Source organism: Lepisma saccharinum, chromosome 12, assembly GCF_977018435.1.
Source record: "Lepisma saccharinum chromosome 12, izLepSacc3.1, whole genome shotgun sequence".
NCBI lineage: Eukaryota > Metazoa > Arthropoda > Insecta > Zygentoma > Lepismatidae > Lepisma > Lepisma saccharinum.
In genome coordinates this window covers 22,289,707-22,361,795 of record NC_139240.1, presented here as the reverse complement: position 1 = coordinate 22,361,795, position 72,089 = coordinate 22,289,707, and the positions used below count along the sequence as shown (strand labels likewise).

The following is a 72,089-nucleotide window of genomic DNA, read 5'->3' as shown; positions in this document are numbered from 1 at the left end:
TGACAAGAGAATGGTTGACTCGCCATCACGTGCGAACTCTGCCATGGCCACCATCGAGTCCCGACCTCTCGCCCATTGAGAATGTGTGGCGTGTTCTTAAGCGACGTGTGCAACAGAGGGGACCCACGACAGTGGCTGCTCTTAACGCCTGCCTGCAGGAGGAATGGCAGCACATCGATGTGGAATACCTTGAACGACTCGTCCGCAGCATGCCCCGACGCATTGCCACAGTTATTCGCCGACGGGGCGGCTTCACACCATGGTAAACAAGATCCCCTCTAACAGTGGTCGAACTTCAATGTCATGTGTAGATGGACGAAAATGTTTTATTTTGTGTGGCACCATACATTGCTGCGTTGCAGTGGAAATTTATGTTTTCCTTTGTTCCATGTAGCCTGCTGAATGAAATATGTTCAGCATATGCAGGTGTTCTCCTTCTTTCACAACGCACTCCTATATTTGTGACTGCTCGAACTTCATTGTCACTAAGGTTGTACAATTAACAATTTTTTTGTAGAATAGTATATTCCGTAACATTTATGACTTCTGTTTGTAGATGTATTTGAAGGCTGAGTCTGTGAAATGACAAATATAAACTCCACACCTTAAATTGAATATATTAAAGAGTGCATATACCATACCCATACATTGAAATAAATTAGAATTTTTGGATTCAATGGAATCACACAGACCCATTAATTTGTTAATATATGTGTTTGTGTGTGGGTGGTGAAAGGTGGTAATACATAAGGTTGAAATAGAGAAATCATCTGCTTGTACCTTTGAATTTTTGGAAAGTTTGCCTTCAGAACTGGGAATTATATTGAATTTTATCATGATCCTAGAGTGGCCACCTAGTATATTGATCTAGTAGAGTTCCTCTTTATCACTTTTGAACCAAGATCTGTATCAGTAGATTTTATTTTTACCAGTACCCAGCTGCACTGCACCTTTCGGAATTTTCTTTTACTCAGATATTGTTCAGAGATAAATGTTCTTAACGCTACATGAGCTTTGAAGTATATGATTAGTATTAATCTGTTGTAATTTCATTCTGCTTATAATATTAATAATAATAATAATAATAATGTATCTTTATTGAGCGAGCGAGGTTCAGCGTACGCTGTTCTCCTACCTAACCCTTGTCAGAATACAGTCTACAGTTACAAACGGTATATATATCCAATAAGAAGAAAAATAATAATAATAATAATAATGATAATAATAGTAAATAATAATAATAATAATAAAATAAGAACTGTAAAGATAAAATTAATGAGTATATGTATACACAAAAAGAAAAAATACATAAAACTAAATTCTAAATACAATTTTAAGTATATATATATATAGGCACACACACATGTACACATAAGTGCATGTTTGTTAATGTTTGATGGTGCAAGAATAGAAATATTTGACATGAAGTAATATGAAATTCTTATATTGACATTAATACATTGTGGGATGTATTTTTATTCGTGTGTGCTTCTAGATTCAAACTGTTTACATAGTAGATAGTCCTTTGCTGTGGATTTAAGAGCGTGCAGTGTTGATTGGTTAGTTATTGTTATGGGCAATTTATTCCAGGTTGAAACTGCATTTACCGAGAATGATGATTTGAAGGAGGCGGTACTGTGATGACATGTAAAAAGTTTGTTATGCCCTCGCGTGAAGTGTGAGTGTATTTGAGTGCCTACTTTAAGTTTTCTAAATAGATAATCTGGTTTACTTACTTTCAAAATTTTGTTTATGAAGGTGATATAGTGCAGATGCCTTCTTCTGTCCATTGTTAATATTTTCTTTGTGTTCAAATGAGGCAGGATATGTTCATATTTTCTTATGTTCAATGCAAATCGTATACAAGAATTTTGCATCACCTGAATTTTCCTTTTATCTCTGACTGAGACCCCAGGACCATAAACTACATCACAGTAATCAAAGAGTGACCACAACAAGAGCTCAACGAGCTTCAGTTTAACTTTTTCTGTTAGATAATTTTGAGACCTATATAAATTTCTGAGAATGTAGAATGATTTTTTACACAGTCCATTGACGTGTTCTGTCCAAGTGAGAGAACTATCAATCACCAAACCCAGGTTTTTAGATGTTGTTTTATGTGGTATGCATGTCCCACGTATCTTCAAGACTATGTCGTTATACTTGTCGTTCGTAATTGTTTGTCTGTTCCCCAGTAACATGTATGTGGATTTTTTGGGATTTAATATCAGTGCATTGGAGTCACACCAGGTGGAAATTCTTTTTAATTCATCGTTGAGGACCATAACATCACGTCTAACTGTAATTGGCGTGGTAGGTAGATATATCTGTGTGTCATCAGCATAGAAATGATATGTACATGTTTGTATTGCTCTCGATAAGTCTGCTGTGTATAAAGTAAACAGTAGTGGCCCCAATATTGATCCCTGAGGCAACCCAGTTTTTATTGGCACAGATTCTGAAAATGATAGTGGAGTGCCAGGCATTTGTACTTTCTGGTGTCTGTCTGTAAGATACGAGTTGAACCACTTGATTGCTAATGGGCTGAAGTTATAATATCCGAGTTTAGCTAAAAGTAGATCATGCCGTACACTATCGAAGGCTTTGCTGAGGTCTAAGAGGACTAGTATGACTGCACTCTGTTCATCCATGAAATGAAGGAAGTCATCTACTACTTTTGCGAGTGCAGTGGCTGTACTATGTTTACTGTGAAAACCTGACTGTAATTTTGGTAAAATATTGTTCGCATCAACAAATTTGGTGAGTTGCTGACACACTACTTTTTCAATAATTTTGGAGACAACAGGCAGCAAGCTTATTGGTCTGAGGTCATCAAGACTTTGAATATTCTTCTTCTTTGCTAGTGGGATTACGTGAGCTTCCTTCCATATAGAGGAAAATTCTCCAGTGCAGATAGAGAAATTGATGATTTGTGTTAGTGCAGGTAGTACAAAGGGAAGCGATAACTTTAACATTTTAACTGTGATTTTATCAGCTCCAGCTGCATTTGAGTGTATACAATGTATTGCCTTATATATGTCAAGTTCTGTTATTGTTTTAATTGTGAAACATAAATCTGTGGTATTCTCATTCTTGTTTGTCATGAAGTAATTGTACTGTTCTTGGATAAGTGTTTCAGAAAAATTGAGATTCTGTGTTACATTAACAAAATGGTTGTTTATAACATCTGCATCCCTAAGATTAGATGGAAGGGCATCAATATTATTTGTAGTTTTATCAACAATACCTAAATCTTTTAATTTTTGCCAGGTACCACGTGTGTTCATACTTCTGCTGTTTATATGGGATGTGAAATATGCTTTCTTTTCCTGCCTTGTAATTGATGTTGTGAAGTTACGGCGATCCTTGTATTGTAGCCAGTCGTGTGGGTTATTTGTTCGTTTAAATTTACGTAAGGCATTATCCCTGAGTTTCATTACTAGTTTTACATTATCTGTGATCCATGGAGTATATTTTTTACCTACCCTTGCCATTTTAGTAGGTGCATGAATTTCAAAGACGCTGATGATTTTCGAATTAAAATAGTTTATTTTGTCTTCAATATCGTGGATAGGTTTCAGCAATTCCCAATCTACGGCTTTCATATCATTTTCAAATTTATCACTATCAAAATTAGAAAAGTCACGATATGTAATGTATTTCATCTGCCTTATGGGCTTCTCACAAACCAACGATACATATGTGAGACAGTGATCAGAGGTGCCTATAGGGTTTTCAACATTCGACCTGTGAACAAGTTCAGTATTATCTATTGCTATGAAATCTAAGAGTGTCCTACTATTTGCTGTGATTCGAGTGGGTTTGTCGATTATTTGAGTCAGGCCAAATGTGTTAAAAATTGCTTTTAAATACATGGTATCTGATTCGCGTTTTAAGAAGTCACAGTTTGCGTCACCCAGCAGCAAGAGGGTGTCTACACAAGGGTATAGCTCAGAGAGTAGATTTTCTACAATGGAGAGTTTTGTGTACGCTATGTTTGGTGCTCTATATATAATACACACACCTATTCTTTTACTATTATTATTTACAATAATACTGATATATTCAACATTACTGCCATTGTCCAAGTCATTATAACCTACAATGCGAAAGTTCAGTTCTGTTTTCATGTAAATGGCAATGCCCCCTCCGGTTTTAGACATCCGATCATTTTTCACGATCTGATACCCTGGTAGGTTGATAGATGCCATTGGCATGTAGGCATCAGTCCAGGTTTCAGAGATTGCGACAATATCAAAATCATGCAGTAATGGAACACACTGTAGTTCATCAATTTTTGGTACAAGAGACCGCACATTACAATGAGCGACGCTAAAATTGACACTTGGCTGCTTTAGACACTCTGGATTTGTCGTTTTACCTTTTAGATTGAAGAAGCATTTGCTTTCTTTAGTAGTTTTTCTTTCACTTTTGTTATGACTTACCATAAAAAATCTTCATTCCATTTTTGGGGCACACGCTTTACCCTTTCTGAGGATCTTAATGTACGAGGTGTATTTATCTTTGAACTCTGATTTTTTTCTACATCACTACCACCATTAACACTATTGCATGCATTTGGCACTTTATGATATATTTCCATATAATGATTATCACCAGGGGGGCAGAACCATATTACGAGGCATATTCATAAAGTAAGTACCGTTGGCAAATATTGCTGCTGTAGTGCTGCAGTCGCGACCGTGTGAGTTCTCGCTGACATCCTTCATCCATTAGTAAGCCACAGGCAGTCGTGGGAGCAGGTCATGCTTTTTCCTCATAGGTTTATGAAGGTTTGAAATGTTCAAGAAAACCATTCGGCCCACCGACTGTGAAGTCTGGTCTGTGTTTCGTTTTCTCAATGAAAGAATCGTGAAACCGGTAGACATCCACCGTCAACTGTGAGAGGTCTTTTTTGTATGTTGAAAGAAGGTCGTGAGACAGTTCACGATGAGCCAAGGAGTGGTTGGCTATCTGTTGTGAACGAGGATGTTTTGTGTGTGGTCGACGTGGAAATTCGTGTAAACAGACGCTTCACAATTACGTCATTTTCCAAGGAATTTCCACTAATTTCAAGAAAACAGTCCTCTACGAAATTATGACAGATCGCCTGGAATCGAAAATTGTGGTCAGTATTTCGACGAGGATGATGACGTCGAAGCAGGAGTGCATTGGTGGCTTTCATCACAGACGGGAACATTCTATGACAATGGGATACAAAAACTAGTGCCACGCTATGACAAATGCTTGAAAAATGGTGGAAACTAGGTAGAAAAGTAATTTAAGGTCTGTAGAATGCAATTAAAATAAAAAGTACAAAGCTATTTTACTTTATTTCTTACACCCTTTCGGTACTTACTTTCCGAATACATGATGCATACTTTTTACATAAATTATTTCTGAATATCACTCCTGTTCTTCAATTCTGTACCCTAAACCTGGGTTTTCAAATTCAAAATGATCTGTTCTTGAATACGGACAAATGCAGGGAGTTTCCTTTTCAAAGAAGAAAATTGTTAATGGAATGGGGTGATGGAGTGAGTCATGTTTCAGTCAGGGCCATATTATTCAAGAGTTCAGCATGTTTTCACAGTCACTTACTGACAGCCTTACAACCAAGGAGTGTGAGACCATGGAGACACTACTTCTTTGGTTGAGACAAAGAACCAAAAGAGAACACTTGTTCCAGTAGAGTTTCTTCTGAAAGGTGTAGACCACTCGAGATCTGGCATTCTGTGATTACAGATTCATATCCTGATGGTTTTGTGTGTATTTGTGTGTTTGAAGCATACTAAGGATTTTGTCGTTTTCTGAATCTTTTGTTTCTTGACTTAAGAAATAAAGACTTATAAAATTGTCGTTTGATAAAAGGTTCCCAGTTTATATGTCATCATTTCTTTCTCTGCTTTTACTGGGAATTTACCATATGTCACTTCATCATATTAAGATAAATTTTTACAGAACACAGAGGCAATAAACCCCACCAAGCGCATCCTTTACCTCAAAGTTGAGTATCCCCACACCAAAAGGTGGCAAGATTCCAAGGCTTTTTAGTTTCAGCATTCACGTCCATTAATAAGTCTGGAGTCTGGCCTTTCCAATTTTGTCTGTCCGGGGTAAAGCTGTATGTTCTCGCACCTACATTGAGCTATAAATCTAGGTTCATCCTTTCATCACAGGCAGGAGCATTCGATTTTATAAATTTTGTTTGTATGTAATTAATAGACAACATTTAATTTCATCCTGTTACTATTTTTGCTTTGGTACTGCACCAGTATTCATCAAATATATTAGCAGTAATCAGAAACCTACACTTGAAGAGTAGGTACTTTACAACTTCAGCTAATCTTCCAAAAATGTAGGTTTTCTTGCAGCTACATCTACATGTACCAAAAATACACTTTGTTCTATGATACTGGCTGCTTTCATGGGCGTCTGGAAGGGGAGCAAAGGGGGGCCGTGGCCCCACCCTGGAAAACGAAAGTCAACCAAAAATTACATATTTCACACATATAATTTAATTTCAGCCACAATAATGTGTGTTATTTATTGCACAAACATGATAAATTCAAATTTTAGCAATGTTTTTGAGGGATGAACACTATTATTGGGGATAATATGCCATGTTGGCACCCCTGGAAAAAACCTTCCTTGCCCCTCCCTGAAAAAAATCCTGCGGACATCCACGGCTGCTTTAGTACTTTTGCATAAGAAATAAACCAACCATATGTATATTCAAAATAATTGCTTAGCACTTGTACTTACTAGATAATAGATTCAATTATTATTAACATTAGACTCTCAATGGCAACAGACACCAAATAGAAATATTAATGTACATTGATAATATCTTCAAAGATAATATAATTTTGACTTATTTAAACAGGATTTGGGACATTGAGGGACGAGGTCCTCCAACCTCCTCTCGCCTCTCTCACAACCTCACCTTCTCTCTCAGTTTTTTTCCTTCGTTGTTTGCATATCGAGCTTAGTTTGTTTGTTTTTTTTTTTTGAGAGCGGTTTCGTCCCAATTATGGATTATGGAAATCAGAAAGAAGTTATTCATTATGCAGGTAAAGAGATTTACAGCTTGGTAAATAGGTGAGGACAGGGAAAGGAGAGTGGGTTCTATACCTTGATACCTATGTTATAAACCAAGGTGTATGTACTAATTAGTTATGACTCAGAAAGAGAATATATGAATGAAAAGAAAATAAGCAGTAAATTAAGATGTTCAAAATGTAATAAGTATTTACTAAATTAGTCCTTAGACTAAGTGTTAAGTCTTCTAAATTTATTTGACTGTGTAATCTAATATATATTAGATACACTTTAATAGAGAAAATATTATAATATAATAATATGATAGATTATGTAAAATACAAGATATAAATATATACAAGAAAATAACAGTGTACAGATAAATAGATATATATATGCATTACAGGTCCTTGGACCTAAAGCTTCCCGAAAACAAGGGAATTACCCAAGGAAGGACTTTCCCGAAGTATGGGAAGTTCCAGTCTTGTAGTCATCCTGGCTTCTGGTGGCTTCTTGGCTTCTGGTAACTTCCTTCTAACCTGGGTGGCACACAGGGAGCCCTAAGGCACCATTGGCATTGGAGCTCTGGATGGATCATTCGGCTGTGGATTCAATCTGGCTTCTTAGTGTAACCTTAACTCTTGAGGGTTCCATAATTTCTTCTTCATTTTCAATCTACTCCCTACTCTTCAAGGCAGTGGAAGATGTTTGGAAGTCGGACTTCTTGAATAGATGATATGATAAAATTCCTTATCCTTTCACCTTCGGCTTCCCTGAGGGAATTTCCAAGGGAAGAATAGTTCCCAACAAGGGAGTTCTAAGTTATTAAGTTGTCTTTGTCCATGACATTCATTCAAACTTCTTCCGTTCTAATACAGCACTTGAATCCCTCGAAGTTTTATCCGGTTAAATCTTCAAAAGGGTCTAGAGCCAAGTTGGCAATTCCACACTCACACGAGCCTCAATCTAAGAACACTTTGCATACAGTTCTTCCAATTCAGACTTATCACTTAAGATCACTTAGTTCCGTTATTGTCTCGGGGCCAAATAGTCCGGCACCCACCGATTTCACTTTGATCTACTTGACGTAATATAAAATTTCCGTCTGTTTATGCAAGAGGGACCTTCATAAAATCTAGTCTAACACTGTTCAGGGGATTCTGTCCTGAGTGATCTCCTTGTCATTGATCTTGTATTGATTGTTCTCACATATGTAGGAACAGACGAAACTTCATTTTGTTGCGACGAGGATCTGACACTATAATTAAGTTCTTCCATATATGAAATTTCAGCAGATAGTTTATTTAGAATATTAAACTTAATTTGGCTGTCAAAAATTGTCTCCTTATTGAACTGGCCTAGGTTACGTCTAAGTTCACTCACATATCTTGAGGCGTGTTCCTTACACTTTAGCACCTTATGTTCGGGTGTGTCCAATTCGCCACAGTTATCACAGGTGTCGCTATTTCTCAGGTTGAATCTCCTGAGATACATTTTAAAGGGCCCATGCCCTGTTATAAAGTGTGTGAGACCTTTGGATGGTTTAAAGTATACCCACTTGTTCCTCTTACCAATGGTCGTTATGAAATTCCTAGTACGTATTGAAGCATCTTGACTCCATTCGTGCTCCCACTTATTTGCGAAGAAGGCTTTAACCTCTTGTTTCCTCATAATATTAATATGATGGTTCGCAAGGAAGTTCTGTCCCGTTCCTTTGGTAATCCAATACTTGGTAGCCGCCTGCTGTACCTCAATGTCCAGGGGAAGGACCCCAGCAATCGCAATAAGTGAGAGAGTAGGAGTGGTTTTAAAACCTCCCAAGATCCGAAGAAGGACGTTGCGCTGCGCTGATCTAAGTTTGGACTTCACCCGTTCTTCAAAAGCTATATTAGCCCAGGTGCTGGCAGCGTATGTTATAATTGAGAGAAAAATCGCTTTATAATAAATCAATGCGATATCAAAATGAACCTTGAAGACTGTATTCCCCATGCTCAACGTTCGATGTAACTCCGTCTTTGCTTTTTCTATAACATAGTCAACGTGCGATCTAAATCTTAAACCGGAGTCAATATATACTCCTAGGTATTTAAGGGACTTAACATTCCGAATTGGTCTACCATTAAGTTTTACACTAGATCTCATACGCTTCCCCTTTAGTAATACTGAGAGAGTTTTATGAGTTGCAATGGTAAGTTTTGCCTTGCAACACCAAGCATCTAACTGTGTTAAAAGATTCATAGCCTTTAGTTCCAGTTCTCTTCTATTGTTGGCGCCTACCATGATCATCAGATCATCTGCGTAAGCAATTGCTCCAATGGACAAGGGATTCTCATTCAGTTCTTCCAGCAGCGGTTCTATGGTGATGTTCCATAACTTGGGGCCTAATACGGAGCCCTGGGGACATCCTTTATTGACTTCACGATGGACACTCTGATCCTGCCAAACGTAGTTGACCCCTCTGTTATTTAGATAATCACTGATCACGTTATAAAGAGCTGTTGGGAGATCAAGTTCCCTCAATGTAGCGAGTGTAAAGGGCCACCATACGTTGTCAAAAGCTCCTTTTATATCAGCAGCTATTCCAAGTACGTACTTGTACGTGGATTCATGGACTGTTCTCTTAACATGGTTAATAGCATCCTCCGTTGACAGTCCTCTGCTAAATCCATATTGCCTTTGTGGTGTGCCTCTGAGGAGCTCTCTTTCCTCTATCCTTTTAAGCAGTAGTTTTTCTAGGATCTTCCCAAAAGTGTCCAGCAGGCATATTGGTCTATAAGATTTGACGTCAGTTCGATCTTTATTTTTATTTTTCAGTATTAGGGTTAGATTGGCTTCTTTCCAGCATTCTGGAAAGACACCCTTTATTAAACATAGGTTGTAGATCTGTTGAAGATGATACGATATCTCATTCTTAGAAATCTTAACCAATTCATTCGGGACTGCATCCGGCCCAGACGCTTTCTTCGGCTTTAATTTATCTATAACAGAAGCCACCTCCTCAAACGTAAAGGGTAACAAAAGAGTCTTTGATGTATATATTTGATTTCTTCTTCTGCTTCTTATTTCAGCTTGTATATCATTATCATCTTGGGGATAATCCAATGGAAGAAGATGTTCCATGAGGTAACTCACCGTTTCCTCCCAATCTTTAGTATACTCACCATTTTCTTTCTTAATTGTTGTGAGTATTATTGATTGCTTTAACTTGCCAGTCACCATCCTATAAGGAAAACTCCACGGATCTCGAGCCAATTCTCTTTTAACAAAGTTCGCCCAGGATTTCTGCTTATGTTGTTTTATCAAGTTATTATACCTCCACTTGGAGTCCCTATATTTCTCTAGGAAAAACTGCTTATCTCGGAATGTCTTCGCCTGTTGATATGATTTCCTTAGTTTTCTGGTTGTTTGTCTCCTTTTTAACAAGTAATCAGGCCACATGTTAGTGTTTTTGCGGTTTCCAATCTTAATTTTTGCTACTTCCATTTTTAAGATGGAATCCATTACTTTATAGAGTTCTTTGATTCCTTCTTCCAAGTTCGTTAATTCCTTCCGGGGCAATTCTGAACTTATGTGTCTTCTTATATTTGCCCAGTCTGTCTTCATCCAGTTTACTCTATGGTATTGTGTGTTCCGCTTTTTACGACCTTTATTTTGTATTGTTATTCTAATGAGATTATGATCGCTTACAGTCTCATTATCAAAAATCTTCCAGTCTATATTATTTACTGCTCCTTTTCGATTTGTTATACTGATATCAATATTAGATTCTGCACCCTGTCTATTCTTAAACGTAGGTATGTTTGATTCTCTGTTTAATATTATTAAGTCTTTTAATGCGATACTGTCCTCCATTAGTCGACCCTTATCATCAGTTGTCTTACTGTGCCATAATTTTGATTTGGCATTACTGTCAATTGCTATGAGTATCTGATTTGTTGAGTAGCAATCAATTATTTGTTCCATGACGTTAAGGAACGGGATAATTGGATCTTTGTATTGACAGTATATACTGAGGAAAATCCAAACCGAACTCCCAGTGTCTATTTCAGCCACTTGGCAATGTGTTGACGACAGGTTTTTATTCCAATGCACTCTGTAATTATTATTAAGTACAATTATCGCTGCTTGCGGTTCATTTCCATGAATTAAGATTTTAGCTGTCGTTGGGAATCCAACTATTGCACCTTTGACCTGATAAGGTTCTTGAATGAGTATAAGATCGGTATTTGTCTGTTCACTAATATGTCTAAGTTCTTCGGTAGCCATCCGAGACCTGCCAGCATTTAACTGTAAAATGTTTATGGCTTCACTGTTGTTCCTATAAGATACATTTTGATTGTTAGCCATAGTTAATTTTACTGATTGTCCTTTCCCACAAATCATGAAACGTTGGACAGGCCTCTTGATTACAGTTACGCCTTCTATACTTGCAAGGTATACATCTCTTGAAGTTCTTATGTTCCTTACATTCTTGGGTTCTGTGGCTTTCTCCACATCTTTCACATGCTGGTTCCCTCTCGCAGTGCTTATTAACATGACCAAGGTCATGGCAGTTATAGCACCGCGGGATTGAAATAAAATCCTTGGTATTGTGTATCGAGAATGGAAGATAGATCTGCTGTTTGTTCTTAAACATGTTTCTAAAAGTCGGAGTTGTCTCAAGCACAATATGGCTAGCAACGCCATCCCTCCTACCAGTCCTAAAAGCAAACTTGACATTTTGTTTGAATTCCTCCAGCGAAGTTGGTGTTTCAAAGTTGAGAGTATGAATGTTTTCGATTACTTCTTCATCCTGGTAGGACCTTGGCACATCATAAATGATGACCCGAGGATTTATTTTCTTAATAGGTTCTGATGTGATGCCTCTTGACACCAGTTGATTATGTGTTTTCAGTTTTGTAGCTTCTTCCTCGGTTGCCACATCTAGTATTAGAGTATTCCTATTCGATCTTACATTTCCAATCCGTATCTTTTCTTTAGCTGGATCGATATACTTGGTAACGATTTCTTGTATCTCTTTTGGAGATTTATCTTCAGATCTTAGGAAAAGTGTTGCTCTTTGCGTCTTTTTGTTTTGAGCTGGAATGTTCTTTGGACTATGAGTACTCTGGACAATATCTGTATACAAGGGCTGGTTATTTATACCACTTGTGCTTTGTTTTGTTAGTGCTTCTCTAGTAGTTCTTATCTCTCCCTGTAAGAACTTTTTGTCCTCTTTTATTTCCTTGTTCACAGCATTCAGGGTTTCAATCTCCACTCTGCTGTCCTCATAAATGGCCTCTAGTTTGGACAAAATAGTTGTAAAGAAGGTCTTGCTAGATATTGTCAGCTTTTCTCTTGCAATACATAGTTGGAGTTCATTTATCATAAATCTAAAGGTGTTAAGTTGATAAGCAGAATCATGAGTGATTGGAATCTCTCGCTCTCTCTCTATCTCGTCTCCTAACACACCGGTTCTAAACGTTTGGTTAAGTTCGGTTCCGATTTCCTCATTCACCTCTCCCTGGTTCCTCTTCTTAGATTCAGGCCCATCAAGGCTCATCCTTCTCTTATTGGAATCCTGTTGATTCATCTTGACGATTACACAAAGACAGGTTATACAATATCAAACATACATTTAAGAGACTAAAAATATCGATTGAGCACATTTTAGCGACACACTTTAAAACCTCTCGGGAGAACACAAAATTCAACGAGGACAACACTTTAAAACTCCCGAGGGCGGCTACCCACCCCCTGGGGCGCCAAGCCCAGGTCCGCCCGGCCTCTGCTGCTCACCGTTGCTCTACCACAAGCAGGTGGATCCACAGATTGGCGGCAAGGATGCTTTAAATACGTAGATATTGGTTCACACCAATCAGTGGGGGCCGGTCACGGGGGTCGGGGGCATTAACAATCTCAAATGCCACTGATGCTAGTGTAGACGCTTACATCTATTCACACAAATTTTAGGCATTAACTACACACAACAATTTACACACACAATCACAAATTCCGACTTTAGAGATTGTCTGAGCAGAGGTGGGCGATCATCCAACCACTTACCTAATGATGTGTTGTCAGCACATCAAACCCACAGTCGTTGTTGCATGTCTCTATGACTGGGTTATACTCACTCATAGCTCCCCAATTTTCTCATGATGTTGGGTGACCTTGGTCCCATGCACTGGCTGAAATCTCATCAGAAAAGTTGTTCCACTTACCCAGGAAACTTGAACCAGCACTCTTTCCATACCCTGAGCCCAAAGCCTGATTGATGTTTTACACCACACAGCCACAGTGCGGGACCAATGCATTTGCTAGTAGGTAATAACAGAAGAGTAAGCTTATGGAGATGGCCATTTTTAAGATTGCCCAGAAAAACATGTGATACTTATGGATTGATAATCAATTAATTAAACTTAAGACTTCTTTTTTATTTTATTTTTTAAAAATGTCACACTAGTATTTAAAATATCAGAATACTTTACCCAGAATTTTGAACTGATAGAGGTGTGGACATAAGGAGCACATACTGGCATGTTGAAAACTCAGAAAACCTGAAATATGTGAAGTTTCATTTTCCAATTGTCGAATTTTTTTAAAGAATTTTGCTCTTCTACAATCACTTTTTCTAATTTTACTGTTAACTTGTAGAGAATATTTATAGAAGCAATTTGTAATATCTATGGCATTCATCTTTCCAAGGAATTACAATCTTGAAAGCATTGTAAAAAAAGAGAATTCTCGACTGGATTCCATGGATTCCACACAGGTAAAACAGCGGAAGCGAAAAATCAAGTGAAAACAGGCCTGCTTGGTAGCTCAGTGGTAGAGCAATGGCATAGAATGCCAGAGTTGGGTTCGAGTCAAGGGTTGTCAAGTAATCAAGCAAAATGAAAATGAAAATACTTGTTTTTAGGAAGTTGGTTCAGAGATGAGAGCTATTATTCGTGAGTGCTGGAACACTGATAGTTCATTCATAGAGGAAGTTCATTCCATGCTCATGAAACTGAATATGTGAATGATGATTCGAAAAGCACTAGTGTGTGCATTGGAAGCTCAAGTTTCTATTTTTCCCTTGTCTTGTAATCATGTGTTTCCCTTCTGAATTTTAATTTCTGGAATAGGTTTTTAGGTGTTTTAGTTCTAAAAGATTATGAATATAACAACACAGATGTGATTTTCGTCATCTGGCCATGTTCAACATTTTGTTTGCATTTAGCGTTGGGAGGATATGATCATATTTTCTCTTATGGTACACGAAATGGAAACATGAATTTTGGTTTTGTTTCGAACAGATAGATTTGGTCCGTAAATCATATCTCAGTAACAACATATATTTAGACAGCCCCCCCACCTTCTCCGATTTGCACCAAAATGGTGCCAAATGTTAGTGCATCGTTTGTGCAGGAATGTGCACGCAAAAATTTCGTTTGTGCACAAATGGAAAACACCAAAATTAGCAAGTTAATTTGGGGGGGCTGTCTAAATGCCAGCCCCCCCACCGTCTCTGATTTTCACTAAAATGGTGCCAAACGTTAGTGCATCGTTTGTGCACAAGGGGAAATCCGAAATATTAACACCTTAACTTTTGGGGTCAGCCCCCCCCACCTTCTCCGATTTGCACCAAAATGGTGCCAAATGTTAGTGCATCGTTTGTGCACGAATGTGCACGCAAAAATTTCGTTTGTGCACAAGGGGAAATCCGAGATATTAACACCTTAACTTTTGGGGTCAGCCCCCCACCTTCTCCGATTTTCACTAAAATGGTGCCAAACGTTAGTGTATCGTTTGTGCAGGAATGTGCATGCAAAAATTTCGTTTGTGCACAAACGGAAAACACCAAAATTAGCAAGTTAATTTGGGGGGGGCTGTCTAAATGCCAGCCCCCCCAGCATCTCTGATTTTCACTAAAATTTTGCCAAACGTTAGTGCATCGTTTGTGCACGAATGTGCACGCAAAAATTTCGTTTGTGCACAAGGGGAAATCCGAGATATTAACACCTTAACTTTTGGGGTCAGCCCCCCACCTTCTCCGATTTTCACTAAAATGGTGCCAAACGTTAGTGTATCGTTTGTGCAGGAATGTGCACGCAAAAATTTCGTTTGTGCACAAACGGAAAACACCAAAATTAGCAAGTTAATTTGGGGGGGGGCTGTCTAAATGCCAGCCCCCCCAGCATCTCTGATTTTCACTAAAATTTTGCCAAACGTTAGTGCATCGTTTGTGCACGAATGTGCACGCAAAAATTTCGTTTGTGCACAAGGGGAAATCCGAGATATTAACACCTTAACTTTTGGGGTCAGCCCCCCCCACCTTCTCCGATTTGCACCAAAATGGTGCCAAACGTTAGTGCATCGTTTGTGCACGAATGTGCATGCAAAAATTTCGTTTGTGCACAAGGGGAAATCCGAGATATTAACACCTTATCTTTTGGGGTCAGCCCCTTCACCTTTGTGTTTGTAGGGGCCAGGGATGAATGACTTATTTGAATTCCTCCTGGTTAATATTCTTTATTCTACCAAGCTAAAAGTCCCGGGTTCGATCCCCGGTCGGTTCAAATCTCGAAACGTTTCTAACGTTGGAAGCGGCCCCGGCGACCACCCAGCATCGAATGACTTAGGTACCAGTCATCATCCCTAGTCACGACAGGTCAAGAAAGTGAGGCGTTACCCCCACACCCCCTATAGCTACGCCTTCATGGCATGGTGCTAAGCACAAGGCGGCACTTTACCTTTTTTTCTTCTTTTTAATTTTCTTTATAACTGTGATTTGTAAGTTAACCTATATTGTTTATTTGTTCTATGCGACTTGTTTTGCAGCTACAGGGGACGAATGGAACGGTTGTCGATGTAAGGTGAGCTCAGACCGAGTAAAAAGATAATTTATATAAGATAGTGTCGATCACTTTGTCTTAGAGCCACTTGATTTTCTTTTGCGCATTATTTTAATAATTTGCAAAGTAGATGAAATGAAAATCTTGTTCCTTTTGCTCCTGAAGCAGCTGTTTCGTAAGACACCTGTATGCCTAATAACTCCACACCACGGTATCAGTTGTTGATACACACGGTGATTCAAAAGTCCGGTGCAGAAAGCGAAAAATGTAAGGACGGAAAACGTGTCGTTCGGAAATATATTGTTTTCAGTCTAAAGCAGTGGCGGCGATTAGGGGGTTGAGGGGTGCAATTGACTTCCGCCACATTTTGCCACCTTTGCCCCCGCACTATGTTAAACCTTATCTAAAAAGGGAAATATACTGTCTTTGCCCCCCAGTTTTGTCATCTTGTACCCCGGTTTTGGAACCCAGTCTCCACCACTCGTCTAAAGTGATTGAATTTTCAACTTTGTTTCACCGTGGAGGTTGTATATTTGTACGAGTTTTAATGGAAGCAGAAAATGCCATGTTGCCACATGCTTCGTTCGAAATACCGTGCATCGCCGCAGTAGCGTACTGGATAAATTAAGAATTGGTGACGATTATTATGGGCAAAGTTAAAAATTAAACAACGTGATTACTTGAACTGTTACACGCGCAGATCCTCCACCCCTCCTCCCTGCACCACTGCTATTAGAAAAGGTGGAGTGTGTTTCATGTTGTAATTTTACGAATGCCTGTGGCGTCAACTTTTATTTTTGCATGACGTCGTCTGTCTTTCTCTGCGATTAAGCAGACACTTATGGAGTCAGCCATTTATCACGGGTGTACCCATATTATCACTTGTGCGTGTTTAGTCTTTTCTAGTGTACGAGGGAAGTGGAGGGGGATGCACGTGTCACATGTTTATTTCTCACTTTTTACAGTGCCTGTGCTTATTGTCAATAATTATTAATTTAGCCAGTACAGTATATTGCAATAAATATGATATTCTGGACAAAGCACGTGGCAAAAAAGTGAAATAAAAGTAAAGTGCCCCCTCCTGTGTTTTTCACGACGCCGTGAAGACATATAGGGGGTGTGGATCACGGTCGAACGTGGGGGTGATGTCATCAGCACCACGCCCCTAGCTGCCTTTACCCTACAGAGTTCCCTCCACTTTACACGACGCTGGGTGGGCACCGGAGCCCCTTGAACAGGTGGAAAAGAATCCTGCCTCTCCCCGTCGGGGATCGAACACGCGACTATCGCATGGTAGTTAGATGCCATAACACCTGAGCTACAGTGGTGAAAATAAAGCACGTGGCAAAATTGTATTTTGGACTACCATTGAGACTCATAGCATTGTACAGCTCAATTGTGAAATGTTTAAATTCAAGCACTTCATATTTAATCCCGCATATTTTCAACAAATTTACCCTTTTAATTTTTCACTGTACTAATAACAGAGTTGGCCTAAAGGACCGTTTTAATCACTTAAAAGATCGGTTGCGAAGCTAAATTAGTGCAAGGGTTAGCTGCGGCTCTATAAAAGCGGCAGTCCTCTACGTAAACCGCAAGTTTTCAAAAAAGGCTATTTCCAAGATTAATATGCGTAATGTCTTGAATATTACCACATACAATAAACTGTTTTAACTTCGAACATTTGAGAGGTTTTGCATACTCCCGTCTCCGTCTTTGGTCTCGCCGTCGTAACTGATATGTACAGCTTTTTGAATGGGGCTAGCATTGTTTGCTAAAGAGTAAACAATATAATGTTTGGAAGTGGTTGGTTAACCAGGCACTACCCCTGTGATCGCCCATACGCCGAGAATTCACCGCACCTTTGAATTTGGACCGACATGTTTGTGTCGGCAAAACTTTGAAGTGTGAAAATAATCACATCAATTTTTTTTCGGTGTATTATGTGACTTACACATCCGGATTTAGGTTTCATAGGAGTTTTGTTTGATGAGTTCAGTATGTGTTATCCAGACCTTGCAGCAAGAAGTCTTACTTTTGTTCTTTTGAATTTTCTGTACAAGATGCAGTTGAGAAGTGGATAACGAATGCTGGAAAGGGAAGATAAATAGGTAAGTGTTGAGTATATATTTTCATAATTTTGCTTTCTACTTATATTTATTTCAATATAAAGTGTATGAGAATCCCACTCAAATCTAAATGCTAAAACATGTAATTACATTAATTTAAAATAACTCTTTGAGTTTGATTTTCTGCTTTAAGTCCACTTTATACACAGAGAGTCTAATCAGGATTTGACCTACAGTTTAAAGTGTGATCCGAACCACTATGTGCCTCTTCCGTGTATCGAACGCTGGACTTCCTACATCGTAATGCTTTAAAATAAACGTATAAAGTATTTTCTACCTTTATTTTACTGATCAAAAAAAAGTTGATAAAGTATCCATGTAGGGCGTCATAGTCGTCTGGCGTACGCATGTGGGTGTGGGGTTGATGGGGCTCCCTCCGAAATTTGAGAAAATCAATATTTTCAAATAAAATGACCCTACCTTAAAATCACCCTATTTCCATTTTCTAAAGTGTAAACTTCTAAATATACAAAATATCTTATTGTGTTTGCCGCCTCCCTAGAAAACAGCTATTCACTCTCCATCTTTACAAATCCTGTTAGAGCTACCAAATAATCGCCAACACATCACGACTTAAGTTCATTGTGCTTATTTACTTATCACCAAGGCCTCTTATAAATATGTGAATAAATAAACCTCCATTGTAAACGTATATATTAGCGCTACCTAAAAGACTATTCCAATAATTCACTAAGATTAGTTTTCCTAATTCCATAGGATACTTTAAAATGTTCAAAAATAAAAAGTTAACATAAATACCCTTTCTTGATGATTCTCTTATGAAAAATTTATTTATAATTCAGCTTGCTTAAAATATTTCCATTATACATAACAAATTAATTACAATGTGCAAGTTATTTATATCTTCATTACTTCATGTCGCTCTTTTACCTCTTGGATTAATCGCGACGATGATAATGGATGACGAAATTATTAAATGGTGATGATGCGAACACAGTGATATACACGCACATGACTGTGGGTCGAACTTGTGACATCTGGCTTTCTAGAGCATTACTCTGACAGTATTGCCATGGAGATAGGTAGATAAGATTTCAAAACACACTTCCTGCGGGGTTGAAAAAAAGTACCGCGTTGTTACCATTTGTGGTTTGACTGATTTAATTTCGCTTTCCCGCTATTTTTGGCTAATTACGAAGATGGGGATGGGTAATGTATGATGGACACACAAACAGCCATGCCCGGGTCGGGATTCAAACCTGGAACCTCTGGCGGCAGTGCGAGATGTGATCATCACTCCGCCATAGACACTAATATAGGCTAATCCGGGCTTGATCTATAATTGAATTCGGGGTCCCTTGATTACATGGCGACAGAGTTACCATGGTGTCAACGGTTCAATAAAATCAACATTCAATCTTATAGTTGCCATTAGCCTGGAAAGGCAGTAAATAATTCGTACTCTCGTAGTTTCTTGATCAGTCAAAAATCCAAATAAATGAAATTACCTTAACATTGACTTGTAAACATCATCATCCCCAGCACCAGAACGAAATGATTTGTTTGTTCACAAACAGTCCTCATGGAATTGATTTTCCTTACTACTGTACTTTTCACTAAAGCGTCAAGCTCTTTGTATTTTTGTAATAATATTTCATAGGCCTCATTCTTCTTGTCCTGGTCATTTAGTTCTTTGATGTTACTAGCTACAAACACGGAAATTTCTTGTAGAGTTCAACGAACTCCGCTAAAAACTACCGTGAGCACTGAGGAAGTTTTTTTCATTGTTGTACAAAAACGAATTTATCAAAAAAAAGAGAGCAACATGTTCGATTTCCATTAATAGTGTTTCAGCACTAGAGTAAAAGGGAATTGCGCAACAGGGGGACAAAAGACTGAGGGGAGCGTCTACACGCACAGACTTGTTTGCGCAGATGTTTGAGATTTGCGCAGACACGCTACGTCTTAATGTACATTTTGCTTGTGCATGCAAGACGTAGCGTGTGGACCGGAAATTTAGAACTGAGCACATGCGGGAATTGTAAACCAAAGACTGAGCCCAAGAACATATATTTTCATTTATTTGGATTTTTGACTGATCAAGAAACTACGAGAGTACGAATTATTTACTACCTTTCCAGGCTAATAGCAACTATAAGATTGAATGTTGATATTATTGAACCGTTGACACCATGGTAACTCTGTCGCCATGTAATCAAGGGACCCCGAGTTCAATTATAGATCAAGCCCGGATTAGCCTATATTAGTGTCTAGTGATGTGATCAGCATCACGCCCCTGACCGCCTTTACCCCCCAGGGTTTTCCCCTGGTACCCATGTTATTCGACGCTGGGTGGGCGCTGGGGACGCTTCCAACCGTTAGAAAAGTTTCTGGGGATCGAACCCGGGGCCTTGAGAATGGTAGTCATACGCGTTACCGACTGAGCCACCGCGGCCACTAAGTAACTTGTAAATTGTAATTAATTTGTTATGTATAATGGAAATAGTTTAAGCAAGCTGAATTATAAATAAATTTTTCGTAAGAGAATCATCAAGAAAGGGTATTTATGTTAACTTTTTATTTTTGAACATTGTAAAGTATTGTATGGAATTGGGAAAAGTAATCTTAGTGAACTATTGGAATATTGATATAGTTTATTTTACTTCGCCTTTTGTGTGAAGATGGGGATGAGGGATAAAATGATGAAAGTTATGAATTGACATTTTTACAAATAACCAAGCCCGAGCGGGATTCGAACCCGGGACCCCAAGCGTCGCAGTGCGATGTGCTAACCACTCGGCCACAGGGTCTGGCAACTATTGGAATAGTTTTTTAGGTAGTGCTAATATTAAACGTTTACAATGGAGGTTTATTTATTCACATATTTATAAGAGGTCATGGTGATAAGAAAATAAGCACAATGTTTCTCCCCACGCAATTCACGAAGAAATGCCACGTGCGAAAATGCACCATTTTCAGGAGCCAGTGCCTGTACCATCCTGAATGTCTCATGCTCTTAAGATGTTTAATTTGTTTTCTGTTTGGAAGACAAACTGCAAAAATTCATCAGAGTAGCATTTTCCATGATGGACAGCGCGGAACTGAGTAGGAAAAAATGTACAGCAAGACGTAGCGTGTGGACGCGCCAGAACTGCAACATCTCTCTTCCTGTACAGTTTTGAACTGTGCAAACAAGACGTACTGTAAGACGTAGCGTGTGGATCGGCCTGCACTTGGGCTCAGTCTTTGGTTGACAATTCCCGCATGTGCGCAGTTCTAAATTTCCGGTCCACATGCTACGTCTTGCGTAACGTAACGTGTGGACCGGCCATTAAATTTCGTTGTTGCGGGATCTCGGGATACTAGATATGATGAAAGTGCCTTGTAATTTTCACATAGATATTTAAATTCTCTCGCTCCTTAGCGTTGTTTTTTCAGACACTTTCAGCTAATAGCATCGATGAAGATGAGTGATGATATGATAAAGGAACACTTACAAATAACACCAATGCCCAGGCCGAGATTCGAACCAGGGAGCCGGTTAGCGCTGTGCTAACTATTCCGCCACTGAGTTCGGCAATTTTTACACAGAAACTTACACGTCTTCCTTGCATACTTTTTTACAAATACATCACAAAGATTTTACAAATTAAAAGTGTGGATCCAATATTGATTATTCATTGTGAATTCACGTAAATCAGCAAACATTTTGCGTGATTGTATAAAAAAAATGGACATAACTAATCTCGGTAAGAAAAATGGAACTTGCAGATCACAGTTGCCATGTCGAACTGATCTCCGTGTGTAGTGTTTAGTAAGTCACATTTTAAGTATGGGCCATGATTGCATGTGAACAAGGCATCCCACTTCCCCAAACAAAAAAGGGATTGTCAACCAAGTCCTCGCAGAACGGATTTTGGATCTATTGTCATTCAGAAAGTAAGTTTCAAAAGAGCTATTAGGTATTAATATATCAAAAAATTATCCGTAGAAATGAAAAGTAATTATAAGCCAGTTCATGGTCTAGAGTTACTGACGGTTTTACCAAACCTCTCAACTTAGGTTCCGAGTTCGATTCCTGGTCTGGCTACCTCTTTGTGAGTGTCCCTTAATCAATTCAATCCAAGTATCATCCATCCCCATAGTTCCGATTAATTATATAAGTGGAATAAAAGCAAAGCAAAATAAGAAAAAAATCAAATAATTGTAAGAGTCCTGCAATGTCCCAAATATCTACATTTGAAGAATATGTAAACACAAGATTAATTATCATAATGCATTTGGGAAAAACTGTGTAGACACACAGGATGCTCCCGAAAGTTGCCAATCCACGTGTAGCATGACCTTCGATACTGAAATTGTGCGTTTTAGAAAAGTATGCTCGAGGCTCCTCAAGCATCTTACGCAGAATTGGCAACTTTTTTTTTCCTTCGGGCAAAACATTTTCATACTCTTTATTCCGTGGTCGGCTGTACAATAAATAACCACATCCTTAGATAATCTCGTTGATGCGTCAAGTAGCAAACCTTTCTCCAGCCGCCTTTACCACACCAAGTGAGGTCGAATCCTGGCTTGGGCGTGGACGCTTCTTTCACTTTCATCTATTCAATTTTAGCATCATTCATTCTGATCATGGCAGAAAATCGACAGAATAAGAACCATAGGAAGTTCATATTCGTCGACACGATTAGCCAAAGTGACAGAAAAATAACGTAAATGAGGAAAATGAACAAATTTCCTGAGGGAGATTAAATAGCGCTCAAAAATCTCTTACGCACTTCTTAGCTAAGTTATTTCTCCATATTGAAGAGATGTGTGTAATTCGAAGCATATAGTAGGATACGATAATTTTAAAACTACAGAATAAAACACTCACTTTGATAGAAATAAGTAGTGCAGTTCTAACTGTCATTCTTTCAAGGGGACTTTGTTGCTGCTCAGAATTTACATGCTGACAATTCTGTGCAGCCCTTGGCACTGCAACTGTATAACTCTGTGGGGTTGAAGTACAGCAGTAGTCTGAAACTAGCAACCTGCAGGGCACATGCGATACAGTGTCAACTGTTTTCGGTCTGCTAAATGATCACAAAATAAAAATACATCACTTTATTATTCGTAAGAAATTTATTAATATTAAGTTCTTTACGGACCTTTCGAGCGTCTGAGCCTGAGACCACTAAATGAAAATAAATATTATGGCTAACGTAATTTATCTACAAGAAAGGCAGGATAATATATTTCTTACAAAATACTTTTGTCATACATGGAAATAACGACATTTTGCTGACGCTTTCCTGACCAAGTTAAAATTTATGATCGAACAGAAAGTTCTGGACGTGAAGCCAATCAGAAACGTTTCTCGGCAGTGACGTTGGACTTGTATTTCGTTAATGTTTGAGAGCGTATTTCTAAAAGACAGAACCAATATCGCCAAGATATTTCTTTACATCTTATTTCTGTATCACTAAAAATAAAATGAAAGGAATTTAAAACATACTTCATATCGTAATGGAAATTTTCATTATCTTAATATCGTTTCATTCTCTGTAAGGATTGATACGATATTGTGAATTATTTCTCAATTTCTAAGTTTTTAAGAACTTATTTCAGTTCGGGGCACCCTGTATTTCCTCTACTTTTGAGCCAGACGATATTGATCATATTTTCTTTCACTGTTTCACGATTTGGTGCAAGCCTCATATAAATAAAATTATATTATACTTTTAAACAAAATATTATTTTTACGTAACATAAATACGTATACATGTACATGGAGTTTCAATTTTTCTAGACAACGATGCCGCGTCAGTTAAAAGTGGATCGAGAGGAACTCATCAATGAACTTCTTGCAGCTAAGAACCAAATTTCATCTAGTGATGGACAGATAGCTGGACCTACCTCTGAAATCTGGGAAAACATCTCCAAAGCATTAGAATATAAAGTGTCTTCTAAATCTCTATACACAATTGTAAAATGTAATCGGTATGGAACTTGGGATATTCTTGGCTTGAATCCACTGAATGACAATACTGTCTCAGCTGATAAAGAAGCCGAAGAAAATAACAGTGACAGTGAAGACATCAACAATGGTAACAGTGACAGTGATTGCGATGCTAATTCCAACTCTCGACACTTTGTTCTGACATTGTCACCAGAAGAATGGCAGAAAATTCGTCCGGAGACCAAACAGTACAAGTGCTCAGATAAAGATAATTATCTCAGAAGTTGTAGGGAATACGACATTCTTCGTCCAGGAGTTTGGACTCAAATAATTAATGAACACATTTGGGAAGTTACACGTCTTCCTTGTTGTCTTAGTTTCAAAAGGGGAAAAGTTAACCCTTCAGGGTTAAAATATGTAACCATTGACGGTAAGTGCAATGAGTGCCTATCGGTCTTCCATGCCACAATACGAGAAGAGCCCAAAGAAGGTTGTTGTGCAATTGTCAACTGCACTCTCAGAGGAAGCTTCAGAAAACCACACGAAGTGCAGAAAAAGCGTCGCCTTGTTCAACCACTGAGAAATGAAGTTCAAGAAAAGTTGTGCAAGCAAAATATTTCTGCAAATATGTATAGGCGATTGGAAGCTGGAAAATACATGCAATTTGGTGATAGCGAGCCAAGTCATCTTCCAACAGCAAATGCATTAAGAATTGCAAAGTGGGAATGGAGGAGAAAATCAAGACTTCACGACGATCCCGTTGTAGCTTTATGCATAATGAAGCATTCTGGAACATATGGAAATGCAATCAGGGACATAGGAATGGATAGGTTCTTTATTCATTACTACTTACCGGAACAAATATCAGTTTATCAAGAATATTGCAAGAGAAGTCCATTGCCCAAAATTTCAATCGACAGTACCGGGTCTGTGGTAAAGCCCGTAAGTAAACCGGGACATATATATTTATACGAAGCTACAGTAAATGATCCAGAAACAAAACACCAGTATTCAGTAGCAAACATGTTATCTGAAAGACACGATGCAGCCAGCATTTTGTATTGGCTATCACAATGGCAATTAGATGGGGCTCCGACACCTAAAGAGGTGATTTGTGATATGTCTCTGGCATTGTTATCAGCTGTCATATGTGCTTTTTGTAGATTTTTATCATTAGACGAATACTTGAGCTTCTGTTCCTCAATTTTGCTTCACACAACATTACATTTACAGAGACCTCCTTGTGTGCCTAGATGTGATGTCGCACACTTCATAAACCTTGTGTCCAAATGGCCTTGCCTTTCAAGGAAAGGTTTCAGAACTAGGAATCTCTACATAAGGTCCATTGCACTAATTGTACAATCCAGTGACATAAGTGAAGTGAAGTTGGTTTTAAAAGACATTTTCATTGTGGCAATTAGTGAAAGCGTAGGTAATAACATCAACACCGGGGATGTTACTCCTTGTGAAATGAGTAAATCAAGACTCAAGGAACTTATTGCCAAGGGATCTACAGATATTAACACACTTCTGGAAAATGCTGTTATGGGAGAGTCTCCTGAGATATCCGAAGGAAGTTATCATCTCGGAGTGAATAATTCTTCCTTCGAAGAATGGGCTGAAGATATTAAAAACGAAGCCGAAGACGACGTTATGGGCATTGAAGGGGATCATGACAACTTGCAGTTTCTTCCAGAAATCGTTACTAAAATAATCAAGTGCTGTAGGCTAATACCATTATGGTCTGCTATAATGCTTCGGCCATTTGGTCATTTAAGCACTCTGACTGCAAGCTCTGCTCCTGTGGAAAGTAATTTCTGTGATATAAGAAAAGAATATTTGCTCACAGGAAACTCCCACTTCGTGTAGATGAGTTTATTGATGTTCATCTCAGTGCAATTGAAGTAGAGATGAAACTCACCGCAGCTGCACAACATCGGCTACATGAAAACCTTGTCGAATGCCAAGAGGACAAACGTGTAGACTCCCAGGCCGCAAGTATCGTTGCAGAATGCCCAACCGATCATATCACGAGCAACGCAGATTGTGTAGCTTGTGCCAACGGACATATGCCATCTGATGCTCACCGCTGCAAAGAATGCTTGAAGAATGTACATGTTTTCGACGAATGCTCATTGTCAATTCCTGGTATAGAAGAAGGCTACGGGGAACTAAGACTTTGCGTTCAATGCATGAAAAACAAAGCACGTACTCAGGAACTTGATGCGGAAGTATTTACAGAAGACATCAATGGCATACAAACACTGAGAAACAGAGAATACGAACTTCAAGAGGATGTAGATTCAGAAAACACCAAGGACATGGAAACGTTGAGAACAGATGAATACGTTCAGGAGGAAGTAGTTACAGAGAAAATAAATGACATACAAACGTCGAGAAGAACAGATAAAGAAAACAAACAAATGAAAATGAATCCAATATCTTCTTCATTAATAGATGCAATAGATGAAAGTAAGAGACTGCCTCTTTCTGAAGACTATGCTGTAGAAACATGGAAAAGGAAGGTGCAGGGCGTAAAAAGACTGAAATCGTCGTATTTAGCACCAAATAAAGACATTGCCGAAATGGATTTCAAGAGTAAATCTTGTGCACAACGGTTGGGTCTGCTAAGAAATGGTGGTGTGTTTGGTTTGAAACCGGTGTCAAGTGGAGGCCAAAAAATTATAGTAAAGAATACATGTGCATTTGATGCAATTGTGCAAATATTAGCGGTGTCTTACTGCGACAGTGTAAATCTCAAAACATTTGTTGATGGAAATATTAGGAATGACTTGGTGACAGTCTGGAATGTTGTGCTGGATATAGCGAAGAATGGAATCACAGCCAGAACATACAAGCTTAGAGCTCTAGTGTTATTTGATTTGTTTGAATATGTTCAATTTCCGGAGGGTGTAGTGCAAGTGTCGGCTGAAGCCACGGCAAAACATATGCTGGAAAAGCTACTATGTGACCACCAATCGATAGTAGAACGCTCGTTTTGCCCAAAAAGATGTTCTGGAGAAGATAGAACAATTTCTCGGACAGTGATTTGCGTGGCATGTCCAAAGCTTTCCGTTTCGTCCCTTCAAGTCCATTTGATGTCATATTTAAACCCAACAATTCAGTGCTTGCTTTGTAACGTAAAGAAAACAGTTGAAACTAAAGTAAATGAGAATCTGTTGTACATTGAGATAGTCAATGCAGATGTAGACACTTCTTCGGCCAGAGATATGGTTGTAAAACTAGAAGATATACTTCCATAACTTGATTTATCAGGAATCAAGTACGAACTTCGTGGTGTTATTGTTCCAGTATATAATACTCAATTTAATTACGAATATGTTGGTCACTACATATCATACTGCAGACGCTCCTCAGAGTACTGGGAATTATATGATGATTTACGTCAGAAGAAGGCTTACTGCAAGAGATCAACAGCTGTCAATTGCCAAGTTCTTGTTTATACCAAGTGATATGATGATAGCGAAACAAGGAAAGATTCTTTCATATTTTTATTTTGTTTCGTGCATAATATTTTTAATTTGTAATTAATATCCTTCAGAAACTATTCAAGAAAAATGTCTTAATTTTAAATTCTAAGTGTATTATGTGTACAAATTTCATCTAGTATATAAATATAAGAATCAAGTAGTTGTGAAAATGTCATTATACTAATACCGTGCGTCCAATTCCTTGCGAGACCGAGAGATCGGGAGAAGTGTGGCGGCCGGCGCTAGTGGAGATGCCGACATTTTCGAACATTAACGTCTTGCTTAAATTTACCCTCGAAAGTGTTTTGCTTCACTCGGAATCGTTTGTAGGTTTCGAATGTGCAACACTGTATCAAGATTACGTTGCAGACTAAACTGTTAAAAGTCAAAGGTTTTCGTGAGCATTGTTTGCAATCTGAACTCTCCGAGCTTGAGTTGTTCTTTCCTTCGCTACTACAGGTGCCATGGGCAGAGCTGCAAATGGAATGAGGAACAGACCTTGAACCAAGAGCGCGTTAATTTCGTACTGAGTGAAAGAATGTGGTGTATGGTTACTTGCCGTTCTACTTGATTTGATTTCATTTATTTTTATTTTTACTTTGCGTTTTGTGCCTCTTGGCTAATTTGCGAAGATGGGGATGAGTGATGAAATGATGAAATTGATGAATAGACATTCACAAACAACCAAGCCTGAGTGGTATTCAAACCCGGGACCCTTGGCATCGCAGCACGATGTGCTAACCACTCGGGCACAGGTTCCGGCTTGCCGTTCTACTTCTTTGTGTAATTGCAGTGTGTGTGTGTGTGTTGTGTGTAAGTTAGGTGATTGAAATGCAAACCACAAAGTTCACGTTAGAACAAGTAATTTTTATGTATGACTCATGAAAACAGACTCATATCGAGACGTGTGTTACAATTTGCACAGCAATTCCCTGGCATTTCACCTCCAGATAGAGAGACGGTTAGACGTCTTGTCCTTACATTACGAGAAACTGGATCTTTAAATTTTAGAACCCCTAAGCAAAAACGACGGATTCTAACCGAAGAAAAACTCGACAATTGGGGCAGCGTTAGAACTCTCTCCAAACAAACCTCTACGCCATGTTTCATAGGAGGTGGGCTTGTCAAAATCTTCAGCACATACAGCCACTAAGCTACTAAAATTAAAACAGTACTGTAATAACCCTCATAATATCGACGAAGTAAAATACAATATAAGGCCCGAACATTTGCGTGTGAATCAAAATTTTCATCAAACGATGCCAGGAATGTGTGAATGTAGGTGGGCATCACTTTGAACAACTCTTATAACGCAGATTAGTGCTATAAATATCTGCATGCTAAAGATATGTCCATAAAAATAAGCGGAACGTTACTGGTCGAAAATGTCGGCATCTCCACTAGCACTGCCCGCCAGACTTCTCCCGATCTCTCGGCCTCGCAAGGAATTGGACATACTGTATGTGCAAATATGTATGTAACATATTTTAATATTATAATTTAAGTTAATTGAACATTTATTATTTGTGCTTAAATCGAGTAAAAAATTATTATATTAGTGTAGTGAATTTCTCGTTTATTGTTAGTGTATCTCATTATAAAATTCGTTCATATAATTCTTCGAGTCAGTCCAGGTAACACACTAGATTTAATATTATTTTGAAGAACAGCAAGGGCTCCTACCTGCGAGTTGATACAAAGATATATATATATATATATATATATATATATATAATTCATACTGAATTCTCTCCTTAGAATAGCTATTTAGTTATATGATGATTACGCCAGGAGAAGACTTACTTCAAGAGATCAACAGCTGTGAATTGCCAAGTTCTTGTTTATAGCATATAATCTGAAGATAGAGAAACAAGGATAGAAACTTGCATGTTTTCATTTTCTTGATGCATATAATTTTTTTTATTTTGAATTAAATTCTTCAGAAATAGTAATCAATAAAAAGTTTTAATGTAAATTATAAGTGTATTGTATTTACAAATTAAATCTGGTAGTTGAGGAAAATGTGCTAATTGAAACATAGGCACATATTATGTATAAAACACAATTCAATATTACAATTTTAAGTTAATTGAACATTTATTATTGTTGTTAAAGACGAATAAAATTTATTACATTGATGCAGTAAATTTCTCGTTTTTTGTTAGTGTATCTCATTAAGAAATCTTTCATATCATTCTTCCAGTCATCATCATTATAAAATTCTTTCATATTATACTTGCAGTTTGCAAACTAAGTAATGTCAATATATCACACTAGATTTGATATTTTTTTTTATAACAGCGTACGCATATACCTGTGAGTAGATGCAATATTTATGCTACTAAACAAGTAGAAGAATTCTAGGATTATGAGTTTCATCTAGAGTGATCTAGCATGCTAACTGATATGAGTACAGGTTCAATCAAGCAGGAAAATGTATTACTTGCTGGAAGTATGGATATGTAGGTGTACACATGGGTAGACGTCATTATTGAAATTGATTTTTTATATTTTTTCCGTAAAGGAAAAAATGATTTAGTGTATTTTACTTCTCTCTTAAGACACTTTCGGCTAATAGAAGGGGATGAGTGATGATATGATGAAACTGATAAATAGACACTCCCAAAAGCCCATGCCCAAGCCAGGATTCGAACCGTAGACCCCTGTAGTCTATCCATGTTCTAACCACTCCAACACTGGGCCCGGTGTAAGAGAAAAGATATCGTGGTACAGTGTACCAAGATTAAAACCGTTCAAATTGTCCATAACCATCTTCATTAATTTTTATCTTATATCTTATGTGATTTTAAGCAATGAATTATTGTGTGTGCTCGTGCAGAAGTTGTCAACAGTTTGTTTGGACTTTTTTTTAAAACTTCTTGAAGCTCTTATTGCCTCGAATAAATTGCACCAAAATGGTGATGGACAATTTTCACGGTAATACATATGAATCCCATTGCACATGTATTCCATATCGCACACATGAGATAGAATAGATGTACGCAAAGTCACAAACGATGCACTAACTTTTGGCAGCATTTTGGTGAAAATCGGAGAAGGTGGGAGGCTGACCCCAAAAGTTAAGGTGTTAATATCTCGGGGTTTCCCCTTGTGCACAAACGAAATTTTTGCATGCACATTCGTGCACAAACGATGCACTAACATTTGGCACCATTTTAGTGAAAATTGGAGAAGGTGGGGGGGCTGACCCCAAAAGTTAAGGTGTTAATATCTCCGATTTCCCCTTGTGCACAAACGAAATTTTTGCGTGCACATTCGTGCACAAACGATGCACTAACGTTTGTCACCATTTTAATGAAAATCAGAGACGGTGGGGGGGCTGGCATTTAGACAGCCCCCCGAAATTGACTTGCTAATTTTGGTGTTTTCCGTTTGTGCACAAACGAAATTTTTGCGTGCACAAACGAAATTTTTGCGTGCACAAACGATGCAATAACGTTTGGCACCATTTTGGTGCAAATCGGAGAAGGTGGGGGGCTGTCTAAATATATGTCTTTCTTTTTCTGCTGTTGGACCGAGGTGGTAAAGTTTCTCAGTTCTTTGTAGTAGCCCCAGTTTGCCTGGGTTTTTGTGCGCTTATATTTTATTAGGATATTGTCATGGAGCTTCATAAGTAGCTTTGTATTTTCAGATATCCACGGAGAGTTTTTTGGTTCTTTTAATTTAATTTTGAGGGGCGCATGCTTTTCGAAGAGATTTATTACGTTTTGAGTAACGAAGTACACTTTATCGTCGATACTGTCAAAGCTATCTATTTACATCCATTCAATTGTTGCAGCATCCCTATCGAATATCTCATTGTCGAGGGTAGAGAAGTTTCGATATTTGATAAACTGTTTAATTAATTTTGTTTTTTTCGATGGCAAGTGTCGCATTTACTAAACAGTGGTCAGACTTTCCGATGGGATCGTTTATGTAAATGAGCGTACAAGATCCGGGTCATACATTACTACTACATCGAGGAGTGATTGAGTGGTCGCCATTATTCTGTTTGTTTGGTTAATGATTTGAATCATGCCTAAAATATTCTATTATTGATTGTAAATATACTGTTTCTGGTTTATGGGGAGAAAGGAAATCTGCGTTTAAGTCACCTAGAATAAGTAATTTGTGAACGAGTGGCAAAACTTCTGAGATCGTAGTTTCTAGGTGCGATAATTTTGTATACAATATGTTAAGGGCTTTGTACACCACATTGTACTGTCTGAGAGCTGGATGTTCAAAAAAAATCTGAGATAGACCTGGATGCTTTTGAAAGGAAAATTCTGAGAAGAGTATGGGGGGACCAGTGAGAGACAGGGATGAATGGAGACTAAAGTATAAAAATGAATTGTACCATCTATACAAAGATTTATGTATATCCCACTTTATAAAATTTAAAAGACTAGAGTGGGGAGGACATGTGCAAAGGATGGATCCACATCGCATACCAAAGTTAGATGCATATAGTACAATAAGAGGTAGAAGATCTGTAGGGAATCCCAAGAGAAGATGTATGAAGGCTGTGGAAGAAGATGTGAAAGGAATGTTAGGAATGAGAAATTGTAGGAAGAAAGCTTTGGACAGAGAAGCATGGAGGTCAGAGTACGATATCGGGCTGCAGTGCCATAGGAGAAGAAGAAGGAGGTGGGGACCGAAATAAATGAGCATGTTCAGGCATGTTGAAAACTTGAAAACCCCTAAATATGTGAAGTTTCTTTTTCCAATTGTCAAATTTTTTAAAATAATTTTGACCTTCTACAATGACTTTTTGTAATTTTAATATGTAGAGAATATTTATAGAAGCAATTTCTAAATTCTATGGCATTCATCTTTACAAGTACTTTCAATCTTGAAAGCATTTTATAGAAAGTGAAGGGTGAAGGGTAACATGTATTTGTGCCTAATAAATGTTATTGGAGCAGACATAGTGTGTAGCTGAATATGTTAGGCGAATGCAACAACTAAATTATTTGAGGCATCCCCCAATTCTGACTACTGTGAGTGAATTACTTACAAATGCTCAACACCCAGACAGGTTCCCTGCGTGCAAGAGACTTATGAGTGTAAGACCAAAGTTTGACCTTGACCACTGAGGTCAAAATCAGGCAAAGCCAGACCGGCTCGGTAGCTCAGTGGTAGAGCAATGGCATGGAATGCCAGACCTGGGTTCCAGTCCGGGTGGAGCCTGCATTTTTTGCTGAAGGATCTACATAATAATATACTTGTATTTACTTTTTCAAGAGTACATCACCAACAACAGTGTATTTTACTCTCCTTTCATTTCATTGATTTGCACATGTCAGTCATTCTCATTATTTACCCAGAAAGTGATAATATATTTGTATCATATTTTTTTCAGCTACCTGATCGAGAACTATGTGGAGGAACAGATACAAGATGTCCCAAGGTCAATTCCACATTTGCCAGTGTCTGCAGGAAAGTTAAGTGAACAAGAGCAGCCAAGAGAAATTACAGAATGTATCAGTAGAGAAGAAAATTTTGAATGTGAACCTTCACCAAAAACCCTTCCAAGCAAGACATATGATGATGGTTCTAGAGCTAGTAACAGGAGAGACCAATGTATAGGACCCATCTCCAACAACACTTTCTCTGCCAAAGGAGATTTGATAACCCATGAACCACAGATGCTCTTTAATTGTTCAGTTTCCAAGAAAACTTTTGTCCATGAAGCTGAGCGTAATACATTTATAAGTGTTCACACAAAAGAGAAACCTTTTAGTTGTTCAATTTGCAAAAAGAATTTTGCCTGTAAAGGTCATCTTAATCAGCACGTGAGAGTTCACACTAATGAGAAGCCTTTCAATTGTTCAATTTGCAAAAAGAATTTTGCCCGTAAAGGTCATCTTAATCAGCACATGAGAATTCACACTAATGAGAAGCCTTTCAATTGTTCAATTTGCAATAAATATTTTTCCCATAAAGGAGATCTTAATAAGCATGTGAGGTGTCACACTGGAGAGAAGCCTTTCAATTGTTCAATTTGCAACAAAGATTTTGCACATAGAAACCAACTTAATCAGCATATTAGGGGTCACACTGGAGAGAAGCCTTTTAATTGTTCAATTTGCAATAAATATTTTGCCCGTAAAGGAGATCTTAATAAGCATGTGAGGTGTCACACTGGAGAGAAGCCTTTCAATTGTTCCATTTGCAACAAAGATTTTGCACATAGAAACCAACTTAATCAGCATGTTAGGAGTCACACTCGAGAGAAGCCTTTTAATTGTTCAATTTGCAATAAGTATTTTGCCCATAAAGGAGATCTTAATAAGCATGTGAGGTGTCACACTGGAGAGAAGCCTTTCAATTGTTCAATTTGCAACAAAGATTTTGCACATAGAAGCCATCATAATTGGCATGTGAGGGGTCACACTGGAGAGAAGCCTTTTAATTGTTCTATTTGCAATAAATATTTTGCCCGTAAAGGAGAACTTCGTGTACATATCAATGTTCACTCAAAAGAGAAGCCTTTTAATTGTTCAATTTGCAACAAAGATTTTGCCCAAAAAGTTCATCTTAATGGGCATGTGAGGGTTCATACTGGAGAGAAGCCTTTCAATTGTTCAGTTTGCAACAAAGATTTTGCCCAAAAAGTTCACCTTAATATGCATGTGAGGGTTCACACTGGAGAGAAGCCTTTCAATTGTTCAATTTGCAACAAAGATTTTGCACATAAACATAATCTTAATGAGCATCTGAGAGTTCACACTGGAGTGAAGCCTTTCAATTGTTCAATTTGCAACAAAGATTTTGCACAGAAACGTAATCGTAATGAACATGTGAGGGTTCACACTGGAGAGAAGCCTTTCAGTTGTTCAATTTGCAATAAATATTTTGCCCGTAAAGGAAAACTTTGTGTACATATGAGTGTTCACTCAAAATAGAAGCCTTTCAATTGTTCAATTTGCAACAAAGATTTTGCCCATAAGGGAGATCTTAGTGTACATATGAATGTTCACTCAAAAGAAAAGCCTTTCAATTGTTCAATTTGCAATAACTATTTTGCTTGTAAAAGAGATCTTAGTGTACTTATGAATGTTCACTCAAAAGGGAACCCTTTTAATTGTTGAATTTGCAACAAAGTTTTTGCTCCTAAGGGCAAACTTAATGCACATGTGAGCATTCACAGAACGGAGAAGCTTTTCCATTGTTGAATTTGCTAAGATGTTTTGTCTGGAGGTGTGCACTTAACGTACACATGAAGCTTGACAGTCAAGAGTAATATTTTAACCCTTAACAGGAAGTATGTGTCTGACAGACACGCATGGTTTTTCTTTTCGTTGTGCTGGCAACCCTGTATGTTTCTGTGAAGCGAGCTCCTCAATACCTTCATAATTTTTTTTTCTTAGTTTGGTGGTGTGATTCATTGTTGTCGGTCGCGCTTGTGTGTTAGCTGATAAGACCTTTTTTGTAACCTACCGTGTCTGAGAGGCACATACTTCCAGTAACGTAAGTTTTTTTGCGTGTCCCGTGGACACATACTTCCAGTAGTGTAGTTTTCTTACACACAAGTATTATTAATGTTGATGATTAGAACTTAGTTATAATGGAGGAAGGACCTTCTACATCTAGGAAAAGGAAACTAAGCGATGTAGCTAAACTGGGTGAACCCAATTTTTGCGCCAAGGTTTTAAAAATGTGGGAAGAAGTGGAAGAAGAAGATGGGCTAGAAGAGGAGATGGAAGATCTATTTTCTGATGATGATTCCGATGTGGACCCCACGTTCATTCCTGATACATATGGTTCTTCCACTGATGATGAAGATTGTCGTAATTTCGAAGCTAGTATTTCGTCTGTAAGTTGCAGAACAAATAAAGAGAAAGACGTTCCGGCTTTTTTTCAAGGGAAGAAAGGATATTCTTGGGAATCTAAAGAACCAACAAAGACTAGACGTGTTCCTCGTCAAAATATAATACAAGGAATTCCAGGCTTGACAAAGATTGTTAGAAATTTAGGTGAAAATCCTCAAATGGAAGATATTTGGTCTCTAATTTTTGATGATGACATTATTGATCATATTCTGTTGTGGACAAATGTAAAATTAGAGAAAACAAGAATTAAAGTCAAAGAGCATCAAAAGAGCAATTACAGACCAACTCATAAGTGTGAAATAAAGGCACTTTTAGCTCTTTTTTATGCTTACATCAATTTGTAAGTCTGGACATGAGGATATGGTTTTCCTATTTTCTACTGATTCTATGGGTAAACCCATATTTAGATCAGCTATGTCAGTGAAGCGTTTCTAAATTTTGTTACTCTGCCTCTGATTTGACGACTCTGAAACAAGAGAAACACGGAAGGAGACAAGCAAATTTGCATTTTCATAAAAAAAGAAAAGTTTTTCTCAATAATAGTTATTTTTTCTTACGTAGCACTTGCGTTGTGTATGTATTTTGAAATAAATTTTATAATATTAGATTATAAGAATAAATCTATGTAATACTTTGCAAGGAAACAAAAGTTTCGGCGTTCCGTGTCTGTCAGACACATACTTCCAATTATGTAATAAAAAATCATACTTCCTGTTAAGGGTTAAATGTTGAATTTGATTAAATGTTTTGGATATGAAATTGAATTTTCATATGTGCATTCATTCTAGACAGAAATCTTAAAATTGTTCTGTTTGTAACATTTGTTTTGTCTGGAAAGGCATATGAGGAAGTTTCATCTCAAAAGACAAACTGAATTTGTGACAAGATTTTCCTGTAAAGATTACTTCAGAGTTCATATTTGAATCAATTTAATTTGAATCAATTATTTTGTCTACAAACACAAAGTTATTATGCATGTGAGGAGATTACACACCAAACAGAAGTCATTAAGGAAGTATTGCAAACAATGATCTGTATTGAATATTTAGAAATCATTCCATCAGTGTTTCTAAATGGATTTCTAAGTAGAAATCTCTTGACTCTGTGCACATCTCACATGCTTTAGTATCTTGAGATCTGCATTATCAGAATCAGTTGTATACACATCGGGAGGAATGTCTCTATATCCAGCAGGGATCTCAACGATGCTTTCAAACATGTCACCAGTAGTTGAGAGATAATACATAATTTTTAACAGACATTCCATTTCTTATGCCTATTCCTTATCCAAGAATCCAAACAGAAAAGGAAGTTGTCATAGCAGACACTTTCCCCTGTATGTTGTGACCATTGTGGATGGGGATTATATTGGCCTGAGCTGAGCACATTGTCACGTATGTACACATGATCATGTTTCAGCAGATTACATAATACAACATGTTAAAATGATATTTATAAACCACTGATTGTAGCTCTTAAAAAGATGTTTCTCTCACTGAAAAAAATTAATATTGTAACATTTAATTTGAACATAAAATTGATGAATTTAATTTTCATCTTTTGACTTTTTTCCAGATGTTCTCCTAAATTTCAACAATATCAGCATTCCTACAGAACTGTTTTCACAAGCATTGCCAGAACAATGGTTGCTGCTTGATAGTGACCACACACACTTTCCCTTTGCATTAACTTCTGGACGAGTTTCACCACTGCACTACGAACAATTGGCCAGTAACCTCTCAGTGTGTCTTCAGTTGAAGAGATGTGAAATTTTCCTTGAAATCTGTTCACCACAATGTAAGCTAGTGTCAATGTGCTCTTTGATCAATATCATCTTGGTTCACTGCATAACAAGGAACAAACATTGATGAATAGCATGCACACAACAATGGCAGTCTTTATCCTTAACATTGAATAAATTGATAATGATTAAAGACATTGTTAAATGGTTTTCACCATTCTCTTTGCCAGAAAATTTCACATGATTTTGATGTGTCTGTCACTTGCCCCTTATTCCCATTTGAAGACGTTAAGTTGAATTGAAATGTTGTATAGGGATGATGCAAGTTGTCTTCCAGTTACTTCATATGTTTCCACTTATGTACAGTGATATCTGAAGAAATTATATGGGTTATTCCACACTTTTGAATCGCACTGAATTTGTGATCAAGTTTGTGTTTGTTTTAGAGTTACTCTGAGCGAATGAGAATTAATATATTGTTTTATGCATGTTGAAGAATTCTGTAAGTTATAACATGTAATATGAGTATATTTGAAAAATTTCCATTCTTGAGAAATCACCATATAATTTCACTGATTTATGTGAGCTGGCAGAACCTTAAAAATATGTTTTGTTTTCTAGTTTGCACTCTGCATGCAATATTTTGTCTTTTTATAATAAAACACTATATATGATTGTATTATTTGTTGTATTGTGAAAACTTGAGAAGATTGGTGTTTAAAACACAGTTCTAAGTATTAATCACAATGAGAACCCTTTTAAATCCCAACTTTAAACTTCCACATATTATTTACATATTAGGTTTCACATAAAGAAGAAGCCTTTTAATTGTTTAATTTTGAGGTTAGATTCTTAATACAAGGTATCAAAGAGAAGTTCTTGCCGTTCTAGAGCAGTGATAAACAAAGATCAATACAGTGGACTGTATGTACCTTTAGGTTTCGATGTAATCTCCATCAGCATCCAACACCTTTTGCCAACATTTCTGCAGCTGCACAATACCCTGGTGATAAAACCCGGCAGGCTTGGATGCAAAGAAGTCCGTGAGTGCGTTCCGCAGGTCTCCCTCATTTGCGAAGGATCTCCCACGGAGGTGGTTGTCGACGGAATGAAAGAGGTGGTAATCTGTTGGTTCAAGGTCCGGTGAATATGGTGGATGGCACAGTGTCTCCCAGCCAAGTTGCTGAAGGGTCTCCCGGGTCCTCTTTGCCACATGTGGCTTGGCATTGTCGTGGAAGAACAGCACACCCTTGTCATTCTCCAATGCCGGCTCCTTCTGTCGCAATGCATGGTGCACCCTTTGCAACTGTTGAGTGTAGAGGTCAGCACTGACCAGCTGGAAGGAGCTCCTAATGCACCACTTGCCAACAATTCTACCATACAGAGAGCATAACCTTTCGAGGGTGCAGAGGTGGTCTTGAGATGTGAGGAACAGTGTCACGTGGCGACAATCAATGTGTGGTACGGTTGGGAGTGTCATAGAGGACCCACTATTCGTCACCAGTGAGCAGGCGATCAAATATGGGTGTGTTCAGGTGCTGAGTGAGCAGGGATAAACAGGCTGTCACTCGTTGTTCCTTGTTGGCTGCCGACAATGTGTGGGGTACCCACTTGCTTAACTTGTTTGACTTCCCTATCCCATGCACGTGCAGTCTGACTGTTTCAGCGGAAACATGGAACCTTTCTGCAAGTTCATCACACACAAGACCACTGTCCTCCTCGATGGCTGCTTTCAGGGCCTCGTCATCCAACACGTGTGGTCGTCCACTGCGAGGTTCATCCGAAAGGCTCACATCTTCCGAATGGAATTTCTGGAACCAATGCCTGGCAGTGCGTTCGTTCACAGCATTCTCCCCAAATGCCTGGCAATTGCGGCGAACTTTATGTGGCAGCTGACAAGCCCACTTTAAAGTCATACAGCAAACACACGTGAACAAGCTGCTTCGATACCTCCATTTCTCTTTGACACTGGATGAGCTATACCTGCTGTGTGTGCGCAACGTGCCTGTATTACTGACAGTCGATGGTCAGACTAACTCCCGATTGCTTGGCAGGCACGTGCATCATTTCGTTTCCTCTCTGTGAGCGCATGATTAATGGGACGTCAAAAACGGAAAGAACTTTTTTGGTTACCTTGTATACATGTGAGATTTTACAATGCAGATAGGTATATTTTGTTTTTTTATATATTTTACATATTTAAATAATACCCTTACAAATATTTATTTACATAAAGGACCCTGATACTCGGCTTTCTGTGGTTTACAAGATCCTACTCAATACATAGATTAAGCCGAAACTTTGGCTATTTATCGTTATCAGACAATTCAAGATTACAATTAATAAACAATATTTTTACTGCGTATACTCACAATAATAAACTACGACTTCATTCTAATCTATCAAGTATTATTCTTCTTTCACATGCACTCACACGAACACTAAACACTGGTAAGTACTTGTTCTCCTCTTCATTAGATTTTTTCTTGTTGCTTTATACACCACGTTAAAGCTGGATCCGTTCCTCACTAACTGTGTAGTAAACTTTATATGGATTCCTTCTTGTGATTACGATCACACAAAAGTATATTTTATGAACGTAATCTTGTCTGTAAAGTACCTTAGAAACAAGACACAATACTAAATTGTCTAGGTCTTGTTCAATTTCAAGTCCACACGATAAAATACCTCTAAAACAGTATTAGTTAATACATGCTGTAAACCGCAATTAATTATTCGGTGCAAGCTCACCATGCGGACTCACTAAGAAAACCGTTGGTGCTCTCCCACCCGTTATCTTCCTTCTTTTTCTTTTTTATCTCTCAACATACCGCCAACCAGTGTTGATCGAACAATCCATTGTCACCGAGGGGAGCAATTTCTTTACACAAGGAGGGTGACTTAAAACATTGGTTACAACTTCATAGCAAAATAAATTCAAATGAAAAAATGTGACCTGCACACAAGGAGGAAGGGCAGTATGATACAAAAATTATCAATTTTATTTTCCTATAGTATCATCTGTAGTTTTTGCATAGAAGTTTCAACAAAATGAATGAAAACTTTACTTGAGCCTCAGATTTATTGAATACCATAATAAAGACAAAGTTAAGACTACTTCCAATAATCTTACAGTCCCCCTCCCCCTTGATCGTGATGGTACAATACTGTAACAATTATACACATCAGAACATTTATACATAGTGAAATATATGTTTTGTGCAACAACTATACTAAATCAGGGTGGCTAATTATGCGTGAATTCTATGTAAACAATTGCAACTTTTGAAATTCCAAATGAATTCATACATTTTCAAATGCCCCGAGGTAAGTTTTTCACAGTTTAACTTTTATTTTTATCCAGGAAGGAAAGAAAAGAAAACTGCATTGAAAATATAACAAAATTCTCTCAATACAGTTACTTTGTTACTGCCCTTTGCAGAACAATCTATTATTGCAAGATATCATGAAGTTGATTGTGTAAATTAGAGTTTGAAATTCTTATAATTAACAATTTTTTTGTAGAATAGTATATTCCGTAACATTTATGACTTCTGTTTGTAGATGTATTTGAAGCCTGAGTATGTGGAAATTGAATCCATTTGAATTGAAAAGTATTTTTATTTGCTACAGAGCGAGATTCAGACTTGGGCTGTTCTACCACCTAACTCTGTTGATTAAAAGTTACAATACATATATTTATAATACTGGAATCAAATATATAACATAACATGAATGAATTTGACATCAATGAAAAATAATAAAATTTTAAGAGAATGCAATGACAGATACATTAACACACACACACATGCACACCCATACACACGTGTACATACGCTGTTTCCAAATTGAGACTAAAATAGCATGCACGCAGTTTGAAATATTCGTTGTGTCAGATAAGTGTTTGCAAAATACATGTTTTTACTTTACTTGATTCATGTTGCTTATCCCTACGAGCTAATGCTCAATTGTTGTCTTTGCAATAAATATAATATGACTTGTTTGATGTTTGAAGTTTTTGGGTGTTGTAGCAAAAGAACATAATCGGGAAGAGCATAGCAAACCTTTGCAGACCAGAGGGAGAAGGAGCGTTCGAAGCTGACAGCAGAGTGGCGGGGAATGTCGATTTTTCACTGACCTCTAGTATTGTATGGATGTATGGAATTTCTAAATGTCAGTTTCTCGTGGAGGTGTTTGCAATTTTAACTCCTTATATATTGTAGAACACTTATTGTAACGGGCAAAATTATTTTTGTATTGGCAATAGTGACACTAGTCTCAAACAATTAGTTGCATTAAGTAAAATCCTTATTGTGCAGGCTTCTGCCAAACAAGCCACAGAGATAGCGAGTCCGATACTTCCTCTAGGAAAAGTCAAAGGAAAGATAGCATCTTTCCCTTATTTTGGTAAACAACACAGTTAAATAACAGGATGTGGCCTAGCAAACACAAGAGTGAGATAATCTGTCATTAGAGGAGACGAGGTCAGATAGCAATCGCTAGTGTCCTCAACCAAGGTCTCCACATGCACATGTGGACCCCCCAACCCCTCCACGTGCATGAAATAGTGATCGCCCTGATAGCTTGTCCTCTGAAGGGCAAGACAGTAGGAAATGGACTTATGCGAAAATGGCCACTGGAATAGAAAAGGTCTCTTGAAGGTTAGGGCAAGTATCGAGACACGCTGACTGAAATGGTATAAAAAACCCCCCTTTAGGAAAACAGCATCCTGTACCAGGGGAATTGCTGCCTGACGCTGATGGTGTCGCTTCTGCCAATCTTAGGTAAAAAGGACTTTACTATATTCTTCTATAGTATGGCGCCTTAGATTATCTCCATTCAGTTACTTATAGGATTAGAACTTAGAACTTAGACTTTATAACTTAGTATTTTAGAACATAGTGTATTAGAGGCCGGGCATTATGCTACATACGCAATTCTGGTCTTATATATCCGAACTTACGGAACCTTGTGTAAATTAAAGAGAAAATAAACATTAAACAAATGTACTATTGAAGTATCCATGAACCACCCTGAGCAAAACCCCAAGTGACGTCAAAGCCCCTTGGCGTTGCATAAGTGGTGGAGGTGCGGCTTTCTCTGCCATATTGCGGCGGAGGGTAGTATTCTGGTACCTATTTGGTTCTTTTTGTTGTTATGTGGTATTTCATACACATGGGTGTGTTGTCTCTCTGTTGTTGGTCCTTTTATTGTTTTGTCTCTGGGCGATTAGGTGTTGTCCATTAGATTGGTTGTGTTGTCGTTATGTTCTTTCGTATGGATTCCATTCGTTTCGATCTGGTCGTTGTTTCGATTCTTGAATTCCCACTTTTGTGTTCAGTTGACTTTCCCCTTTCATGGTTTTAACACGCCAACAGGCATCCGGTGACACCAAACCCCTTCTTAGTGCCCGTATAACGTGCCCTCTCCCTGGGTGTTCCGCAGAAGCATTACGAACACCTCTCCCTGAGGATCGCGATACCGCAGGTACAATGCCAGACCATACACAAAGCGGTAGTGGTGAAGCTGCCACTACAACACCCAGTTATGCACGAGTTCCTTCTATACAACCAGACAATTTTAACGCAGATCCAGGTGAAAGTATTACCGAATTTTTTAACACTTACAATAGAGTAGCTAACATTTTGGGATGGACCGAAGCACAGAAAGTTATGTTTTTACCGGCATATCTAAAGAAAAGTGCTCTTGCATACTGGGATTTAAACCGGACCATGTTAGAAAACTTAGCGGGATTTGCGCAGATTGAGGAAACTCTTACCAAAGCATTTCAGCCGCTATTACCTGTAGGCCAGGCATATCTTGAATTAGCAGCACGGAAAAAGCAACATACCGAGTCTATTGAAAATTACTTTTACGACATTCTCAAGTTATGTCAGAAAGCAGATCCCAACATGACGGACGAAGGTAAAATAAACTTCATGTGTAACGGGTTAGAAGCTAAGGACACAGAAAAACTCATAACTATGAAATCCAAAACGTTGGATGACTTGCTTGCTAATTTACGACTGTTAGAACGTGCAAAACGACAGGCCGAAATTGCATCAAAAACTTACGCCCAAGTTGTGCGTGGGCACACAGAGAAACAGGGACATGTAACAGGCCGAAATGGACAGCAAACACGTTATGTTCACACTATGGATCAGTCTAGTTCTGGTAATGGTTCACAAAATGGTTCTATCCCCAATGCAAGTTCTTTCCGTGGAAACACAAATAATAGAGGACGTTCATCTTACAGGGGCCGCCCAAACAGTAACAGGGACAATGAAAAACTTTGCTACACTTGTGGTTCGCGATACCATTTTGCTAGAGCATGCCCTAAACGAGGATCTTATTCTACGGGACGCGGAAGAGGGACTTTTTCTATAAGAGGACAAAATTTCAGAGGCCGCTACGACCGAAATTTTGAGAGAAATCAGAGAGAAACTCCTCAGCGCGAGCCTAGAACTCCATCTCCATACCAAGGAAACCCAAACGTGTAAGGGGAGAGCGTCTCAGGGGTCGCTTACGCCCAAGTAAAATAAAACCCCTGCATAATCAGCCTCATTGTGCATTCAATTGTTCTTCCTTCTCACAGCAAAAGAAATATCAAAATTATCGTCCAACGATTAGCATAAACATTTTTCGGAAGAAAATTCCTGCCTTAGTTGACACAGGCAGCACTTGTAGTATTTTATTCATTGGTATGCTTCCCCCAAATTTTTCTATTACAGCACGAAAAACAGGATCTGTTACGTTATCCACTCTTTCAGGAGTAGCTAGCAAAAATACTCCTGTATGTGATTTTTATTTTTGGATCGGTCCTCATAGATTCACCATGCCCTTGGCAATTTGTGCAAATGCTTCATTGCGTAACAGAATTATATTAGGAGCAGATTTCTTTAATCGCTTCGTGACACACTTGACACCCTCAGGCTTGCATTTAAATCGACGTAAACATTCATTTGTTCCGTATGTCACTGACGCAACTGTTTCTACATGTTCAGACGAGATTAGGAATAGATATGAGAAGAAAAAACATAATAAATGCTCAATGATGCAAGAAACGCCAAATGACGACAATAGAAATAAGGTTCAGTCAGAGAATCGAACTCTGGGCCTCAGTTTGAGAAAAGGCGAGAAGGCAAACAGTTTCAATAAAGTTTTGGAAGGGAATACGGGTCTGAATCATGAACTTCACGGTTCGGAGCACAGACTAAAAGAAACCATCATTATTCCACATATTTTACAAAAGCCTCGTAAATTTGTTCATTTTAATAAGACTAGCAACGAGGGGACTTTGCATCAATCTTCTTCGACAAAACATGTTGGGGGAAAACAGGAAACAGCTCGAGGCGAAACCGCAGATAAAACCTTTCCCAACAGCGAACATATTGCATCGCCTGATACCAGTGACGCAACTGATAAACTGCTCCCCGAGCAACTTCCGTCTTCACGCGGCGAGGAGGGGGAAGAAAGATCCCCAGAGGAACGTAAATTAAAGACCATCTCTTTGCATACGGTAACTTTAGAACCCCACCAGTATGCAGAATTAGCAATTTCTTTTTCCAAATTTGTTCCACCAAATAGAGATTTCATTCTAGAAGCTCATGATGGTCTATATGACCAACATCGTTGTCTTATGCCGAGACTCCTGATTAATACTACTACTACACTTTATGTTCCAGTCATAAATATGAATCACTTCGCGGTAGTCCTTCCCGCAAATTACGTTCTTGGACTTTTACATGAACCTGTCGATATTTCTTCCAATGCCGTAAATTCAAGTTTACAGGAAATAGATGCTATAAATATCGAACAGTTTAAAAGTACCTTGCAGAAAAGTGAGAAAGAGTTCGATATCAAAACAGACGTGGATATTTCACCTGAATTGTCACCTTTACAACGGCAACAAGTAATAGAACTTTTGCAAAAGTATAGATCTTGTTTTGCAGCAACACCTGAAGAACTGGGAATTACAAATGTTTACGAAGTAAAGATTCCACTGAAGGATGACATACCGGTACGAAGAACCCCTTACAGAGTGTCCCCCAATCAACGGGAATTTATAAAACAAGAAATCCATAGAATGCTTGATCTTGGGATTATACGGGAAAGTGAGTCCGCTTACGGTGCCCCTATCCTGTTGGTAGGTAAGCGAGACAATTCTGTACGCATGTGTATTGACTATCGACAATTAAATGAGAAAATGATTGTCCAGGTTTGGAATCTCCCTACAATTCAAGATATTATTCATTATCTTAGTGGAGTCCAGTACATTTCTCATTTAGACCTTTTCAGTGCGTATTGGCAACTTTCAATCGCTGAAGAAGACAGACACAAAACCGCGTTCGTATCCAGTGAAGGTACGTTTGAGTTTTGTAGGTTACCTTTCGGTCTCGCGAACGCCCCTGCTGCATTTCAACGATGCGTAGATAAAGTATTTGCAGGACTCAAATGGAACAGTCTATGCGTTTTTCTGGACGATATAGTTGTTTTCAGCCCCGACTGGCCTCAACATTTAGAAAGGTTAGAGAAAACTTTTCTCGCCCTACAGAAATCGAACCTCAAGGCGAAACCTTCAAAATGCCGTATAGGATATACAGAGGCTGAAATCCTTGGCCATATTATTGGTAGAAATGGAGTGGGAGTAAACCCTAAAAAGGTTTCTGCCATTTTAGATCTTCCACCTCCAACTACGTTGAAAGGGATACGTAGCTTCCTTGGATGTTGCGGATTTTTCAGGCGATTCGTTCCCTCTTTCAGTTTGATAGCCAAACCCCTAACTGACCTGACTAAAAAAGGAGCCCCATTTCGTATGGGTGAAACCCAGTTGGCCGCTTTTAATAAGTTAAAGCAGTGCCTATCATCCGCCCCTGTGTTAAGTCATTTTGACCCCAAACTCCCCATAGAATTGCACTGTGACGCCAGTAAAATAGGCTTTGGATCAGTCCTTTGTCATCGCATACCTGACCCTAATAACAGTAAGAAGACTATGGTACAACCAATTTCGTATTGCTCACGATTATTCACAGGTGCTCAAGTAAATTATAGTATTTACGAAAAGGAAGTGTATTGTTTAGTTTTCTCAGTTTTGCATTTTCGTCAGTATTTGACTGACACATTTTTCACCGCCGTGGTCGATAATTCAGGTGCGTGTTGGCTCCAGCGTAGCCGAGATTTGTCAGGGCGCTTATCACGCTGGGCTCTACGACTTTCGGAATTTACTTTTCAAATAAAACACAAGCCAGGACGTTTACACTGCGTCCCAGATTGCCTCAGCCGGTCGCCAGTGACCAAGCTCTCTGATGAAGAGAGAGATTACGTTGATCACGGAGACATGGTAGAATTGTTGGATGATGATGAACAACCCAATTATTCCACTTTCGTTCCATCGAACTCAGAACCCAATGAGCGACAAGCAGAAATCAGGAAGAGACAATTGGCAGACCCCGAAATACGTACACTTATTTCACTCAAAGAGCGCGATCCAAACCACCTTAGCGTCAGATACTATGCATTAGATCAAGGAGTCCTATATAGGTTAAATAAGAATCGGAAATTGCTAGTTATTCCCACCAATATGATAGCAGATGTTTTATCAGATATACATGACAGTCCATACACTGGAGGTCATACAGGACAGAGCAAAAGTCTTCACAAGGTATTTGAGCGTTATTACTGGAAAACTGCTCGTAAGGATGTACTTCATTACGTCCGATCTTGCCCAATTTGCCAAGAAAAGAATACGCCCACAGGGAAACGACAAGGATTTTTACACCCTCTCTCCCTGGGCAATGTAGGTGAGCGATGGTCTTCTGATATCTTTGGCCCGATCACTTCTTCTTGTGGGTACAAGTATATCATATTTGGTATTGATCTGTTATCTTCATGGGTCGTGGCCCAACCACTGAAAAGCATTTCTGCTAAACAAGTCGCGAAATTCTTTGTTCATAAAATCTTTACAGTTTTCGGCCCCATTCGGTCTATACTAACAGATCGAGGATCTGTATATCAAGCGGCCCTGGTCGAAAATGTGCTGGCAGAACTAAAAATTAAACATTTGAATACAAGTGGTTACCACCCTCAAACTAACGGAAAGGTAGAAAAGTTAAATCATACTATGGCCACAATGATAAGTAAGTATATCTCCAAAAACCAAAAAGATTGGGTCTCATACCTCGATCTTTGTGTGTATGCTTATAATTGCAGTCCATTAGAAGGAATAGGTTTTTCGCCCTATGAAATTATGTTCGGACGAAAGCCCCAATTTCCTCTAGAAGTTGGTTTAAATGCAAACCCCACAGACCCATTTTCCGATAGCTTTCGGAAACACTTACTTTCAGTGCAGGAAATAACTAAAGAAAGGCAGGATAAACGCCATCAACAAGGGAAACGACGTTTCGACGCTAATAGACAAAAACCAGCTTATGCAATCGACGATCTGGTCATGATACACATGCCAGCAAAGAAAAAAGGTCTTTCAGATAAGCTAAGACGAAAATATGACGGTCCGTACCGCATAATTCATATTAGAGGTAGAAATGTATACGACGTAGAGAAAGTCAAAGGTAAAAAGGTCTTACGAGTTAATCTAGCTCGAATGAAGAAATTTTGGTCACGAGATATAGCGTAAGGGACATAAAAGGATTACAAAGGTAACTCGATGTGTAAATACGCATCAGATTCTTAAAGCTTAAGTGGTAGATGTCATACCTTTCAAATTTCAAGCCCCTATCATGAAATCTATAAATCTTGAAAATTGTTTATTTTTTGCTGAATAGCCCTGTATATGAGAAAAGATCGAACGCTAAGCTAGCTAAAATTCCAACCCGAAACCCTTCGTTCAATCTTGAGCTCATAACAAAGCCAGGCTAATTTTCCTCCTCCCTTTGATAATGCTCGGAAGACTGCAGCGACCGAGCTAATCTTATCTACTTCCGGCAGGAACCGTGAAGACTTCGTCAATTTCAACGCTATAAAACACCCAAGCGAAAATACATGCAATTGTTTTCTTTATCCTCCTCGTTTCTGCAAATGAATACATTACTTTTTTTTTATTTTCAGGAATTACAATTTTGAATATACTATAACACACGGCATTAGAAAACCGAAGGTATGAATGTGATTTTTTCCTTCCATTGCCTGATCGGCTATTAGCAGCAGAACTTTTATTTACCTCGCTAAACTCGGCTTATTTTATTTTCTCAGTTGAACATCCTCCTCGTGGGATAATATCCAATTAGGGCGCCTTGCTACACGATACAAGTACATAGCCTTGCATCCTACTTTTCAATTTTTATTAAACACGACTGACCTACGTTTTTTTTACGACAGATGACGAAATATCGCTTTCTTTAGCCATTTTTATTATTTATTATAAGGAAACTCCAATCTTGCTGTATGATACTAGCTTCGAGATTATAATCTATTGTTTCTTATACTCTAATTGTGTGTTAGTAAATTAGATGTAATGTATTTTGGCTTATTTTGACTCTCCTTATGTCTCACGGTAAAATTATTGTAGACGATGTTGCATTGCTAATTACTTCCGATGGACCCCAATTTCAGTCGGTTGTTGAGGAACTAGCGACCCAATTAAATGTACCAGTTTCTAAAGTGCTCGAAACCCATAAAATTAAGAAAATCAACCAGTATTTATTGCTTATGTACAAGACACAAACAGCGACGAAATTTTTTGAAGATTGCACAGAAATTGTTCGCAACTTTGTGCGCATGCACATTAAAGCAGGCATTTACAGACAATTTCCTATTCACGCCGACTCTAAAACAAATGACGAAGTAATACAGTTCCTAAAAGACCTGGATGAATTCTTGCAGAGGGCTACTCCTTAAGTGATGTCTCCATTTCTGACAATACCTACTACCATTTTTTGTATAGGCCTATACATTCCATAAAGTTATTTTCATTACCAAGCACACCTCTATTTCCAGCATAGTGTTTATTTTGTATATCGCGATTGATTTGATAAGTAACGCCTCTGTAGCCTTAGATTCTGTATTCAATAAGTAATCCTTTTAAGTGTCAGAATTTGAAACTTTATTCCCCCTTGTTCAGGTAATGGCTATTAACGTAGATACTTGGATAACCAGGTTGGGATATGATGTTTTTACCTTGCCAGCAGTAGGCAATATTGCCTCTTATGTATGTGAGGACGCACTTCAAAGTGAACTTTTGTTGTTCATTAAATACGTCCAAGCCTGCGACGCTACTTTGACAGAAAAAGAGGACTTTTTGTTTTCATCATTTCTAAAGTTACGTGATTTTGTAGCTACATGTTATGAGACATACTCATTGAACTGGAAGTTTGATTGCGACTTTCGTATCGCTGATAAGACCTTGGACTTTTTTGCTTATTAACCAAATTAACTCCACAATGGATGTAGAGATGGATGAAGCAGATGAAGTAAGTATTTCCAGTCTCTCTACAATTCCATTTCTTCATTCTCCAGTAGGGAATGATTTACTTGGTATTGATGTGCCTTTGGATGAGAGCATCCCATTCACATCTCCTTCCGAGTTTGATTTTGACTTACCAGATATTTTTCCATCACCGCAACCAGTACGAATGACAGATGCGGTGGATATCCAACTTTTATTTGTTCCACCCACCTACGATGGTGAAGTAGAGGCCCTCCTCTACAATTTCCTGGTCTTTGATTTTCCCATGATGTTTGTTGCACCCCGCAACCCCTACATTCATGCCGGATTTAACGTGTTAGATATAGTCTTGCCTCGAGGAACCCCCTCCTACTTTTTTGTCATTTCTGACCTCATCATGTTTTTGAGACTTGCATTAGCACGCCTTCCCTCTCTCACCTGGCGAGAGGACTGGCTTCGAGACTTTACACAGTCTTTCGGAGGAGGTATTCGCCGAATCATTAAGAATGCAGGTGACCTTTGGACCCTACACACACACTTCGATTTGAAGGATGGTATATTCCATTATTGGCCCTTATATCTGGAGGCCCGTCTAGGCCTATATGAGGAATAACGTTTTCATATGCCTCCATTCAAATGTAAATTCTTTAGGTTAAGTTTATTATTCCATTTTCATGTGTTACTGTTTATTTGAATTCTTGTGTTATTTTATCTATATAGTTTATGTTAATCAATCTTTCTCAGAGATTTGTTTCTTCCTTGCTTCGAGACGAAGCAATACCTGTTACGGGGAGTAATTCTTAGTGAGAATTGTGCCACTCATACGTTTTTTAGTTCCAGAAATGTCCATGATGTCACTCCTTCTGTTACTTTTTATTTTGGACTGGACGTGGTCTAGCCCGACCATAAAACTGATGCCTGGAGCATACTGGAAACAGCTTCCGCAGGTGACACTATACGAGGGGAGTGTCCCTCTGACATACACCGAAGATCTCACACCACCTATGGTAATCAACCCAGCAATACTGGATCTTACCAAAGGGGTACAGATCAATCAGGTAGACGCATATCATGATATGCAGGTGTTCAATACACTGGATAAATTGGTAAGTGAATATCAATCTTTAATGTTAACGCATCTAAATACCACAGGAATAGTATTCAACACTCCAACAGATGACTTTGAAAGAGTTAAGAGAGGCTTAGGTCTAAATTTCATTGGAAACTTTGCAAGTTGGTGTTGTGGAATTGTCAGTGAACAACAATTCCAACAACTCTTAGTAAACGAACGAACACTTAATGCAGAACTTCATAAAATCACTTCAAGCTTAAAAGGAGAACACCAGCAACTACATGTCATAAGAACTCAGATTCGTGAGTCCATTAGTCAGACAAACGATACACTAGTAACCATGGAGAAACAAATAAATCTCCTACGAACTAGAATTATGGATGTATCTTCAGAATTAATTAGGGATGAAAATGCTACCACATATAAATTCTATCGTCTTGCCTTACAGTCAGTTATTTTACATCAAATAATTCTAAGTAACTCCAGAAATTCAGAATTAAGAGAAATAAGAACCTCATGTTTTGCTAATAAAATTCCCTTAATTTTAATCACACCTCAGGTTTTGAGAAGAGATTTAAAACGTTTACAATTTTCCTTAGGGAAAAAGGGTTACCAATTAGCTGTTCCAATTTCTCAATTAATGAAGTATTACACCATGCCCTTGGCCCACTGTTTATTCACAACAACACAAGTGGCAATTAATCTGAAAATCCCCATTACGAGAATTGGTGAAAATGTAATATTAGAGGAATTCCTAGCAGTTCCTTTTCGATGGGAAAATAATACTTGCAATATAATACACCCACCTCTGTTTTCAGCAACAAGTTCTCAATCTATTCGACTATTATCAGGAACCTTTTTATCCACATGTGATCCACACAATTCACCAATGTGTTACATCCCACGTTATGGTCACGATGCAACGTTAGGAAACTCTTGTGCACAAAAAATACGACAAGGTGCCACTATAAAAGAACTAGCAGGACACTGCATGTTTCAGTGCTACGACGGAAATAATGTTATCATTACTGAAATAGCTCCAGACCATTATGTCATAACGAATCCGCCCTTAGTGATAACAGGCGAGTGTCATAACGAGACGTTTAATCTCCATACATATGCTAACGAACCAGGAGCATTAGAAATAACATTGCCTTGCCACTGCTCTCTCACTATAACTCAAGAAACATTCATTCCCCGAACTTTTCCTTGTTCAAGCAAAACAAGCGATGATATTAAATTCTATCACATATTACCTGCCTCATGGGGAAAAATTCCAACCATGAAGATCGATGTATTATTTGCCGGGACAAAAGCTGCTGAATTTAAACACTTTAACGATTGTTTAGATACAGCGTGGCCAGAAAAGATTCCTTTCTTAAAGATTACAACTCAAACTGAACCCATGACTAATGACATAAGTAATTTAGACAACTTAGAAGACTTGCCAAAACTTCTTTATCCTGGAAACAATCATGTTAAAACTTCACTTATAATAATATGGAACATAGGTCTCACTATTTTGATTGCATGGACTATATATAAATTTCGACTGTTAACCACTCAAATGGTTGCTCTTAATCAAATTAACAATGTTGAAGCCTTAAGTTTTGGACTAGATACATTCGATGATATTCTTACCTATATAATAGTCTCACTAATTCTTATTTTGTTTGGGATAATCCTGTATTGGATAGGGAAACAGTACAAGAAATGTTGCTGCAATGCAACTCCAATGCTTAATCGAATCAATCACTCTCATCCTAATCCTATCTTTTTCATGAACGACGAAGCTCCTAGACTCCATATTCCAAATAGGAATAGGCCAATACCTAAACCTGCTCCACGTACACACAATCCTGGACGCGTTCCAGCACATTTAACCATGACAGCATGACTGACCGTACATTTACTCCTTATGATGTCTCTCGCCCCCACTATTAATGGACTAACCATGAGAACTTTTATAACTTCTAGCCTATATAAAAATCAAGTGGACTCTCCCATTCTATATGAAACTTCAGTTCCCTTGATATATCGATTGCAGTATACTCCCATCACTTCAATTTATCTAGATTGGGAAAAATTACCCGCTTCACTAGGGAATACTTCCATTTTAACCGACCCAGCAGTACAAGGATGGAGTTATTTTAGAGCCACTAAAACACATATAAGGACTTTATTCTTAAAAGACACAGACATTAATGAAATTTACGACCGCATACAATACTTTCCGGCCCAAAATTGGGTTACTATTAAGGACTTACCCCTGAACGACGTGCCCGAGTTATTTCATGTTCTTACCTCCTCTTGCCAAAGTAAAATTCCACATCCCGCATTAATTTCATTCCAATTATTGCAAGATCACCTAAAGACTGTAGTCCGAAGAACAAGTAACTATAACTATACTTTAGCTATTCCTATGAGTAAATTAGGACAATATTATAATATCCCCATAGTAGAGTGTACTATTAGTTCCACCACTGCTTTAGTAGCTGTTAAAGTACCACTTGTGCACAAGTCTGCAATTTATATTGCATATAACTTTAGACCGTTACCTTTTCAATACTACGAAAGGACTTGCATTACACCTCTGTCCACTTCTAACGTTGTATATGACACCAAAAGTGAAACACTATACAAACCTCTTTGTGATTTTTCTCAAGACACCCTCTGTTTTATAACTCCCTTTAGAGATATGTACACTCCCGAAAATCGATGCATACTTTCAAATATTCAAAACGACGTACCTAATCAAGTAAAATACTGTCCCTTGAAATGCATTGAAAATCCATGGATTATTTCTCCAATTCTGTTTAATGTTTCCACTTACCTTTTATTAATCCCTTCTAATGTTGAAATTAATGTAAAATGTGAAAGTATTCTTTTCAGTTTTCAACGAGAATCTCCTTTTGGAACACTAGTGATCCAATTAGGATGTCAGTGCAATCTTTGCATCTTTAATGCATGTTATCAAGCTCAATTCCCATGTATACTTCCAAACCCGACGAAAGCCCAAATTTCGAGGATATTACCTATTAATTGGGTAGATTACTCCCAGACTAATAAAACAAGCTATGAATGCACCCTAGATATACAAGATACCCCTATCTGTAGAATTTCGACTGCCATAGAACTTCCAGAAGGTAACAAATCAGATTCCAAATTGCTTATATATATTTGGCTCTCCTTAATGACTTGTGTCTTGTTCAGTCTTATTTTCTGGATTATATATCGCATAAATGTCAGAAAACGTAGAAATGTTAATGTACCAGTTGCCATGAGAGCAACCGCTATAAGGCCACCCTCATATGAGGCCCCGAAAGGCCCACCTATATACGAATGTATTTTGGAAGGCTAAGAAAAATCAACTTGTTTATAGATGCTTCTCAGTTACAGATTCCATTTCCATTCCATTGTTTGAGTGGATGATGCTGCCATATTCCAGAGTCGGACAACCAATGACCCGGCCAGAGAGAACTTACTCTACCCAGTAACATCGACGTCAGCACTACCCCCGGTGAATTGAGATTCGCCCCAAAATATTCCAGTTGTATCCAGACAACTTCAGATTGACCCAGGCATACTTCCATCCCCAGTGACAACCTGTTGTGTGACCCCAACATATTTCAATTCCTCTGAATGCAGTCTCCAGTTGGAACTTTCCATGCAGTGACATTCAGAATTCAATTTATTGACATATAAGGAAAACGGACTTCTTCAGGAAATAAACGATGAGTAAAATTGTAATCAACGAAATACATAATGTATAAACCATTCTTAACTCCTATGTGCAATGAAGGAGTAGTACACACACTTAGATGTGAAACTTACGACTATCATGTAAACAAAATCAATGATTGCAACAAAAGAAGAAAACACTTATATATAATGTTCAATATGTAAGAAGTGTACTGTAACATTACACAGACGTTGTGTAATTCATAACTATCTAGGTTAAGTAACTAGGATCTTAAGATCCTCATAGATTGAATAATGTAATTGATGAGTATATTGATATTTAGTCAGGATCAATGAGAACCTACATTTTTAATTATAGTTAAACAGTTAGGACTTGAGGAAAATAGTTAGGATTATGCAGTGCATAAATTTAAGTGATATGCCCTCTATATGATTCACTAGTATCAATATCCATTTATTATTATTTCTGGTATTTTATTATTATTACATTATCAGTTTGTTTTGTTATTCAGTTTCATTATTATTCCACTTTATTATTATTTTCAATTTTTAATTTCTTTATATAATTATTATTTCTTTTAAATCTTTTGCCATATACGAGGGCAGTTGAATTTTAGGACGTAACTGACATTAGATGGAGACCATCTAAGATAAGGTGGGGAGTTATGTAACGGGCAAAATTATTTTTGTATTGGCAATAGTGACACTAGTCTCAAACAATTAGTTGCATTAAGTAAAATCCTTATTGTGCAGGCTTCTGCCAAACAAGCCACAGAGATAGCGAGTCCGATACTTCCTCTAGGAAAAGTCAAAGGAAAGATAGCATCTTTCCCTTATTTTGGTAAACAACACAGTTAAATAACAGGATGTGGCCTAGCAAACACAAGAGTGAGATAATCTGTCATTAGAGGAGACGAGGTCAGATAGCAATCGCTAGTGTCCTCAACCAAGGTCTCCACATGCACATGTGGACCCCCCAACCCCTCCACGTGCATGAAATAGTGATCGCCCTGATAGCTTGTCCTCTGAAGGGCAAGACAGTAGGAAATGGACTTATGCGAAAATGGCCACTGGAATAGAAAAGGTCTCTTGAAGGTTAGGGCAAGTATCGAGACACGCTGACTGAAATGGTATAAAAAACCCCCCTTTAGGAAAACAGCATCCTGTACCAGGGGAATTGCTGCCTGACGCTGATGGTGTCGCTTCTGCCAATCTTAGGTAAAAAGGACTTTACTATATTCTTCTATAGTATGGCGCCTTAGATTATCTCCATTCAGTTACTTATAGGATTAGAACTTAGAACTTAGACTTTATAACTTAGTATTTTAGAACATAGTGTATTAGAGGCCGGGCATTATGCTACATACGCAATTCTGGTCTTATATATCCGAACTTACGGAACCTTGTGTAAATTAAAGAGAAAATAAACATTAAACAAATGTACTATTGAAGTATCCATGAACCACCCTGAGCAAAACCCCAAGTGACGTCAAAGCCCCTTGGCGTTGCATTATGCAGAAGACGTCGCCTAGACATGTTAAGAATTTTGTTTGTATTGAGCAAGTGTAGGATGGGCTGATTTCTCCTGATCGACAGTACGTAACGAATGCAAGAATTCTGTAATTTTTTGCATTCTGTTCGATATTTTACGTTGTTAATTCATGCCGTACACCACACCACAGTAATCAAAAATAGGATATGTTAGAGTTTCTATGAGAGATAATTTCGTTTCTCTAGTGAAAAAGTATCTTCTCCTGTAGAATGATCTCATTATTGTTAGTGCTTTTGTGCACTGCGCTGAGATATGCGCTGACCAGGAAAAATTTGGATCAAAAGTAAGGCCCAGATTTTTAACCGATGATGCATAAATTATGTTTTGGTTTTTCATTTTGATGTTAATTGTGTCATAATTTACTTTTTCAAGATAATAGTTAGAGCCTAAAATTGGCAAATGAAAACTCCACACCTTGAATTGAATATATTAAACAGTGTATATACCATACCATTACATTTAATGAAATTAGAATTTTTGGATTCAATGGAATCACACAGACCTCTTTATCACTTTTGAACCAAGATCTGTACCAGTAGATTTTATTTTTACCAATACCCAGCTGCACTGTACTTTTCGGAATTTTCTTTTACTCAGATATTGTTCAGAGATCATTGTTCTTAATGCTATATGAGCTTTGAAGTGTATGATTAATATTAAACAGTAGTAATTTCATTCTGCCTATATTGTGAAGGAGGGAGTACCATATTAGATGCATACTTTTTTTACGTAATGTATTTCTGAATATCACTCCCGTTGTTCAATTCTGTGCCCTAAACATGTGTTTTCACAGACACAACGATCTTTTCTTGAATACAGACAAATACATTGAGTTTCCTTTTTAAAGAAGAAAATTGTTAATGGAATGGGGTGATGGAGTAAGTCATGTTTCACTCAGGACAATAGTATTCAAGAGTTCGGCATGTTCACAGTCACTGACTGACAGCCTTTCAACCAAGGAGTGTGAGTCCATGGACATTCTAGTTCTTTGGTTGAGACAAGGAACCAAAAGGGAACACTTGTTCCAGTGGAGTTCCTTCTGGAAGGTGTAGAACACTTGAGAAATGGCATTCTGTGATTACAGATTCATATCCTGATGGTGATCTGTAGTTGTGTGTTTGACAGGGATGCCCACAGGGGGGGATTCATGTTGTGCCTGCGTTCATGAGAATTTTTTGGGGACAAAATTTCATAGTTTTGCTAGCAATGCTATGTATCTTCACTAGGGTTACCAGATCGCTGTAAGGGAAATGTAGGACATTAAGTCAAAATGTAGGACACAAAACATTCTCAATAAATAGTACATAGAAAACGTTACTAGAATTTAGTTGAATAATGACACTTTTCAAAACTTGCAATCAAACTAATCAATGCACCTCTTACTACATGATTTAAGCGGTACTTCTCAAAGAAGACAATTTTTATCAAAATTTCAGGTTTAGTCAAACTATATTTATGTTAGAGTGGACAGTCATCAAACTCTCTAAAATTATAGGTATCAGTATACCAAACATTTTACAGACTTTATGAAAAAATAATTTCTCTGGTGAGTCTGTTGTGCTGATGGTAATGAAAGTACTCTCTTAACATTTGAATTATGACCTGTAATGGTAAACAAATATTCAGCAACTACCATAATTTAAAATGGTTCCAGAAGTTTCATCTTGTGTAGTTTTTAGTTCAATAACAGGGTGTCTACCAAAATAACATATCCAGAATTCTTGACTTTTTCGGGACTTTTCTAGACCTTCTTTCAGTTTTTCTTAACGTTTATTTATTCGACCCCTACTTAGGTAAAGTTGGAAATTAGTAGATATGCTTTCTCGTATTAATGCATCCTGAACTGTGTTTGGCAGACAAACGAGGCTTTGGCATCTGGACTCACAGCCAGTATAAACTTATGTGGGGCTTGTGTCGTTTGTCCCTATATGTTTGTGACTGTCCCTTCATCCATCTTATCTTACCACTTTCATCCTCATCTTCGCGATTAGTCAAATGGACAGAAAAAAGTGAAGTAAAATAAACTAAATCAACCAATCAGTCATTATAACAAAAATTCTTGACGACAAGAATAATTTATTGCCTTTTAATTGACTTCTTGTTGATTTCTTTACTTTTTCTTGACTTCCACGACTTTCTTGTCTGGCAGACACGTATACCTTCTCTATACCCCTGCTTTACAATCAAATTATATTGAATATGAATAAGAATGGGCCACACCTTATTCTATCAGTATAAACCCTAAGGCAAGAAATTCTGCTCAGGCATTGAACTGTGATGTTATCAGAAAGTGGTCCCAAAACTTTGTTCATTAATGAACATTTCCACTTTGACATGAAAAACGTTTTAAATCCATTCATTTTACAGATAATGACACAAACATGAGATATGCAAAATATCTCGGCGATATTTGTTTCAGTTCTCGAGGAACACGCCTTCAAACACCGCTGAAATTCACCTACTACGTCACAGATTTGAAAACCTCCTCTCCACAGACAGGAGGTCCTCTGACGTCATCACATAGAAATGCGTGCAGGCGGTGCTTCTGCTCATCCCGACAACTTAGCATGAGCCGCGGAAGCGACAGAAAATTCACTTGCTACTGTGTAAAACAAGTACCTTACAACTTCCAGTGCAAAAATCTGTGCTCCATTTCTTGGAGATGAATTATGCCCTAGCAGTATAGTTGTATTTACTATAATTCAGCCACTCAGTAGAGGGTTTTCCCATTAGGGTGACAAAGCAAACCTTGTAACAAATATTTTCTTCACAAATTTTAAGATAATACTTTTAGAACACACTGGTTTACACGCCAATTTCTGCAAGATAAGAGGTGATACAGTATAAAAAGGTACGGTGAGTATTTTAATTTCCTGCGGTAAATGACAGTTTTTTTCAGGTAATATATATATATATATTGCAAATTTTTGTATTTAGCCTACTTTTATGTCGCTTTTCTGTTCACTTTGTTTAACCGCAACGATGAGAATGCATGGTTAATTTATTATAATTTATTTATTAATTATCATCTCTAACATCACATTTCTTCCCACTTTTGGCTAATCGCTACAATGAAGATAAATAACTACAAGCTGTATTCGAAGTCAGGGTGCAGGAGTACATCCCCCCCCACCACACACTACCACCAACTGCACAGTCTAAGTATCACCGAACCTGCCATGATAAGAGATGAACTTTTCTTCTGTCCCATCTCATTTCGAAAACATTCACTTGTCCCATCTCCTTTTATGAGACGAGACGGAACATGCCTCATCTCGTGAGCAACACTAACATTAACAATAGAAGCATCCCAATAGCTGTCCCCAAAGTCTCGAGCAAACATCCTCCCATGTAACAATTTCCAGTTCAATGTAATGTCACTCACAAGGAAACAGTCATGCCCAGGTCGAGAGTCAAACCTGGAACTGCAACTTCCTTAGATAAATCATGAATTTTGTGTATAATAATTACAACGCCAGTTCATTCCTGGTAATTCTGAATCTGCAGTTTGGTTGGCATATATAAGCAGGATAATATTTAGTTTTCGAGGGCTGTACTGTCGAAATGAGGAGTCAAAATAATAATAATAATAATAATAAAAAATATTAAGAAAGTTTTTTTTTGTATTTATAATGATAAGCCTCTGCATACGTTGTTAATTCTATATTTTTCTACACTTGAGACGAGAACGAGAATTACCACTACACCGCTGACTAAAAACCTCTGAAATAGGCACTTAAAAAGGCACTATAAACTAAGAAAAAACATTAAAATGGGCAATGAATGTGAACTTATTTCCATTTTCTTCTTACAATGCACACAGACTGTATTAACTACGGGTGTGCGGGATCCTGAGCAGTCGGGAAATAAAATACAGAATGTTCACTTTAAAAAGTCGTTAATTTTCGATGCTCCTGCATTGTAAGTGTCTGGAACTTATCGGAAATTGTTAGTTTTTATTCCAGAAATGCAAAAATAACAACTTAAAGTGAAAATGGAGTGTAGAATTTGAGATATCCAAACCTTCGGGAAATTGTAAATTTTTCTCGTCCCAAATGTCGAGATTTAGAAAAGCTCCCCTCCCGACCAAAAAAAATCTGTCCCACACACCCCTAGTATTAACACTTTAGTTTATCCATAAAAGTACGATAACAAACTATTAATATTAATTAACACTATTTTGATCGAAATTCACATTTGTGGGGAAAAGTAATTCTCATAAAAACAGCTTGTGCTAACTATTGTGCGAATTTGAACAAATGATGAAAAACAATTTGCACCATTGTAACAAAAATAATATTTTGAAATAATGTTCCAATCAATTGAGACCCTCAAATCTGGTAAATACCAGATTTCAGTCAGTACAACATCAACAAAGCCTTACATTCTTGAATCTAGGAAAAGCCAAAGGCACGTAAAAAATGCTGAATTATGCAAAAATTGCATAATAGCAATTTTTGGGCATGATTAATCAAAATAGGCATTTATAGGCACTATAAAAATGCATTTTAGGACTAGAAACACATTGAAACGAACTTTAAACATTGAACCCTATGTTTTACTACAAAGGAATATAAATGGCAAATAGGCAAAATTCTTCACCCTAGTCATTACTATTATTCTAAGTTCTAACTTGTTCTTTCGCCCTCTGAGACTGCTGGAACGCATGTAGTGTGTTAAGTTCCTTTTTGGTTGATTGATTTGGTTCATTTTAATTCGCTTTTCTGTCACTTTTGGCTAATTGCAAAGATGTATGTGAGTGATGGTATGATGATTTTGATGAAGGGCCACTCACAAGGAAAACTCATGCCAAGGCTGGGATTCGAATCGGTGACCTCTGGCATTGTGACACAGTGTGCCAACCACTTCCCCACGGGGATGGGCCAGTTCCTTTTCGAGTTATACATACATGATACAAAAATGCATAGTTAGAATTTTGATTAAGTAATATTTACTTTCATGAAATAATGAAGTGAAAGTGTAAATTCAACAATTATCTTGCAAGAAAATATCCAGTTTTTAAAGGATGGAGGAAGAAAGGAATATGAGGTAAACTGTAAGGTGTCTGTCACTTTCCCCTGCTGTTGAAAGAGTGATAGAAATGTTCATGGCATTAAAATCATATTTCTCTACCCAATGTACACAACTTAAAAATTGTAATTCTGTGTTTCAAATAAGTTAAAGCTAATCTTACTTGTTGCATTTGTATTCAGTTGTGGGGATATTTCATTGTAATATCCAAGAAATAGAAAAGGAGTAATAATATGTGCTTCAAATTGTAGATATTAATTGTCATTTGTTAAAGACAAGAGGAAGTAATTGAAAGAGATCACCTGAAAAGTCTCTGTAATCAAAGTGTTATTAAGATTTTTTATATACCAATTAAATTATGAGTAATGTCAAATGTGTTGCCATTTTTTGCGGCATCCTCTTTTTTATGACTTTGTCCTCCTTTTTTGCCTGCTCTGTCCTCTTTGTTGAATGTGTGTGTCTGGTCACCCTATGAGTGATGATATGATGAAAATGATGAAGGACACTCACAAACATCCATGCCCAGGCCGGGGTTCGAACCCAGGATCCTTGGCATCGTACTGCGATGTGCTAATCACTCCACCACGGGGGCCGGCAAGATGGGATTGAGAAAGAAAGAAAATTACGGTCCAAATGACATGACGGGTTCTGAATAAATTATGGATAAGCAGAAATAGGTTAAGATTGGATTTCTTAAACCATACCGTGTTGTTGTCCAGTTTTCGACCTTTCCAAATTTGCAGGTATGTACGTATACAATGATCTCCATATCACTGACAAGTTGCTCTGCTAAACGCACAACGAGAATAATTTTCTACCAAAAATGTAGAAGAATGAATGGAATTTAAAATTTAACATGTGACAAATCGAGAAACAATACTACTCAGTTAATTTGTTTTTAAAACAATGTAAAACACATTACACTTGCGAGTGAAGTCTGTTTAAATTTTGAGGACCATAGAATATGTTCAGTGGGGCATGTTTCCTTATGGTAAAATTGAAAACTCGTTATAAACAATACTTAAAGTAAACATACAGTATAATGCTTAAATATGTGTTACATTGTTTCGAAAATTTTGTCCGACCAAAATAATTTGAGTAAAAAATTCAGCATAAAGGTGGGATGCAGGTAGTGAACATTGAAGCTGAAACACCTGGTATGTTAGAAAGCCATAACTTTTACTTAATAGAGGTTCTGCACCGTGTGCAGAGGGATTTGGAGCCGTTCCTCCTGAATCACAGTGACAAGTTCAGCACTTGTACGTGGTGGAGGGAAACGTTTCCGCACTCGATCCTCTAACAAACCCCATACAGTGCTCAATAATGTTGAGCTCCGGCGATTAAGTGGCCCATGGCAGATGTTCAACCTCACTGTCATGCTCATGTGAATAGGGCAGTTATCATCCTGAAACAGCACCACCGTCCAGGAAGTGTTTGATCCATAGGGTGTAAATGGTCCTCCAGAATGGTCCTATAGTCCTTGGCAGTGACACGACCCTCGAGAACAATTAGTGTGCCCAAAGTTGCCACGATATTGCACCCCCACACCATCACGAATCTGCCTCCATGTTTAACTGTGGGTACCAACCAGTCTGGGTTGTATGCATCAAAGGAACTTCTCCAGACGAACACTCTCCCTGTGTTGGGAACACGGTGTAGTTGTACTCATCCGAGAATATGACACATTTTAGGCCATCCAATGTCCACTTTTTATGAGTCTGGCACCACTGAACCTACCTTACGGCATTTGTACTACTGATGAAAGTCTTCGGGATAGCAACTCTGCCATGAATGTTGGCCTTATGCAGGTATCAACGGACTGTTTTACTGGGAATTTACCATATGTCACTGTTCATCATATTAAGAACAATTTTTACAGAACACAGAGACAATAAACCCCACCAAGCGACTCCTTTACTTCAAAGTTGAGTATCCCCACACCAAAAGGTGGCAAGATTCCAAGGCTTTTTAGTTTCAGCATTCACGATCAGTAAAAAGTCTGGAGTCTGGCTTGTCCAATTTTGACTGTTGGGGTAAAGCTCTATGTTCTTGCACCTACACTGAGCTATAAATCTAGGTTCATCCTTTCATCAAATACAGCACACTTTTCATTTTTATGCATTTTTATAAAATTTATTTGTATCTAATTAATAGGCAGCATTTAATTTTATCTTGTCACTATTTTTGCTATGGTACTACACCAGTATTGATCAAATATACATATTAGCAGTACTCAGATGCTTACACTTTAAGAGTAGCTTCCCTAGAGCTACAGCTAATCTTCCAAGTAGACACTTTGTTCTATGTGATATTGGCCACTTTTCTACTTTTGCATAAGAAATAAACCAATCAAATGGACATTCAAAATAATCGCTTAGCACTTGTACTTACAAGATAATAGGTTCCATTATTATTAACATGAGACTCTCAATGGCAACAGACACCAAATAGAGATATTAATGTACATTGATAATATCTTCAAAGATGATATACTTTTGCCTTATTTATACAATAAAAATTCAATTGAATGCAGTTGCTTTTCTTTCTCAACCTGTGGTGCAACAGCCTGTAAGAGTCAGGGCCTACATAATGACTGCCTACCTTATTCCCACATGCCTCAGCAGAGGTTGGTGATCATCCAACCACTTACGGAATGATGTGTTGTCAGCACAACAAACCCCCAGTCGTTGTTGCATGTCTCCATGACTGGGTTATGCTACTCACTCATAGCTCCCCAATTTTCTCATGATGTTGGGTGACCTTGGTCCCATTCACTGTCCGAAATCTCATGAGAAAAGTTGTTACACTTACCCAGGAGCCCAAATCTTGATTGATGTTTTAGACCACACAGCCACAGTGTGGGACCAATGCATTTGCTAGTAGGTAATAACAAAGGAGTATCCTGAAGCTTATGGAGATGGCCATTTTTAAGATTGCCCAGAAAAACATTTGATACTTATGGATTGATAATCATTTTAAACTTAAGATTTTTTTTAAAAAAAAATGTCACACTAATATTTAAATTATCAGAATACTTTATCCTGAATTTTGAAGTGAGGGAGGTGTGGACATAAGGAGCACATACAGGCATGTTGAAAACTCAGAAAACCTGAAATATGTGAAGTTTCATTTTCCAATTGTCGAATTTTTTAAAAGAATTTTCCCCTTCTACAATCACTTTTTCTAATTTTACCTGTAAATGTAGAGAATATTTATAGAAGCAATTTGTAGTATCTATGGCATTCATCTTTCCAAGGAATTACAATCTTGAAAGCATTGTAAAGAAAGAGAAGGGCGAATGGTAACACGTATTTGTGCCTAATAAATTTTATTGGAGTGGACATAGTGTGTAGTTGAAAATGTGAGGCAAATACATCTAAATAATTTTCTGAATTATTTGAGGCATCCCCCAATTCCGACTACTGTGAATGAATTACTCTTGCAAATATTCAACCCTCAGACTGGTTCCCAGCCTGCAAGAGACTTATGATTGTGTGTCCATGCAAGACCAGGGGTTGACCTTGAGCACTGAGAATGAGGCCTAAATGGAGTTCAGAGGCTGAGGACATGTGATGCTGGAGGTTGACCTTGAGTTTTGACACTATGCAGTGGCAGCCCTTAGTCAAATGGATATCACTGGTCACTAGTAGATATGTATGTTTACCCTGCAACAGAAAGAAGAAGAAAATGAAGAATGAGTGAATGTAAAAGTGAGAGGGAGTGACAACATATTGTCACATTATTGATATGCACAAAGCTTTATGACAATGTAATAAGAATTACCGCAAAAAATATGAATATTTTTTGACTAAATGGTACAACCTTAGTGACAATGAAGTTCGACCAGTCACAAATATAGGAGTGCATTGTGAAAGAAGGAGAACACCTGCATATGCTGAACATATTTTATTCAGCAGGCTACATGGAACAAAGGAAAACATAAATTTCCGCTGCAACGCAGCAATGTATGGTGTCCACACAAAATAAAACATTTTCGTCCATCTACACGTGACATTGAAGTTCGACCACTGTTAGAGGGGATCCTGTTTACCATGGTGTGACGCCGCCCCGTCGGCGAATAACTGTGGCAATGTGCCGGGGCATGCTGCGGACGAGTCGTTCAAGGTATTCCACATCGATGCGCTGCCATTCCTCCTGCAGGCAGGCGTTAAGAGCAGCCACTGTCGTGGGTCCCCTCTGTTGCGCACGTCGCTTAAGAACACGCCACACATTCTCAATGGGCGAGAGGTAGGGACTCGATGGTGGCCATGGCAGAGTTCGCACGTGATTGCGAGTCAACCATTCTCTTGTCAGCCACGCTGTATGAGGCCTGGCATTGTCGTGTTGAAACATGAGACGCCGCCTGTGGAACAGGTGCCTTCGCACTGTGGGAAGATGCCGCTCCAGTATGCGTGTATAGGCGTGTGCATTCACAATGCCCTCACAGACGTGTAGTGGGCCAACCCCAGATGCCGTCATGCATCCCCATACCATCACTGACGCAGGTTTCCGTAACCGACGTGCATAACATTTTGCTTCATTCTGTTCCTCCTTCTGACAAATGACTGTTTTCCGTATTTTCCCGTATACAACATTGAAAATGGATTCGTCCGTCCACAAAACCCTGTTACACTGCCGAAATGTCCATCCCCCTTACATTCGTGCCCACCGTAGTCGATTGCCTTTGTTCAACATGGAAAGGAAGGGTTTACGTTTCGCCTTGAACACTCGGTAACCGCATCGCTGTAGGAAACGGCAAATGGTCAGGTTGACACTTCAATGTGAAAGCGTTCTCGAGTTCACAGTTGTAATTCGGCCACAGAAACATGATTGTTGGTCTGGATATAGCGCCTAAATATCCGTAGGTCACGCACGCTCACCAGGCGTTTTCGACCGGGGGCGTTAACTGGCTCTGTAGTACCCGTATTTTGGTGGTGTTTGATGATGCAGTGGACAGTTTGACTTGGGTAAGTTCAGTTGGCGCCCTATTTCCCGTTCACTGAGTCCATCCCGTTGCAACTCCACCACTCTTCTCCTCACGGTGTTGTCAATAGGTTTGCCCGTTTCCATGGTGATGATGCACTGCTGTTCCTCGGTGCACAGCACGCGCTTATATACGGCGGACTCCCTTATCGTGTCCGTGACTTCATGCTTCCGTCGAATGTGCCACTATCTGGAATTTTTCCGTATGGGTCTGGTGCCTGGTCGAAGTTCAATGTCACGCGTATAGTTCCCCGTTTTTTTTTCTTTCCGTGACCTTGGGTGCAACATGCTGGGATCACGATTCTTGCCTGCTCACACGCCTCCTCTTACACACATACGTCACTTCTGCGGGTCTCCCATTCCACCGCTTATGCCTCTGTGCATTTAATCACGTATTCCTTTCTGGTCGAACTTCATTGTCACCAAGGTTGTAAAAAAAATATGGACGATTTTTTGAATCGGCTTGTTATCCAGAATGAAAGTTGGTTCCCCTACTTTGATCCTAAGACCAAACAGCAATCATGCGAGTGGCGCCACTCAGGATCTCCCAGACCAAAGAAATTCAAAGCACAGTGAGGTCTGCTTGCCTCAATATTCTGGAATAAGGATGGTGTTTTGTTATCAGTCTACCTTCCAAAGGGACAAACCTCACATAACATCAGAGTATTACTGCAGCCTTCTGGCTAAGTTAAAGGATGCTATAAAAGAAAAGCTCTGGGGAAAATTAAGAAGTGTGTTGTTTCTGCAGGACAATGCTCCCGTTCACAAGGCTCTGGAAGAACAATGGATTTTCTGAAGGACCTAGGGTTTCAGTGCATTGACCACCCACCTTACTCACCAGACTTTGCACCCTCTGATTATTATCTCTTCCCTAGACTTAAAAAAGTTCTGAAAGGACATAAATTTAGAAGTGATAACGAGGTTATAGCAGCTGCCGAACAGTTTTTTTGCAGACCAGGAGAAATCTTTTTTTTTTTCGGAGGGGTTAGAGAAGTTGGAGCAACAAAGTGCCAAGTGTGTAGACCTTCGGGGAGAATACATTGAATAGCCTGAAACTTTCTTGCCTGTAGCTTAAGTCCTTCTGGGACGGGCCGAGAACTGATCAGCCCCCCCCCCCCTCGTAACGTGAACCTTGCGGCTGGCATTCCAATCGTCTCACTGACACAACACACATACACACTGCAATAACACAAACAAGTCACGGCAAGTAACCAAGAATAACACTCTGGCGCACAGTACGAAATTAACACGCTCTTGGTTTACATCTGCTCGCCACTATATTCACAGCTCTGTCTTCATCTAGTCGCGAAGGAACAAGAAACTCGAGCTCGGAGATTTCGGATTCCAAGGAAGCTCACGAAAGCCATTGACTTTTAACGGTTTCGTCTGCAGCGTAATCTTGATACAGTGTTGCACATTCGAAACCTCCAAACGATCCCCATCGACACAAAACTCTTTCAACGATATAAACTTAAAGCAGGACATTAAAACTATGATTAAAATGTTTCATTATCTGTGGCTCTTAACATCGTTTCTAAAGCGTATTTTTTGTGTATATAAGGGCAGAACTTGGATGAATTACAGATGATGAATTATAACACAGGTTAGTGCTCGTTTTGCAATATTTATTTAAATCTCTGGATATGTCCATAAAAATAAGTGGGCATTACAGGCTGCAAATGTCGGCATCTCCGTGAGCGCCGCCCGCCACGCTTCTCCCGATCTCTCGGCTCAAGATCGAAATGGACGCACTGTATATTAAATTAGGCACATGCAGGAGATGTACTACAATAAGGGGGGAATCCCCGAATGTTACCAAACCTCCACCCGTATGCATTCGAGGGCATACGCTTTGTCCCAGTGCCTCTGTGAATAAACTGGACCGTCTTTTGCTCGAATTACGGTTCCCCCGTTATTGTTTTGGTCTACCACTTTATTAAATTACAATATTTGAAAGTATACAAGAAAATAACATTACTACATACATGAAATGATTACATAAAATAGTGTATGGACACAGTATTACAGTACACAATTATTTCTTCGTGAGATGGAGATTCTGTATGAAAGTGTTTGCAGTTTATATTGTAGTTTGGTATGGCTGTAAGTACCAGATTCTGTGGTACCAGAATCTAAGAAATTCAGAATTTGTATGACTTGAGTGCTCTATTTAATTGTAGTTGGTTTTTAAAGGTATGATTAGGCTCCTGGACCAGCCACTGAGAGAGGGTGAGTTGATGGTTGAAGACCATTTTAGTTTGTATTGTTTCGTCGTTTGCTCCACCCCAGAGGCTAGGTGTTCTGCCCTCGGTGTCCCATCCCGTTTCCTTTAGGAGGAAGTGGACAAGGTATAGAGCACTCGAGTTCCATCATTATAGTGGAGTATTGCAAATTGTAGTGAGAAAAACAGAAGTTGTAGATAAAATAAAAGATCGTCGCCATGTTTGTGTATGTGTATGCCGAAATGTGTGCACTTCAGCTAATTCGTGGCGACGTTTATGATTACAATGAGATAACTAGTAAATGTAAAGTAAAATAACTTTTAATAAAATATTAATGAAAATGACAATGATAATACGAAAATAAGATAAAATATTATTATGAGAATTAATAATGAAAACAAGAGTTTATGAATCTCCAGATTTCCGATGCTATGTTCTTACTGGCGTACCAGTACGTGTATCTACAGAGGGGTTTTATTTGATAATTTTATGAATTTGGGTTGTGTTGTTTTGAGGCTGTCTCCCTCAGAAGGTAGTCCTTGTGCATTTCTCCTTGCATTCGCATGAGACGAAATCTTCTTCTTTCGGCTGCTTCACTTCTGGCTGTAGATGTCACGAAGAATTTCCTTCTGGGGGCATTTACTGGTGCGTCCTCCTTATCGCTCTTCTCCCCGGGAACTACTGTGCGTGCTCTCTGCGCATCAAGAGAGCATTTTGGGACCTCGTCACCCTTCTATCTTGAGGCTGGCTGGGAGTAATGAGAGGTGTAGTAGGTCGAGCCTGCAGCTGTGAGTTGAACCGTTTCATTTCCTCCAAGGAAACTGCGTTTGTCAAGCATTTCAATTTGTCTATTTGTTGCTGACAGAGAAGGATTTTGATATTCGTCGTTGGTAGTTCCTTCCTCAGATTCTTGATGTAGTCCCCAGCTGCCGGGCAGAAGAAGACCTTATGTTCTGGAGTATCCTCTGTCTCTCCACATGTGGCGCATACTCTTGTTTGCCTGCTACCAATTCGGTGCAAGTGAACTCCATAAGGACCATGGCCTGTCAGCAGGTGAATGAGTCTTCTTATGGGGAGATCACCAGTAGGAATTTTGGCTCTTATGTTCAAGATGAATTCATATGTTCTTCTCCCATTTTTCGCTCTTTCCCATTCTCGTTGCCAGTCCATGGTTATTTTGTCGTGAATTTCTTGGAGTGTCGGGTAGAAGGTCCCTATGGTTCTTATTATCTCTCTTTCGTTGCCCTTCTTGAGATGGTATTTAGTGGCTCTCCATCTCGCTTCCAGATCCATTGGCAGGTGTCCTGTGACAGCCAGAAGCGCCTCAGTCGATGTTGTACCAAAGGCACCTGTCGTTCTTAAAAGTATCCTTCATTGTGAGCCTCTTAGTGTCCTTAAATTTTTGTTTTGTTTTTTAGGCCATCTACCCACGTTGAAGCCGCATATGTTACTATTTGTGCATATATGGATTTAATGTAACATTGTATAATGCTAGGATGTAGATTAAAATTCTGGGAGGCTAACCTTGTCAGTTTATTCATGGCAAGTTCCCCTTTACTTGTAATAGATTGTATATGAGCTCCAAATTTTAGCCCCTCTTCCAATGTTAGTCCCAGATATTCTATGGCATTTGCTCGCTGTATAGATTTCCCTGATATTCTGATTGTTGGATTTCTACTTCTGCTGAGGCGACCTTTGACGATCAGATACTTTGTTTTAGCTGCCGATATCTCAACCTTAGCATTACGGCACGACCCGTTTAGTTCACTTAGAGCGTTATTTGATTTTCTCTCCACCTGAGCTCTCGTGTTTCCCGAACAAATGAAGGCAACACTGTCTGCATAGGTTATGACTCTATCGACATTATTGTTCCTTCCTAATAGTCTCAAACAGGGCTCGAGGTTTATATTCCATAAATGTGGTCCCACCACTGATCCTTGTGGGCATCCTTTTGTTGACAGTTTGGACACAGTTTCGCCATTTAAATTTAATATAACTTTCCTGTCTTTGAAATAGCTCTCCAGGATTTGGATTATGGTCACGGGACAATTCATTTTGTATAGTGTGGACAAAAGATGCGGCCACCATAAGTTGTCGAACGCTCCACTGATGTCGGCAAAAATAATTATGTTATATTTTCCATCTATTTCCCTTGTTGCTTTTGTTAGTGCATTTATGGCATCCTCGGTGGAGCGACCCTTCGTGAAGCCGTACTGATTTCCAGTGTTACCAATCATTTTGAGGAAGTCCTGAAGTCTTCTATTTATAAGCTTTTCCAGTAGTTTACCAATACTATTTAACAGACAGATAGGTCTATAGGTTTTTAATGCCAGCTCATCTTGTTTTCTCTCCTTTTTAATTACTATCAATCTCCCCTCCTTCCATGGGGTAGGGAATTGTTTCTCAATTAGGCACAAGTTGAAGAGACGTAATGAATTGAAGCATCTTAGGAAGAGACATTTTTAATATCTCAGCCGGAATGCCATCAGGCCCTGGAGCTTTGCCATTTCTTACTGTAGCCAGTTCGCTCAACACTTCTTCAGATGTAAACGGAAGAATTGGGTTATTATTTGGGTACCTTCCCATCTCGCTTCTAATTATGGCATTAACCTCGTTGTCCATGTTTTCATCATCATCTGGCAATAGTCCATACAGCAATGCTATGGCAGGTCCATGGTTATGGACCCATCAGGTTTCCTGAGAGTAGTAATTCCTGAATCCTGTTTAATTTTATTTCTTGTAATCCTTACGGTATTCCCCATTTGTCCTTATAGACTGGGACAATTTTCGAAAATTCTGACTGTAGGAAGCATTTTTGAGGAAAAGCGGGCAAACAACATTTTCTGAATGTATTTGATGTGCTGATTACGAATATTTTGTTTGCCACTCTCGATTTTGGTGTTATATGCTTCAAATCGCTAAAAAACAAAATGGCGGCCATACAAAATCGGTTCCTATTAACTTTTGAAGGAGCAGAAAGAAAATAGTGATCTTGGTGTCAAACATTATGTTTTTGGGTATGCTGAATCCAAATATTATGTTTTCTAATCTGAAATTTTAAGCTATGTGCTCCAAATCGCTAAAAAACAAAATGGCTGCCATACGAAATGAGTACCTATTAACTTTTGAAGGAGCAGAAAGAAAATAGTGATCTTGGTGTCAAACATTATGTTTTTGGGTATTCTGAATCCAAATATTATGTTTTCTAATCTGAAATTTTAAGCTGTTTGTTCCAAATCTCTAAAAAACAAAATGGCGGCTATGTGCATCCATGCAATGTTTCGTATCCATACTTTTGAACTAGGAATAAAACAGTGTAACAGTAGGTTTCTAATGTAGAAAAAAGTATAGAACATTTCTGAAGTAAAGATGCAAAATAATAATATTATTCAAAGCATAAGAAGTAGTTGTATTTGTGATATAACCAGCGCAGGAAAGGATGAGCCCCTCTCAGGCCGATTTGGCTACACTTAAAACAGGCTCAACATGCCCATATGAGCTTTTTGCTCAAGTGTGGAACCCTGCCTAATCCAAGATTTTTGTGAAAATGCCCTGGGGAAGTTCCCGTGAAATGATGAGCCCCCTCAGATTGATTTGCCTACACTTATAAAAGGCACTTCTGTGAGATTGTTGTCCATAATCCTGTCAAAAATATGCCCCTCCTCATATTTTTTTTGACCACACCTGAAACTACGCCAAACGTATTAACACACACACACACACACACACACTTACACACACACACACACTTACACACACACTTAGGCACACACTTAGACACACACTTACACACATATTTACTTCCGGTTTAAGTTCAATTGGGCACCAGGCTCAACTTGTATATCTAGTATTAAGATAATATAATTTTTCTAGAATTGTTCTGTGACTCTCTCATTTCTTACATCATAAACATATGATTTTTCTCCTATGAGAATAACACTACATATGGTGTCATCAGGTAATGCCTCATGGAATTCACAGATAATTTTAATGTTTGTCCTGTCATTCACCACAACTTGTTTCCTTTTTGAAGCATTGATGACAAACATGGGTCTCTGTGTTTTGAATTCATCTGGTGTGTAATACATGTCAGTATTGCCAGTAGTGACCCTTTTGTATGCTGTAAATGCTTCATATAATTTAAGGAAATCATCCTTGGAAATGTCTAA

General features: G+C 38.4%; 1 long non-coding RNA gene across 1 annotated transcript; it reads left to right on the top strand.

The window, feature by feature from the left end:
* Positions 1 to 41,238: 41,238 nt before the first annotated feature.
* LOC145996604 (uncharacterized) lies at positions 41,239 to 55,622 on the top strand. Its single transcript, XR_014442806.1, has 3 exons — positions 41,239 to 41,742; positions 48,023 to 48,071; positions 50,193 to 55,622. It is a non-coding gene; the product is annotated as an uncharacterized LOC145996604 (long non-coding RNA).
* The last annotated feature ends 16,467 nt before the right edge of the window (positions 55,623 to 72,089 follow it).